Source organism: Centruroides vittatus, unplaced genomic scaffold (genome assembly GCF_030686945.1).
Source record: "Centruroides vittatus isolate TY-2023 unplaced genomic scaffold, ASM3068694v2 contig_1057, whole genome shotgun sequence".
Taxonomy (NCBI): domain Eukaryota; kingdom Metazoa; phylum Arthropoda; class Arachnida; order Scorpiones; family Buthidae; genus Centruroides; species Centruroides vittatus.
The window spans coordinates 1,146,480-1,206,307 of NW_027120684.1; the positions used below are offsets into that span (position 1 = coordinate 1,146,480).

Genomic DNA, 59,828 nt, shown 5'->3' on the forward strand with positions numbered 1-59,828 from the left:
CCGGACTGCAATTTTTAATCATATTTAAACTTTATTTAATTTAAAATACTACTAAAATCAAGAGTATATATCTCGTCCCCTGTACATCATACTTTTCCTGTTAACAATCCAGTCATGCCGGTCGATTATCTAACTCCGTTCAGAGATAAATATTTAAATTGATATAACGTGACTTCTGGTCGAAGCTGTAAGTTTGTATACAGCTAATCGGAAATTAAGAAGTACAAATTAAATTCTGTACACTTTGTTTTAAAAGATATTTATTTCTTTTTATTATCAATTATAAATACACAAATATCTATAACAGAAATCAATTATCAATGTGTGTTTTTTCAATTTAAGCAAATTGATTTATTTGTCTTCAGAATAAATCCAATTAAAGTTTGAAAACATCCAAAGAATGAAGAAAGAAGCTTTGTTAATTTAGTAAATAAAATTTCAGAATAATTATCATCTTGATTTTCATAATTTATCATTTAAAATTTCGAGTTAATTAACTGTTGATTCATAAACTCCATAAAGTTAACTGATCATAAATATATAAATCATCAATTAGATTGGTAAAATTATGAGCACGATCACGATTGACATTTACATCAATTTAATGTTAACGAATTAAATTAATTAATATAACTTAATGAAAATTAATTTTTTATTTTCATTAAATAACTATCTAAACTTTGAATCTTAAAGTTTAAATTACGTAATGGAAGAATCATCGCAGAGGGCTAGAAGCGAACAGCGCGTGGGCCAGTTCGAAATCGACAATTTCAATCCGAAATGGGAAGCTTGCTTTCTTCTTCGTTTGTTATGGAACATCGTAGAGTTTTCCACCTACCTTTTAATATAGGTGCATGTGAGGCAGGGATTTATATTAAACTGAAAGACCTGGAAAAAAAACATCGCCGAAACAGAAACCACACAAAAAAAAAAGAACAGCCTACGGGGTTATACCCGAAAGCAGTTACTGGCTTTACATAACCGTTTTGCTGCCGGCAAAGGCCCCAGCACGGTAAGATCGCAACTCCAGAAGTCCTACCAGGATTCTTATCAACCTCGGACTTCGCCTTCTGCGGTGTGTTTGGAGTTTGTGTGTCTTCTCTTTACTCCAGGGCGTCAGTCTGCTTTCTTCTTTTGCCAGCTACCTCCCAGTGGACTCCCCCTTATGTGTTCTTGAAGACTTACTTCTGGAACCACACCCTTTGGATTTATCGACAACACACCACTTTCTGAATCCCTTGTTCATCGCACCCTAAAACTTTTGTGCTACTCATCTATAGACCTGGGTGTACCTTTGGATTACTTAACAGAAATTCCATCTGTTTAGTCTGCACTGGTGAGTATCCAATTTTACTTGTAAACCAACCAGTTTGTTTTCCCCTCTGTCCCAGCAAGATTTATTCTTTTGGAATAGAGTCTGTCTGCCAAGTGGCTCTTTCTTCTTAACAATCACACTTCACTCTCCTGGTTGGTTGTACAGACTTTACAATTCCATCAATATGCCTTCTCTCAAACACTCGAAAAATGTCACCGAGACACCAAGTGGCAATGAAACTGTATGCTCCCTAGAAGAAAAAATTTTAAAAGAAGCAAATCAACATTTTATGAAGATTCTAGACCTCTTGCCGGAGAAATATGGTTCTATCAAAACAGAGGAACGGAAGGAAGTTTGAGAAAGAGTCACAAGTTTTTTTTCATGCCTGGGACAATTCCACGGCATATTAAGGAAAGTTCGCTCAACTCCTCATCAGTGCCCTGCACCTGCGGCCTCATCTGCCCAAGCCATCTCCTATGCGGACGTCACAAAAATAAATACCAGACCCACCTCTACTACTAGATCCATAAACAAGTCACTAAGAACCAAGCTTGATAACGAAGGTAGTGGGGGAAGCTTCGCACTAATCCTTTATCCAAAAACAGATGAAGAATGTGGCATAACAAATATGCAACAGATAGAAAATGAAATAATAAAGAAAGTAAAACCACAGAATCTCAAAATAAAGGTCAAAGCAATAAGAAAAGTAAAAGGGAATGGCATCTGCTTTAGGACAAACACTCACAAAGACGCAGAAATTCTTTCGAATGCCATAGAAAAACTTCCAGAAGTAGCAAGTAAAGTTAAAAGTAGAATCTCTGAAGGAAGGCGCCCCAGAATCATACTAAACAATGTGCCTATCTCTCTTGATGAGTCCGAACTTATCCATATAATATATGATCAAGTTACTTCCAGAGAAGAATTTTTAGATGCAACACGCATAAGCACTGTCTTATTCAGGAATAATGCCAAAGAAAACTGCAGGCATATTGTTTTGTCCACTGCACCTAAGATCAGGGATGCGCTCGTAAGATCCAAACATATTGCTGTTCAATGGGCAAATATATTCGTGAATGACTACATCCCACTGGTGAGATGTTACCAGTGTTGTGGTTTCAACCACATTTCGACCACTTGCCCAAATAGGCAGAAGTGCAGCCACTGTGCCAAAGGGCACAGATTTGGGGACTGCTAAAGACTAGACCAAAACCCTTGCTGCACAAACTGCAAGGCTGCGAACAAAGATGTTCCAGCCCATGAAAGATATACTACTGATCATAAATTATGAATACGTTTGACTAATATTATTTTGTTTTTATTTTGTGCATGTTATAAGTTATAAATAAATATAAACAAACAACACTAATCCGATAACATTAAATCTAAATACCAAAATGATTAATTTACTATGTTTTTCTTATTTCTTACTCCTGATTTTAGGTATTCGGTATTTGGCCGAATAGCGAAAAATAGGCCGAATACCGAATAGTAACCGAATATTCGTTGCATCACTTATATATATATATATATATATATATATATATATATATATATATATATATATATATATGTATGTATATATATATAGATAGATTAATAAATTTATGCATGCTCGTAATTATCACACTACGGTCTTATTTTTATAATTTTATTTTATTTTTCTTAGGTTCTCTCTTGCTAAATTTTCTGCATCCAACAAAGTTAACATTCCTAATTACAAGTTTCCAGAAACTACACTTAAACGAATTTCCTCACTCCAAAGCAAAAATTAGAGATTTTATAATTTAATTAATGACAATTTAGAGTACTGTAGAACATCGTTGATTTATCCCAAGGTTGTAACCAATTGGCCAAATATGAGAAGTTGTCTAGATTGGCATCGATAAAGGAGTCCGTTTGTTCGTTAGTAAAGGGTGGCCAATTGTCTGTTTCTGTTTCTACTTTGTTTTGTAATTGAGAAATCTAGTTTCAAAGAAAAAAAAACAATATATATACATATATATATATGAGAAAACTTCTTTTCATGAATAACTTATTTACTTATATTAATTTTTTGCTACCAACTTCCGTAAAGTTACTCACCGTTGGAATAAACGGAGGTTGCAATTTTTTTTGTATGAGGCCTTCCCAATCAATTATCTGTTAAACAAAATATCATTGTTACTTATATTACGTGTAAAAAATATGATAATTTGAAATCCGAGAGTAAAATATGTTCTAGCAAATTAGAAATTTATTTCTGAGAAACTTCTAATTAAGGAGATTGAAAATTTTCGAATAATACTTGATAGAAAGGATGTTGCTTAATTTCCTCCACTCCACTTATTCGATTTCCGAGTCGTTCGTCCGGATTTCTCTTTAAGAACTAAGCACGAACGAGATATACTGTAAATTAATAATAATAATAGCATTAGAGAAGACTGTTTATTATTTACTTTTCCAATAATATCGACGGATCCGGCGTTCAAATATGGCGGAAAATCGATGTCGTTCTTGTAAATGAGATTCAAAACCGATTTCTTCTCGCGACCCATAAAGGGACACTATAAATAACTCGTTAATAAAGCAAAATTTAATTTTAAAAATCGAGAATAAAAGCAAAAAAAATACTTTTTTCGTTAACATCTCGTACAGTACTACTCCCGTCGACCACCAATCGATGGCTTTGGTATACAATTCCTTATTTAGTACTTCGGGCGCCATATGAGTCAACGTGCCACATACCGAATGAGCGTAATAACCGGGATACAGTTTTCTACTCAAACCGTAATCCGTTACCTTTACGTATCCATCTTTGCACATTAAAATGTTTTGAAGTTTCAGATCCCTGAAGAAAGAATATTTAATGATTAGTTTCCGTAAAAACGTACGTATGATCTTAATCGGATTATATCGATTTAGAAATAATTGCCTGTGAATAATGTCGTGAGAATGTAGAAATTCTACGGCCATTACAATGCAGGCACTGTAAAAGATCGCTTGATGCTGAAGAGCGGATAATGAAGTATTTCGAACGTGTAGGTAAAGATCTCCGCCGGGAAAATATTCCATAACGAAAAACACGTGTGTCTGAAAGGTTACGTCTCGATTCAATATACATTTTAAAAATCCATTTAGGGACTGTCCATAAATTACGTTCGCATTTTTCTTGTAAGTTTTATTTCTCCTTCTCCATTGTCCGAGTCTTCGTAACCTCTCCTCCTCTTTGCACATCAACAAAATTCAACCTATGGTATAATGGCACGATGAAGTGACTTTCATTCAACACTTGGCTAGTTTTCCATTCTAACTGAATAAAAGATGGAAAACTAGCCAAGTGTTGAATGAAAGTCACTTCATCGTGCCATTATAGCATAACACAAATTACAACACGGTTTCAATAGAATCAAAATTCAACCTCCTTTAATCCGCTCCCTCCCTTCCAGTGAGGAGATAATTTATGGACATCCCCTTATCGAAACTTTTTGTTTCTAAAATATAAATTTACTTAATGTAGTACTGACTTTTATCTGAAAAGATGCCCATTTATTTATTAAAAACGGATGCGAGGAAGAGTTGACTAAGGCAAATACCATATTTTCTCTTTTGATGCATCCCAACAAACGTTTTAATTTTTTGATCGATTTGATGGCGACGTATTCTTTCGTCAGCGAATCTTTAGCCAGAGCCACCTGTAAACATTTTTCGGTTAATTGAAATTATATTGATCTTAACGATATTCAAACTTGGATTTCAGGAATTCGGTTATTGTGTACCGTCTAAAAGAAAGTGCTGCCGTTTCTAGGTTAATTTCAACCTCTAAGGGTAATGTTTCAGGTAGTCTTATATTTAGGGTAAATCTAGGGTAAAACTGTCCTGTGATCCGATGCTGTTACCCATCGCGCCACAAGTTTCTCCAGAAAAAGTTTTAGCCTAAAACCGTTCTGTTTTCCTCTATAACTGGAGGCTTTTAGAATAGGACAACAGAAGCCAAAGAAATAAAGCATATTGTTGGTTTCATTTGAACCTTCAAAACGAATGTTAAAACGCAAATAAATGAAATTTTAAAACTGATCATTTACCTATTAAAGTATGTTTGAAATCAAGTGAATGGCTTATTTAATTTTCTATCTTCAGCTAAGATAAACTACACATGTTAAAAGTGAATTAATTAAAATTAAGTTTAAATAATTGCATTCGTTTTAAAACGTCTCCTGTAATATTTTATGTAATCGTGAATTAACTCGAATTTGTGAAAATTAAATTGAATGAAGAGTTGCATAGACGTTGAATCTTTGAAAACTTACGCAAGACAATGTTAAATTTACCTCTCCGAAGGAACCCTTGGCGATGGTTCGCACGAATTGAAATTTCTTCAACATCGGATGGAGATGACTGGAATAATAACGACATTAAAAAATCTAGTTTTTTAAAATCTATTTGTTAATAGATATTTACTTTTTATTAATATCTTCTCGCTTCTCCTTTTCGTATTGCTCCTCGTTGGATAACTGTAAATATTGCACGGTGGTCCAAGAACTATCCGTCTGGGATCGATCTAAAACTACCGACTGATTTTGGTCTTTCTCCGTATCATCTCTTTTCACTTGTATTCGAAAGCTTTTAGCCGGAGTTTTCCACGTAAACGTGGAATTTGGAGTAACGTTTTCGGTTGGATAATAACAAGAATTTTGGTAATTAAGGGCAATTAAGGGTCGCGCCATGCCAAATATGCTCTTTTTACCGATGGTCAAAGGAGTTACGTCGTAAACGGATGGTTCGTGTGTTTTCAAAACTTCTGTTTTCGCACGTGGAGAGTTATTCTTAATAAAACCATTAAACGTCTTATGCAATTTTATACCTCTGAAGTAATTTTTGAAAAAATTTCGACAAATACTCAAATTAGTTTCTTGAAATGTTTCGTTTACGGAGAAATTCTAATGAGAATAATTGAGAAAATTAGAAGACATTACTTGAAGATTTAAATCTAAATTTATATTAGAAAACTCTTTTCGATCGAAATTTCTTTATAATGAGTGATGATAAGATTGGAAGAATGACTCACCATTAAAGTTCTTAACCACGGCATTGCACATTTTTTCGCTATTAATTAATTTAAAAAGTTGTTAGCAGAAGCCAATATAATTGAATGGTTAAATTCGCTAAATTCTTACCGGATCGATTTCTTTTTCGTAACAAAAACATTGTCACTATGCTAATTCCGGTGATTACCGAAATGGATATGAAATATCTTATCATATTAGGAAATTTAAATTAAAAATAAGTTTATCTTGCCTAAAAAACAGATGACTTTTGACATATAACTGAGCTAATTAAATATCCGATAGTAAAGAAATAAAATATTCGTAATAATATGAAAGTAGGCTATTATTTCATATTACTTTTATATTTATTTAACAATAAATATTATTTTAACTTATGTTTTAATATTATATTAATTAATAACTTTTATATTTTATTTTTTAAAAAAATATATGCGTGTTTGCATGTGTAATAAATGTGCTCGAATATATTAGATTATCATAAAAAATTTCTTTCCCCCTCCTCGCAGTTTTCCATACCCCAAGAAAAGTCTTCAGAAAAGTAAATGCCACGTTAAATGTTTATTTATTCTTTACATTAGTCTTTTATATTCATTTTATATTATTTTCTTATTGTTTTTTAGTATTAAACACGGATATGTCGGGCCCCGTCCCTCGCAACCCGGCCTCCCCATTGTGGGCCTGGACGAATGGGCTTGCTAAAAGAGGCCTTCTTTTAGTGCCCACAGGGCGGAGACAGTTTAAAAAACACTATCCGTACGTTTCTATATTCAACGGTTGACTCAACGGTGAGAAGAAAGCGTTTCTAAATGGACCATTGAGTTTTCCGTTGAGACTAATGACGTCAGCGCTGTTTCACCGTTGAGCTCAACGGTCTCAACGACCTGAAAGACCGTTGAGTATTCAACGAACTAACATGGCAGCTTCCATGAAAAAGTAAATTTCGCTTTAGAAACTATTCATTCGCTCTTGCTGTGGATGCTGTAATAACGGACAAATTAATGAACGATTTGTATATAATAAAACATGTGATTGCACGATTATGTTGGATAATTTGGTCAATATTGAAATATTAAGATTTTTTCATTTGTCCAAAATTGATTACGACCGATATTTGGCTCTCTTTAAGTCTTCCTAATGATATAAATATTCAAGAAATTAATTAAAATTATTAAAGAAAGACCCAGTAGGGGAGAGCGGGGCTACAAGTTCCGTTTTTTAATCAACCTTATATTTTGTTAAGGAAACATAATTCTAGCATAAGTATTAAGAGATTAAAATTTAGTAATATATCTAACTTTGCTATAAATACAGTTTTTGGGGTTGATTTTTTGTAAGTTTTTTATAATTAATAATACAATACCTAAAGTCGGAAAGTAACAACTTACCCCGGTTCGGGGCTAGTTGTTAACAGGGTGGGGCAAGTTGTTACAAGATCTATGGAAGGTGTAATATGTAAAAAAAAACAATAATTTATTTAACTAAGTATGTATTTAAAGACTAATCAATAATATCTTATCAATAATTAGTTGTTTTTCTTAAATTTATTATAAAGAAAACATTTTTACGTTTCAACATTTATAACTTTTACTTAAAGAAAAGGGGAGAAAGGAACATCCTTTCCAAGTTCTTGTATAACACCAGAAGTTGCAGGCAAATTTACAACTCCTGATGACCCTGGCTGATCCAAGATTTGTCTTTCGTCAGTAAAGCTTACATTTAACAAATACTCTGCTAACTTGTTTTCCTGTTCTTCAATAAAGACCAATCTTACTTTTTTGTAGCCAATCGCAGCGTTTTCTACTCCAGATTTCAACTTCTTTACAAATCTATATAACGTCATATGACAAATATCTAATTCTCTGGCAACAGTTTTTATTTTTTAACCATCTTTAATAACTGCATCTGCAGCTCTTTGCATCAACTCCTGAGATACAGAACCCCGTGTTGTTTTTCGAATATAAGTCCGCATACTGCAAAAGGAAAAAAAAAACATTATTTTTACTGCATTACCGGTACAGATGAACTGGGGCAAGTTGTTCCAAGGTCACAACATGCCCCCAAAGAAGGGAACATCTAGCCCCGATAACACATGGGTTCAAAACAGCAACTACTAGATTAGGTTACGAGACATATACAGTTTTAGCGTAGTATATCAAGATACTCGATATATTTTTGAATAAAAATACCAAACAACTAATCGCTAATTATTTAAATTCGCCAGATATACCAAAAATATCAAACACGAAAATATTTACTTATGTGGATCAGCGACGTACAGGCTCTCTTTCCAATGTACCGGACGTCACTGGCCTGATTAAGATAGCTGCCGTCGGTGCGCAGAAACGTTCGATTTCATGACATATTTACTAATTATATATATATTTTTTCCTTGTGGAGCTATTTCAATCGGAACAACTTACCCCGGGAACTTTTAGCCCCGCTCTCCCCTATACTAGAAAATGATACAGATAAGGGTTCATTTGAATAAAAGGATTTATTCGAATAATGGATAAGCGAGTTGCTTTATTTATTTAGCAAAACAGTCACAATCGTTGCCTTAATTAAGTCGCCATCATGAAAAGTGCCCTTTCAACGGAAACGTTTCTTTTTTCTACAAAACGTGACGTCAGATCGTTTAACGGAGGGACTCAACGGAAAATTCACGCAATGGAATACTCGGAACAACCACTAGAGGCCCAGACCAATTGTAAATATGTTAAGGACTTTATGTTTTTCTTCATGTGTTTTTAGCTGTTACTTCTGTGGTTGGTGAAAATGTGTATGTTTTCTTCATTGTCTTACAGTTAACTTCGAAACGGAAAATTCACTGTTGAATCAACCGTTGAATATAGAAACATAAAGTATATATGTTACAGTCAAAACCCGTTTTTAGTTAGAACGCGTTTTAACTAGTTGAAACTAGTTTATACTGAATGCCTTTGTTAAAACCCGTTTTGTTTAGTTAAAACTAGTTTTAACTCAAATTCATTTTTGACTAGCAGTAAATTCTAGTTTTAACTAGACAAAACGGGTTTAGCAGGAAATTCTAGTTGTACATGTACTGTACAGCATGTACATGTACAGCAGTTAATTTACTGTGTACATGTTTTAATTTTAGATAAAACTAGTTTTAACTTTTAACATTAGTTAAAACTAATTTTAGCTACATAAATATGTTTGGGGGGAAATAAAGTTATGTATAGTGATTCGGGGAAGATGCCTAACATTATGCTTATGAAGGAAATTATAGCGATAATTTGGGTTTTGGAGGCCTCTAACGAAAATATCATATTCTTGAGCATGTTTTTCAAATAAAACTTTGGAGTATATGAAAAATAATTGTATATTGTGTTTGCAATGACGACTTTTTTACTGTCTGGTATTTTAGGCATCTTACCCCAAGTATCCGGGTGAGATGCCAAATGCCATTACGGTAAGATAACAAATATAATTGCGTAAAATTAATTTTCGAATATCTTAACAAAATTTAATTTATTGCATATGTAGTACAAAGTACTTCATAGTAAGTATAACAGCGCAGTATAAGTATTGTTAAGTTTCCGCCCGTTCTAACGTGCTCTGTAGCTAGCTGAAAGTTTTTTTCAGTCCAAAAACCTTTTTGAGAAGTCCTTATATAATTTCTATGCATATCCTGCAATAAAACGAGAAAACAAAAATTTATTAAAAATAGGCATATTGGAATTCAATTAACAAAAAATAGGCATGTTACCCTATGAAAAATGTGGCACCTTTTCCATTTGTCAGTGGTAAGATGCCTACGTTGTACTGTACGTGTTCTAGCATGTCTGATCGGGATCGGCGGCAGCCCCACAAAGGGGGTCACAATAGAAACTTTAGAACCTTAACTACATTACACATTAATTCCGCAATTTTTAATAAATTCTATTTTAACTTTTAATTTTAAAATGATTCTAGAAACATTTCACAACAAAAACTTCGTTCTTATCTTGCTTTTATTCTTCTCAGATGTAGAAAATGAGGTAACGGTAGCCAACTACAGCTTTCCGCACTCAATATTGGCCCAACGATTCATCATACAAACACATGACAATATCTGACGTCACCGTTTGAAAATATCAAAAAGTAGGCATCTTCCCCGCTTACCATCTTACCCCGAATCACTCTATATGTTGCAGTCAAAACCAGTTTTTAGTTAGGATGCGTTTTAACTAGTTTATACTGGATGTCTTTGTTAAAACCTGTTTTGTCTAGTTAAAACTAGAATTTACTGCTAGTCAAAAATGAATTTGAGTTAAAACCAGTTTTAACTAGACAAAACAGGTTTTAACAAAGACAACCAGTATAAACTAGTTTCAACTAGTTAAAACGCGTTCTAACTAAAAACGGGTTTTGACTGTAACATATATATTACAAAGAATTGCCTTAAGCCCTTGGTATAATTAAATTAATTAAATATCTACTGTGGGGTAGATAATAATAAGGACTTATTACACCAGTGATAAGCACAAACACTCAGGTATCAATGTAGTACATTTAAAAAAAAACAAAAGAGGCGTACATTAAAAATCGATTACGTAAGTATGAATAACCAAAATGCATTTCGGAAATAGTCCCTCCTCAGCTGGTATTAATATAAATAGGTTATAATACTTAAAATTATACAAGACAAACAAACCGCTATAAAGGTATGATCAGTGAACATTAAATGGGTGCAGATGTTCATTTTCTTCTGTACTGGATGAATTTAATAATTCATATTGCAATTCTGTGTTAATGTGTTGCTTATTTTCTTTATTTTCTGTTGGAAATGGTTATAGTGCTTTAGCCTGAAGATATCTACATACTGTATGAATATGTTTGCATTTGTTCCAATGAATGGTCGAGTCAAGACATGTATAGGTAAAATATTGAATACATGTTTTACGGGGAACACACACTATCTGGCACTCGTAGTCCTTAGTTATTCCTTCCATACAGTAAAGTTCTCTCTGTGATGATGATTCTACAATCCATCCATATGTTCAAGGACTTGCAAACTTGAATATTCACTCAGTTTATGGCACTTTCTTGTCGTTTAATTTACTGGTAACTTTGCTTTTGTGGAGTACTATCAATCGGCGTACATATCAGATTTTACTCGTTATTAGCATTTACAAGTTTCATTAAACCTATTCCCACGCTGAAAATTAAGCTTTTTTCTTATCTTATAAATAACTGAAAGCATTCCAGTCGGCAAATTTAAATTTCCGCTAGGGTTGCGGCGCTGCAATATTTGGCTATGACTTGGGCTACTCCAATATTATTTTTGTTGGTGTGCGTGTTTTAGCTGGCAGCATTGGCGCGACCATGAGAGGGTACTTAAGGACAAGCAAATATTTGAATCAGGTTTGTCTCCATATTAACAAGAAGAAAGAAAAGAAAGAACCAGGCTTTAAGGCTAGTATCTCCATTTCAATTTGAAGAGAAGAAAAAAGAGAGAGTGAGAGTGAACCAGGCTTTTTATCCCATCCTGAGTGGTAAGTTTGGTTTGTTTTGTGCGGTGTTTTTCTGAGGATTGTGTCGTGCTGAATCGGAACCTTTGGGTAATTATACAGTTTAAGGGAATATGAGTTTTTTTAATTATGTTATATTAAAAGAAAGTTATAATAGGTTACATGCCAATTATTTATTGTTCTATCTAACTCCTCTGTAACAAGGTTTCCTTAATACAATAAAGTTGTTGTTACTATTATTATTATTAAATTTTTTTGCAAGTGATGCGAAGTGCCTATAGAATTTACATCTAATTGTGTTCATAATAGCTTATCATAATTCTGTAAGAGTAGGTTTGTTCTTCCACGGCATCATCTACCATCAACAGCGTAATACGTTCGTAAATTTTCTAAAAATAATTTCCCGAGCTGTTTCGGATTCACATAAGCCACTACTTCCCTCAACAAAGTATAAGGTGGTCCTATCGTAAGGTAGGAGACACGACGCAAATAAAAAATATTTAGTGTTATTAAACATCCTATAAATACTTTAAAATAGTTTAATTTGTTTATTTACTTTCGCCGGTAACATTCATCGTTGTTAAAGATTTCCGCCATTTTTCGACAATATCCCATGAGTCACGTCACGCACTGTCTCATGGGATATTGTTGTGAACGTGTGGCGCAACGTATTTTATTTGGAGCTCAAACGTGTACTGTACTTCTGCTTGCTGTACAAGTTTAACGTTTGAACTTCGGCCGCAACCTCTCTATTAAATAGACATTCAGAAAACGCATAACATTTTTCTGAGCGACCCGTATGTAAAGTGCTAAAAACAAAAATCGTAGGACACTTACCGATTGTGCTCCGTTCGAGACTCCATTGTTTTAGCTTACCGTCGTCGTGGAGGTGCGTTCTGGACGGCGGATGCATACGAACCGTTTCACGTGACCCGATTTCGACGTTACTCGATGACGTCATTGATACGTGTGTTCAAGAGCTACCGCGAATCAATAGCTAATGACGTTAAACAATCGGCGGCCTGCCGTCGACACGAACAGTCGCTATCGCCGCCATGACGGTACACATAGGTAAAGTTTCATATTAAATGAGTTAATAATAATACCAGTAATAAGTCGTTTCTAATTACAAATACATACTATAGTATATTATGATAGATCACGTGACCGGACGGTACCGAGAAATGTCACGTGACACTTCGTACGCGTCCGTCGCTCCACGACAAAAACAAGCTTAAGTAATGGCGGCTGGAACGGGGCACAATCGGTAAGTAGTCCTATGGTTTTCTTGTTTGTAGCACTTTACATACGGGTCGCCCGGAAAATTGCTATGCGTTTTCTGAATGTCTATTAAATAAAACTTCTTTTAAATATTACATAATTAAAAAACCTGACATTCCCTTAAACTGTATAATTACTTATTTTTGATACTAGATTAACTTCCGAAATATAACTATTTGTTTTTATTTTTTCAATATGTGCAAAATAAAGCAATTTCAACGGTACAGTACAATAGCCACGATTATTTTAAATTTTCGTTAGGCAACGGGGAAAATTTTCAACATGAGATAGGTTAATATTTTTTCGTAAGTGATCAGTTATCCGAACAATTCGGCCACGAATTGTTTCGGATAATCGATGCTCCATTGTAACGATAAATCTTGTCTTATATACATCATTCGGCTGCTTTGTTTCAGGGTATTATTTTTAAAAATAACATAGGTTATATGCAAATATTTAAAATATTATCTTCAGACAAATGAAAAGGATATACAGTAAATTATTGTAAACTCATTTTTCAATCAATAAATTAAGGATCGTATGAAAATTTAATTATTTGATTAGATATAATGTAAAATAATGGAAAAATGACAATTTCACTGATAAAGCCATGCTTGAGTACAGTTTCTCTATACACTCACTACATTGAAATAAAAAGTGACTACTAAAATTTAACTTTTTAATATCCTTTTTAAATTCTCAAGTTAGAATGTATGAATTTGCTTTTCATCTATATAAAAATGTATTAGTAAAATTTGTTAGCTATGTAATCCTAAAATTACAATCTCATATGAATTTAAGTATAATTCAAAAATTTCATATTCAGTTGCTTACTTTAAAAGTTTAGTTTTTAGATTAAAGTCATAATTTTAAAATTGTTATTAATTTAAGCATTACGTAAAAATAATTCATTTCTTGTGAAGATTTACAGTAGAGTTTAATATTATGGAATGTTCATATTTATTTCAGATCAATAAATTTTGTCATTAAAATTTTTTAATGATTGATTACATATGCACTTTCACATTTGACTGTTAGTTAGATATTTTTTCAGCATTAATTTTATAATGAATGAAATATAAAACTAAGTGGAATTACTTTTTTAATACATATAGAAGTGTAAAACTTTGTCATAACCAACTATTGTAAATTGATTTTATGTGACACAACAGATTAACATTCACTTGAAATATCTCACTGAGGATACTTGAAAATGGCAAGATGTCAAAAACAGCAAGTTTTGCACTTCTAAATTTTAAAGGTAGTTTTAATGAAAGTATCCAACTAACAAGTTGTGGTTGGCTGTTTTTGTTAAGGCATTGATTTCAAAAGTGCATTTATCAAACATGCATATAACAAATTCTCTGGTATTAAATTACAATAGAGTCGAAACCTATTACCATCACTGAAGAGAGAATTAATGATTTTATTTGATGTAGGGAAAAGGTTATAACATTGTTTTTTCATGGTATGGAATGATTTCGATGAATTAAAATAAATTAAATTTAATAACAATCAGGTTTCATTTATAACAATAGAACATGATCCATAATTTGTCACAATATTTTGTATAATTGAGATTTCTAGAAACACAGGAAAAAGTGTTCCAAAAAAGCATCATGATGATTTAATAATTCATGGTGTGTCCAAAATATTAGTCTGAATAATGTCAATGACCAATTTTGCATGCCATAAGCAAACTGCATTAAATTTTCATCAAAATTTAATTCATGCAAAGTAAATGCCATAAAAATTTACTAGCCAAAATTATTGCAATATACAGATAGTGTTTATCTTCAAGCTCTTAAGCAATTTATTAGAACTAATTAGATAACAGAACGAAAAACTGTTTTTGTGCTTATTGCTTATTTTCAGATCACAAAAACCAATGACTGATTGATTACTTTCTAATGACTTTGAAAATATTTTGCCACAAAAATCTCAATAAAAAATAGGAATAAATAATCATTTGTAATAATCTACAGATTTTTATCAAGAAATTTGTTAAGAAAATCCAGTGGAATTTTTGATCAATTTTTTTTACTATTGCAATACATTAACACATAATAAGTTAAATAAATTTCATTTTGCTTCAGAAATATTTTATGAATAACTTGTTTTGACAATTTATAATCAAATTAAAACATAGTTAAAGGAATGCTATAAAAATTTTGAACTTTTTGAATGTTTTCCATGAGTAGTGGCAAAACAATTGATCAAACAAATGGAAATTGATGTTTAGATTGAAATGATAAAAATAACTGATACATTCTTAAAAATAACTATGAAATTCATAAAGACTATGCCTGAGAAAATGTTTTTATTTTTAGGTAATTATAGATATTCCTTTAATAATTATAGGTTATGAGACAATTTATGGTACAGATTAACACTATTTTGAAAAAATGAAAGGAAATATCTAAAGTAGGAAGTTATAAACCTTTATAAATTTTCATATTTAATTATCACATCCAATTTAAAAATAAGTTCAGTTAACTTAACTGATTTTTAATGTTTAGATTTTGATTTCATAGAAGTAAATGTGATAAATGCAAAATAAATTTTAGAAAGTTCTTAGCTCCTTTGACGTGAAAAGTTTGTGTAAAATAAGAATTATTTTTAATTTTGTTCAAATTTTTAATCATAATAATGTTATGTAAACTCAGTCAGCCATTGATTTCATATTCTCTTCTTTAATAAATTTAAAGCAGTATGCATTATCAATGGTATTTACTAAAAATATTTGTATTTTCAATTTGAAGAGAGAGAATTAGAGAAATAACGATTGCCTTAGAATTAGAGATTTGAAATGGAGGATTATATAAAAATAGAAAAGATTGGAGAAGGTAAAGTTGTATTAATTTATATATAAATTCATAAATTAAATTATTAATAATTTAATATAAACCTAAAAGGAACATATGGCGTGGTATACAAAGGAAAAAACAGAAGAACTGGACAACTAGTCGCATTAAAGAAAATAAGATTGGAAAGTGAAGACGAAGGTGTTCCATCTACAGCCATAAGAGAAATTTCCCTGTTGAAAGAACTAAATCATAGCAATATTGTTCGGTAAATCAGCTTAAATTTGATATTTTTTTCAATATTGTTTGTAAATTAATTCAATAGAATCTAGTTTAAAATAAAAAATAAATTTAAATATGAATACAAGTATTATTCTTTAAATGTAGATGAAAACAATATTAGTTTTTGGAAGCAGAATACTATAGCTAGTCTTTGTTATAAAAACTGTATTTAAAAAAATACTCACTCCCAAAATGCAATCTTAATTTGCAGTTATGTGAACAACAAAATCCGAGTGTTTAGAGTACCAAGATGATTGATTGCTAATTTTTTTTAATATGATATAAAAAATTATGTTAAATGTAAAAGAATTTAACTTTCTGAGAAATTTTATTTCTAACATAAGCTTATTTATTTTTTGATTTTATTACTGTACATTCAATTATAATTTGTGAATATGCTTAGTAAAATTAAATAATAATTAAAAGTATTAATATATTAAATATTTTTCTACAGGTTTAAATTGTAAGGGGGAAAATGATAATTGCATTTCTATATACATAGATGATTATTTTTATATGTATAGGCTATCTAACCAAATATATATTTTTCAGTTTACAGGATGTACTTATGCAAGAAAATCGGCTGTATTTGGTTTTTGAATATTTATCAATGGATCTAAAAAAATATTTGGACAGTATTCCTACCGGGCAGTATATGGATAAGATGCTTGTCAAGGTAAATATTAAATATACATTAAAATAAAAAACTGGCCTTTGCTAGGATTTGTATACAATTTCAATTTTAAATAATAACTTAACTGATAAGAATTACACCTCAATTCAATATTTCCAGCAAAAGAAATTCAATGAGGTGAAATTCTTATCTTCAAATACAATTCCAGTTTTCTGGTGCAGTTGGTGTTTATTATTTAACTGAATACTTCAATTCTAAAATTTACAAAATTTTTATTTTTCTTTCAATTTTTTTTTTTTAAATTGGTCTTTTCAAATTAATAAGGATTTGGAATAAATGACATTTCAAATTTGTAAGCCAATTAATTGGGATGTTATCAGCTTTGTTATCTAGGTTTAAGGTTTAAATTTTTATATATACATACAGTAGATTCCACTTATTGTGATCAAAGACATTATTAGTTGGTTAATAATAATGAAATTAGCAGGTTCCAAAATGTTATAACACACTACAAAAATTTTGCTTATTGTAATCATCAGAATAAGTGTTCAGATTCATACATTATTATTAAGGATATGTTATTATTATTATTATTGTATATATTATTAATTATTAAGGATATGTTAAACAATTAGCAGAAATTCGGGTTTCATTGAGTAACTTTATCTTATCTAAACTGGTAACATTATGCAAAGTAAATGAGTCCCAAAGTGATTACAATTTCCATGTAATAATTTCAAAAAGACATTCAGAATGCCTTTTGCCTAATTGAGATTTTTCTTCTGAAACATTTCAAATTTCAGTAAGCTTAACAGTTTATTTTCCAGAAAAACCTTTTGGTTTTATTTACTAAATATTTATTCATATTATAATATAAAATGGACTCTCTATCCCTTTCCATGCGGTTATACGCCTTTAGGCGTATGTCACGTGACTTGCCGTTAATTCGTGATGCGGCATACGCCTTTAGGCGTAATTAATCAAAAAATTCGATTATTTTGCGTTATATTCGATTTTCCAGCGATCTTAGCTTTGATTCGCTCTTCTGTAGGTCGATTGACTTTGTTTAAGCCAAAAAGTGTTTTCTGATCACCCCTGGGCCATAAATATTTCGGTAAAATGGACCCCCTATTATTCTACAGCAAATCTTCCCAGTTAACTACACAGTTGACTGAAAACAATCAAAGGGAAACTCCTTCTACAGTTTTATTGGGTATCTTCTGTCTTTGTTGACATTACTTTAACTAATCACAGACTTGTGAAAGAAAAATTTGCCGCGAAAAGTCCCGTCTTCAACCTTCCAAGTAAAATGTAAACAATCGCAATAAATCCGCTTTTTAAATCGTTTTTTAGCATCAATTAACTAATTTAATGTACTTAGACATTAAATTAGCTAATTCTACAGTATTTCGGCTAGTAAATATGTTTTCAAAACTATCTAGCAATAAATATTCCCAGGAAACTCCACCTCCCAATAGTAAATCTATGGAAGATCTTCTTGCTGTTAATTGGCTTTAAAAATTTTGTTTCTACGCCTATTACGCTCTAATTGGTAATTTTGTATTATGACTGAATCAACTTCAACGAATGAGAGTTTTTTTTTAAACCATTTGGTCGGGATTTTCCCGCGAAGAACCAATCCACGTGATTAAAGTCAGAATGTAAACAAACGTTAAAAGATAGCTATGTTCATCGTTTTAGAGCCGTAATTCTACTAGTTTTCATGTTATTTGACTTTACTTAGACAAGAAGATTTCTTATCAAAAGCTTCTATCTGAAAAATTTACCGAAAAACTCATTACTTCCGGATATTGCGTAATTGCAGGAAAACTTAACTAATCGCTTATTTTAGTGTATTATTGTATAAAGCCTTGAAAAAATATAAAAAAGTGTCGAATATTCACTATTTTAAGCAGAAATATATGATTATAAACTTTAACGTGTTGCTTTACGATAACAATCGACCCCTCTCCCTGCCAAGTAATTAGAGACATAGTGTAAATAACGGCAATAACTTCTCCCCCGCTCTAGCTAGAGAGCTGCGGTTTCTTTTATTTAAAAGAAGACAGATGTATCTAACTAACAAATGTACAAAATTTAGCGATTTTCTGTAAATTAATTATTTTTTTCTTTTGTTCGTAAGCTTCAAATTTTAATATTATTTTAAATTTCTATTGAACTAAAAATTAAACAATCGTAAACTGTGATATGTTCTTAATCAAACACAAAAAACAGATTGAACATAGCGCGATTTTGAAGCGAAATATCGCGATTTAAAAATTATCCAAAAACTGCAAAAAATGCGCCGCATGACAAATTCCACTCAATTATTTACTGTAGATCGCCAGCATGGAAAGGGTTAAAAAATGGAAAAGAAATATTTGGAACAAAATTATTTGTGACAAAAAATATTAAGTTGGAAACAGAACTTTAGGTACCAATGATTTAACATAATCTGAATAAAGTGGAATTTTTCAGTATAAAATAGTATTATGATTTAACTGCTAACTTGCAGATTTGAATCAGGGTTGACTTTGCAAGAACTATTCTATTATCTTCTTTTTAAGATGCTACTTTCCAGACAATTTAAATATAGCAATACAAAACCAATGTTTCTTTCCAACTGCCTGAGGAAAAAATAAGTATTTGATTTTTCTAGAGCAAGTTTAATAATAAATAGTATTGTACATGTTTTTAGGGAAGCTTTCATTCTAAAAATATAGTTTGAATACATTAATTTTACCAGATTTATTTAATAATGAATCTTTGAGAAAAATATTTTTGGGCAGAATGCTTCCATTTCTTCCATAATAGCCAGACAAAAGAAGCAACTATATCATTTAATAAATTCTTGCAACCAGCCAGATATCAGTATATCATTACACACAGTTATAGAATGTTTGTTTTTTTAATTTGTATGGGTGCCGAGTTTTATAGATTTCCCTCTCTATGCCATCTCAGTATTTTTAATGTTAGAAATACTTGTTTCTCCTTCAAAAAAAAAAATTCTAAATAACATTACCATCTATAAAATGGAAATTTAACAGAACAGAAAATTCTAGTATGTTACACTAGACATTAAAACAAAAAGATACATTGTGGTTATAATAACTACATATGGGTGATATGTAATAATTTTTCTAAATATGTGGATAAATCATACATTATAGAACTATTCATAAATATACCAGTATAATAAGTAAATGATCACACTTCAGTAAAGTACTCAATTATTGAAACTTAAAAATATGCTAAATAAATTTCATCTAAAAGTATACTGTATTTTATGGCATAAGACAGCTTTTTAAAAAGACCTAAAACTTCCTGAAGATGGCCTCAGTGGAGGAACTCAATCTGAAGAAGGCCTCAATGGAGGCCGAAAACGTTAGTTGGTTTTCTATCGTATACAACACTGTGAAAGGTTTTAGTCTGCGTCAGACCTGAAACTTCATACATGGGTGAGGTAATATTTTTTTTTATCTCCCATAGGCTAATGAATTTCCCAAATAGTCCAACTCTTGAATAAAAATGTTGTGTTTTCATTAAACATTTCATCATTTTTTTAATGGTTAAACAGCTTTTGAGTGTATGAATCATGAAAAGAAAATTTATTAAAATATACAGCAATATTTTAAACTCACCTGTTTCTCTGATAAATAAAAACATGCATTCTACTTTTTAATTTTTAACCAGAATACAGTAAAAATTTTGTTGAGCTGAGTGTCAAAGAGCATTATGGCTTAAATACACTAAATACTTTTTTCCTAAATATCAATTTCAGCACAGAATATTAGTCTTACCCACACACAATCTATACAAATATTATATTTATGGTATATATCTTTTCCAAATATAAAGAATATATGTTTGTGTTAGTTGCTCTATTAACATTAATTTCTAAGAAATAATGCCAAAATTTTACCAACTTATTTGAGAAATATTATTAGATGCAGTTTTATGATTTATAGAATAAACTGAATGCATATATTAATTAGTTATTTAATTTAATATTAGTCTGCATATAAATTTTACTTAATAATAAAGCTAATTGAAAAACATCTTTCTGTTTTTATCCTGTTAAGAGTTACCTGCATCAGATTTTACGAGCTATGCTATATTGCCATCGACGTCGAATTCTACATCGTGATTTGAAACCGCAGAATTTACTAATTGACCAGAAAGGAATGATCAAGATTGCAGACTTCGGTTTGGCTCGAGCATTTGGCATTCCTGTACGAGTGTATACACACGAAGTTGTGACACTTTGGTATAGAGACACCCGAAGTTCTTTTGGGATCGCCTCGTTACTCTACTCCTGTAGATGTATGGAGCATTGGATGTATTTTTTCTGAAATGGCTAATAAGAGGCCGCTTTTTCATGGTGATTCAGAAATTGATCAGCTTTTCCGGATATTTAGGTAAAATTTTGAATTTCTGATTTTTTTTAAACAATTGTTTTTTGAATTACTTTAAATTTTTTTTTCAGAACTTTAAGTACTCCAACTGAAGATACATGGCCTGGAGTTTCTCGGATGCCTGATTATAAGCCTACTTTTCCCATGTGGAAACAAAATATACTTCTGACAAGTGTACCTCAACTAGATACTAGTGGCATTGATTTACTTCAGGTCAGTAGATACTTATTATGGGTAAGAGAAGAAATTTCCCTTTTGTAATAATAATCTTTCCCACAGAAAATGCTTGTTTACAACCCAACAGAACGTATCTCAGCTGAAGCAGCTTTAACGCACAGTTATTTTGATGATTTCGAAATCCTTCAAGTGTGAAGCATTGTAACATATGAAACAAAAGTTAATATGAAATTTGTGTATAGTATTTTGCTTATGTATATAATAATTGAAAAATTAAATAATTTTTTTTATTTTTATTTTATTTGAAATAAAGTAATTTCTATTCTTAATTCTACAAAGCACAATTTTGTACATAAATATTTATTGTATGGTTTTTCCAAAAGAAATTAAGTAGTATCTACCTTTTTCTCAGCAACTGCAACTAATTATATCAACACACCTGAATTTTTTGGACATTGATATGAAATTTAACCAAGGAAATGTACAAACAGCAATGTATTTATTTAAAACCCACACATGCTCTCCTATACATATTATCTTGGTTGGTCCAACGATGCATATTAGGGTTTCTCAAACGGGATCCCGGTTGTTTTTTAACCCGGGAACTCCTGCAAATTTCTTAAATTCACTTTTTTTCTTATTTTACATTAAGGTTTAGGAAATTTTGCAAATAGAAAGTATAATTAACTCATAAACTGTCAGAATACATTTGTATTTATTAATTTTAAACCTACTTATTAGTTTTTTTAATTTTTGCTCGTTATGGCACGTCACAAATGGTCAATAATCAATACGTAGCTTATTTGTGGCAGGACTCTCAAAATTCTTTACCAGTAATATCTGTAATAATTGTGCTAATGCTGTCTTAATTTTTAACCATGCCCAGTAGCTTCAATGACTGCGTAACGCCAAGTTGTGCAAATTGGGCAAGGATACAAACGAGTACGAAGTCAGCGAGTATGAAGTTTTTCTTCATAATCTGATTAGTAAAGACAAACGAACTGCCGAATTATTGAGCTATGATGTTTCTATTAAAGTAGTCGAGGTAGACAAATCAAGAATACTAGGGAACAAAAGAAGTACTACAATCTGAAAGATTTCTAGTTCGTTTTTGAGGATACAGGTGAAAAAAAAACATTTGTCTTCTCTTAAATGCATTAAACACAATTCCAATCACATCAATTAAATCGGAAAAGGCATTCTCGGTAGCAAGACTTCATTACTAAAATAATTAGATTGAGTGATCGGAGTATTGACCATCTTTGCTTTTTAAAATCTTATAACACAAAATATTGTAAATTTTTATATTTTATTTAGAATATCAAAAATTACCTTCTAAGAAGTTTGATCTAAATTCATTTTTCTTTAAATTTTCAACTCAATTCAAAGTCATTTTTTGTTGTATGCAGTTTCCAGCAAACTTTACGTAGAAATTTTCACAAATAGAAAAAATTTATTAATTTCAAAGATAATTTTTAATATATATCTTACACAGCATTATTATGATTTTGGAGGTTGCAGAACGTATTAAATTACTTTAAAAAACGAAAAATAATGATATACAAAATATCATGAAATCAAATAATATCTTAAAAATAATAATATTTTGTCCCGGGATCCCGGGAAACAGTTCACTTTTATCCCGGGACAAGCAAAAGACCGGGAAATGAGAAACCCTAATGCATATAAATAAGTTATCAGCATTTAAGGCACTTACTAGAAGAGCGTTTTTATACTACTACATTCAGGACAGTCTTAAGGAGATCAGTAGAATTAAAAGAATTGTAACAAAGTTTGGCTACAAAATCGCTACAATTGAAGGTTTGGTCAAAAGTTAGACAACATAAAAGCACAAAAGATACTAAAATAGATGCAATGAATAAATTCACATACAATACAGGAAGGGTGATGAATGAATTGAGGTACTTATAAAAATGCAAGAATAAGCAGTGGCGTGCCGTGACATTTGATGATAGGGAAGCTGTGTTTGTGTAAGAAGCCGACTTACAGGGGCAATCAATTAATTGCGCGTCAGGGCCCGTTCGTATTCGTTTGTTCGATAAGCCAGTAAAAACCGTATACACCTATCCCTCGATTTACACGGAAGATAGGTTCCTGAGAAAAACGTGTAAATCGAATTTGTATCTTTTTGAATGTAAAACCGTGTAAATCGAAAAGTATGCAAGAAACGCATAATTTCGTTGTTTATTAATTATGAAATTTTTTCAATTTTTTAAAGATACATAAATCAAACAAAAATATTAAAAGGGAAAAAATATATTTTTTTCTTAATTAAAAACAAAGTACAAAGGAACAAAAAATAAAATCTGAAAGATTCATAAAAATGTAATGTAATTGTGTAATGTAATGTAATGTAAAAAATGTAATTAAAAATAATGTAATCGTTTGTTACTTATGAATATGAAAAATTAGAATTTTCTGGTTTAAAACTGTGTGCAATGAATGCAACTTCGTGCGTATGGGGGAGTACCCTATATCGGTTTATCGGTTACTATTTGACAGATTGAAATAAAACTGTCACCTAGTATCCTAAATATCAACTACAACATATAAATAAGGTGGATTGAAATATAGATGTAGATTAGAGTTAAAAATTGTTCCTTTTGATCATAGCCAGTTTATTTTCTACATTTATTTTTTAAACCGTGTAAAAGCGAAAACGTGTAAAAGAAGTACCGTGTAAAACGAGGGATAGGTGTACTTCTTTAAATGTATTTTTAATAGATTATCTGACGTACTTAATAAATAACAGAGGTAATTATATTGAACTTTCATATTAGATTCAATAAATTCCCTATGCCCTCTAAATGCCAATTCTTGCTTTGAGAAAAAACATATAACATCTATTAATTTAGATATATCTATTAATCGTAATTATCTTGTTATAATTTTCAATATTTATTTTATATTGTCTATCAATGTTAAATTCTATTCCTCTTTGATTTCCAAATTGCTTCAATTTTACGAAAGAATCGTCATTCGTCATAAATTTTATCGTCAAAATGTCGAAATTTTTTTGTTGACGTATTTATATTTAATTTAGGCATTGGTCTTTCTCTTTTAATAATGTTTTCTTTTTCATTATATGGTCTTGAGCCAAAACTTTTTTAAAATAAATTTTTTAATCACTAGCCACGATATAAGGGCTAAAATTAAAATTATAAAAAAAACTTACTTGGTAAAACAAAATGTGTGATGAATATACATACCTAGTACAAAAAATTCTTCAATTGTACGAATATACTTTTAAAGAAACTTATAATTAAATATAACTTTGTGAAGAAACGTACATAAAAATAACAAAATATTCTTTACTTTTTAAATCTTAAAACAATCCACTTAGTGAAATAGCTCCCTACGAGTGGCTAATGAATGGAATCAGAGACGTCCTGGTCAGTGGCGTAGCGAACATAACTGGCGCCCGGGGCATGACACTTTATTGGCGCCCCCTCCCCCTTCCAGAAACATATAGTTTGTCTTGGAGACCGTTTGGGCACCCCTCTGCGAGTGGCGCCCGGAGCATGATACACCCCCTTGCACCCCCCTCGCTACGCTACTGGTCCTGGTAGGTGTGCGGCGTGTGCATGCACCAGGTTGCCAAATCCCGAGGGTGCCGACCGATACCGGTCAATGTCAAATGCCTCTTTTGTCGCGTCATTAGTATATCTCAAAGGACGCCACAGGGCTGTTGTAAATTTTAAACGTTTCTCACCATAGCTGTAAAAATCTAAATATGTTAAAGTTAATAGTCATTTGTTTTCTAACTAATTCGTTTTAATACCAGGTGTACACGGAAATCAGTTCCTCACTGTACTGAGCTAGTTATTGGTTCGGTTGAGCTTTTGTTTAAGTAAAATTCTGGCTCTTTCAGCAGGGTTTTATTTATGTCCCCATTCCCTAATCTCTTAATTATTTAACTACTTCTTAGTAGAAATAAGTCGAAACCAGTTACTTTGTACTTGAATATCTGTAGTCTTGGGAAAACATTGGAAAGACAAATTTTTATGACAACGGATATATAAATCGTAAATTTAAAGAAAATAAATTCTAGAGCTTTTTTCGTACCATTGTGCGTCTCATTCATTAAATTTGGTTGTAAATGATGCTGCCAAAGTAACAGTTAATTTTTTAACATTATGCAAGAATTGTACACGTTTTTTCTGCATTCCCTTACAGATGGGACATACTATAATCGTAATATCACCGGTTTAACATTGAAATCCGTAAGTAATATAAGATGGGAGAGCAGAATAAACGCAGAATAAATATATCAAATATTTTAATGGATTTTTTTTTTTATTTTTTTAAACTTCTGTCAACTAACTATCATAAAAACGTGCCAGTAAACTCCTATCGGTTGGGTTAAGTTATAAATCTAGTCTAGGGTGGGCAACCGTTTTTATAACATGGGCCAGAATAAATTTTACGTTTTTTCCGCGGGCCGTAGTAGTTAATTGACGCTTTCTTGTGACTCGTAATTTTTTTAGTCTGCAAATATGAAATAAATAAATAAAAAGTTAATTACTACATTTATTTCTCTTATCGTTTTCGAAAATTACAAAGAATTGGAAAAATAACTATTAATTAGTTATTTTTCCAATTTAATAATCTATTAAAGATCTCTGCGGGCCGGATAGAAACTTTTCGCCAGCCGTAGCTGGCCCGCGGGCCGGAGTTTGCCCGCCGTTGATCTAGTCTGCTCGTGATTCGCATAATCGGGCGAAGGTGGCCGAATATCTAGCAGGCGGCTAACAGCCCACAACCGCTCCGGGATATAAAATTGGACGCTTTACACGTGTGTCGCTTCTACCAGCTAAACCGGGTGAGGTTGGTGCACTGTAAACGGCATGTGCTAATGCCTATATAATCTGGCTGATTAGAAACTGACCCAGTTTCGACATTCCTTCCGCCACTGAATTATTCGAATATACAATAGCAATCTTATCGTTTTTTTCACATATAGTATAGAAATTTGTAAAAGATACATAATGCAGTTATAATAAAATATTAATTTTAATTAATTCAAAGTACGTTAAAATATGAAAATTTATATTTTATAAAATACAAGGGAAGGTCATTGGAAGGTGGAATCGGCGCTTCCATCGCTTCCAATGACGGCACGCCACTGGTCAAAAGTATTTTATAAACAGTAGCAGCAAAGGATTGTGGCTGTAGCTAGAAAAAACTTAGCAATACGTCTGCGAGAACACAAATACAACGCTAACAAAGGGCACAACACCACCATATTAGCAATCACTGCGCAGACAGAAGGAGCGAATGTAAAATGGGGATGAGGCAAAAATCATTAAAACGGTCCACTCGCCATCCATTGCATTAGAGATGGAAATACAGTATATAAAAGTTAAATGAAAAACCGTTAGCATCCTTGGCATTTAGGTAATGCGCTTCCAACAGCATGTAAGTACATGATAGAAAAAAAGCATTAAAAACCCTTAAAAGCTTGTAGTAGTTAGCCTTGTTTACTGTGTTTGTTTGCTTTTTTATTTTTACTGTTATTTATTCATTTATTTTTCATTTAATATACACAATTATTGTAAATCTTTTAAATTTAAAATGAAACGTATTTAAAAAAGTTGCGTTCCATTTTGGAATGGTAATCGTAATCTTGAAGAATGCCTATAATAAGTAGGTTGAAAACGTTTCAGAAATGGAATAATTTATGCTCGGCAAAAATTCAGGTGTGTTTGGTAAATTACTACTAAATTATATCAGATTTGGAAAAATAATTTTTTCACATGCAAAATATCTATTTGTATCATGCCACTTTACAAAAAGAAAAGAAAAAACTTCCAAACACCATCTTATATTATATTATACATCCAAAACAAATTTTTATATTTTTATTTAAAATGTCTTTTAAACATGCACATGGAAAATCAGTGCCGTAACTAGTCATTCCTGTGCCGTGTGCAAGAATTTGCATTTAGGCCCCTTAATTAGGTTTGGGAAAATAAAACAAATGCATGCATTTTGGGGCCCCTTCCAAGTGGACCCTGTGCGGGTGCACTTGTTGCACCACCTAGTTATGGCACTGGAAAATGAACTAACTTTAAAATACCAAAGATTTTCAAATATGCCAGAACAAAATTTATTGTAGAAATTTAAAACATGCTAATACGTATTTAGAAATCCATGTATATAGTAATATAATGATAATATATGAATAAATATGAAACAAAAGAATTAACATATTCCTCACAGATACATTTATGGATTCATGGTTTCATTTTGAAAAGAAAATATCAAACAATAACTATTTATATATACTTATTACAAAAATATATTAAACAAAACATAGTATAGACGTTATTATTGATTAAAAGAAAGCAACTAATTAGGGAAAATTAATGTTTTGTTCTTAATACTGCATCAGTTTAAAACTGCTACTGGAAGTTAGAAAGATGGGCTTCAGCTCTTCTCATTGTCCAAGAAATCTAAATATTCTTTTCCAATTGTTAGCATGCAAAAGGAGCTTGATGATGCAAATATTGTCCGGAGTATGTTACTTTCTGGCAATAATGTCTTTGTAACAGCCCAAAACAGCACGGATCCAAAATTAAACTTCTTAGCTCCGCGACACCCCAAATAATAAATATAAATAAAATTAATATTTCGCGATCCTCACCCAAAGGAATAATAACAGTAAGCCTTACTATTACTAATTGAATTTTGACTGTAATTATAAATGTAAATTTTTTAAAATATTATATAATCACATTGCACTAATTTTATACATTAAGAAAATACCGACAGTATAAAAAATGTAATACAACTATTCTATTATTTTATGTCGTTGCGTTTATAGCGACGGGTATGAACACGCATGTATGACGTGTACATGTGCAATTTACAAGTTCCAACTTGACTGTGTACGTGCTCTTTGTAATTTGATCCACGTATGGAGAAAATTTTAAATGAAAAACAAATGCAACCATCACATTAATTTCTTTTCTTTACATGTGTACTTATTGTAAGTAAAACGTTTATAAGTTTATAATAAATGATTTTTTCTCATAAAATCATTTCATTATTGTCTCGCGACCTCCCTTTAATATCACCGCGACCCACAGGTTGTCATAAAACATAAAAGTGAAGTACCCGATAAAATAAAGGAATATGTTTGTGAGGTTAGCCGATTTGGTGGAAAGATATCACGACAATCGAGCGGCCAAAACAGTCGTATGGGCGCAGAAAAACTCACAGAGACAGGTTTACCATTTAAAACCGTTTAATAAACATAAAAATGGAGCTTACAACAACTCTATTAATTCGGCGTAAGGCCAATCCAAAGGGTGGATCAGTCTGTGCAACAGTTCAATAGTCCAGTCGATCGTTTAAACTTCCGATGAAGGTGATGTGGAGAGCGTCGGCTCCGGGGCGCACAGCACAACTTGAAGTGATGCTTTTCGACGGCGGGGTGTACCTGGACGCAACTCGTCGGGAGCAGAGGTCGAAGACAAATTCGAAGCGTCGACCAGATTTCGTTGTTAAACCTTAGCAAGAATCCAGTAGCGGAGCACTCTGAACCAAAGACCAAGAACTCCGAATGTCCTTGAAACGCGCAGTTTTATAAGATTTTCATCCAAAGTCGCCTCTCCATTGGTCTCTCATCGTCACCTGGTGACAATTCGAAACCCATCGGAGGGCGCGGGAAAGGTCAGTTTTGAGACTAAATGCGATTCCTCTCCAGCTACGTTTTCCTCGACTTTAGACTTTTCTATTGTTTTAATAAAAACTTTCATTGTTCAATCGGGAACATTTAATTCCTCCTGTTCGTGTCTGAAAAGGAGATCTTTAATTTCTCGATTGATACCCCATATTCGGATCTCCCAGTCGACCCCCGCTCGGGTACTCATAGTTCAATGTTAATCATGTCTTGGGAGATAACATAAAAGTATGATTTTGGTGAGATGGAAAATCTGTAAATAGGTACAAAAATACATGAAGTATTGCATATACATAAAGTTTCGCTGATGTATTCTCAAAAGGAACCAATCCGATTGGACATATCCGTTAAAAGCGAGGTTGCGGCTGAAGTTTTCAATGCTAAAACGTGAACGTCGGACGTTCAGGTCGCCTTCCTGTAAGCCTAGAAGTTTGACAATGTCATATGAAACGTCAGTGGAATCATGCTGCTCGACGTTCCAAACGCCATTGTTAAACATCTAGGCTTACAGAAGGCGACCTGAACGTCCGACGTTCACGTTTTAGCGTTGAAGACTTCGGCCGCAACCTCGCTAAAGTATTTAAAATAAAGTAATCGCTCGAAATATTTAATGCATTCTATAAGTCTCGGAAGACCCAACACCGGTTGATGAGTACAAGGTAGATTGCAGAGAAAGTTTAAAGTTAAATATGATATTTTGTGAAAATTTATAGAATATTTCAATCCAGCACCGAGATCCAAAATGCCCATTTTCTGGGCTCTGCCGAAAGTCGAGAGAGATCGTGAATCCTCTGATATCCACCAGAAGATCCACGGCCGCATCAATCGGATCGGCAACCACCAAGCAATGCATTTCCTACGGGAGCAGCCGTAGGATTCTGTATCCGTAGTCGAAGTCCAGAGACCGTCGGCACTGGAAAAAATCCAGAAAATCGGAGGCCAACTTCAATCTCTGGTCCTCCAAAATGGCAAGCGAAGGTAGCTCGCCGCAGCTATCAGGCCGACAAACAAATCATTTAAACTAATGAATATTGTGTAAGTAAATAGTTACATCATTCACTAATTTTAAAATTTGAATTTTTAAGGAAATATATACACGTAGTTAATTAAATCAATTTAATTTGTATTTAATATATAAGGTGCAATAATTGTAGAGGTCGCGTTTTTTTTTTCATTCTCCTCTATCATCAATTTTGGCGGCATTTTTCGAGCGGTAACGTGATCAGAAACTGGAAATTTTACTGTGTAATACAGAAAAATGTCTTCCTATGTTACTAAACGAAGTGAGTTAAATTGAATGTCCTTTCTGTAGTTTTATGTTTGTGTATTAGTTTTATTATTACTAATTAGTTTTAAGATTTTAAAGAATTAATTTGTATGTTTATAGAATTGATTTTTCCTTTTGTGCATGTGTTTTTACCATTTGTTCTCAATACAATTAAAGTTTAAGATGAAAAGAATCTTCAGAAAAATATGCATCATAAGGAAATAAGGAAACTTTGAATTATAAATTTAATTGATGGAAGAGATTATAATTAAATGATTATTTCCCAGAATGATGAAAATGAATCTGGTCAAAGTAGGCTTGCCATCAAACTTTATATGACTATGCATGTAAGTTACATTGGAGGAGTTGAATCAATGACAGTGAATGAGAAAAATTTCTCATTATTGATAGATTTTGAGTGGATATAAAAAATATGGGTACCTATTGTGTCCAGTGTACTTGTTTCTATTTCTAATTTTTGTAATAATAAAATAAATATGTGCATATCTGGGAAGTGGGACAATTTGTTGATATAAAATATGAGGGAGAGATATGTCCTTTCTCTCCTTTAAGGATTGACTCCTATGATTGTATGAATTTAAAAGAAATTGTGTATTAATATAAAAAGTCATAGGGTGGAGTCCTATTGCCAATCACTTCTAGTAGTTGACTGTGTAAGCTGAAATCTGAGCATAATTAGTCCATTTGAGCAGATTTAGGCAAGCCATCTTCACAGGAAGCATTGTAAGATGACCCCATTCTCAATGACATGTAAGAACAGGTTGCCTCAGTCCTGATGATGGGAAAAGTTATTGCACAACATCCCTTCTGGTAGTTGATCATGTAGGGAGGCATTGTTGTGTTTTGAAAAGATAATGAAGGCTCTGTTTCAGATCCATATTTTCTACAAAATGCCTATTATTGAGCTCGCTGATCCTTCTGCATTTGTCATAAACTACTTTTTCTCATTTTTATAAATTTAAGCATTTTCATTTGAATCTAATAAATAACATTTCAGGCTCTCGATGGGGGAAAACTTAATTATCCTACTGGTTGATTACTGGGTCAACAGCCACCGTGTTAAATTACTTCTTTTATAATGTAAACAAAGATCCAACAAAAAAATTTAGAACAAACTTGATTTGAAAAATGCTACAATTTGAAAAAATTCTAGATCTATAAATTTTCACTGTTGTTTGTCTTTCTTTAATCTTGAGAACAGAGTTAGATAAAAGACAAGACCAGATGTGGAAACCTTAGGGATTAGGAGACCCCAATTAACTATATATAAATGTCTGTTACTAACCAGAAGTCTTGTTATTTCAATTCAAAAAATTTTTCCTGAAAAGTGTTAGATAGATGACCAGCACAACTCTGTTTGTAAAGGAGAAGTACGATGTACAGGGGCAAGCCACTACTAATTTGAGGTGGATAGCATATATTTTAAATTAAATAAATTAAAAATATGATTAAAAATTGCAGCCTGGCATTGCGACAATGTCACAATAAATAACTGCTCGTTTATATTATAGTCTTGCCAAAAAAAATAATAATTTTAAAAATTAATTTTGAATTTATAAAGATGTAGCTATTATAAATCATTCATAGTATATAAGTAAAAAAGATATAGCATATTAAACTTATGAGTTCATTTATTGATTTTTTGTTAATGAAATTTTTCATTATCATTTTCATTTTGACCCTGTAGACTTCCATTACATAGGCCATTTGTTTAATGATGATGATAAAAAACATTATGTATTTTTAATTTTTTAATTTGCTTCTTGTCATTTTAAATAAAAGCACTTTCATTTTGTCTTACTGTCTTCTTATTATTTATTAGATTTTTAAGTTATTATAGTTATTTAATTAATATATAGTTACTATTATTTAAAAAAATATAAATTGTAACAAATATGAGAGCATTGTGAAATGATGCAGTGTTAGGATTGGAGCACCAAAAGTGTTTGGTTGGATATCGCATGTGTATAATCTTAATATTTAAATTATTAATTTACTTTTTAATGCAGTAAAATCTTGCTAAGTCAAAGTTTAATGTGTAAAAAGAATGCCTGACTTTGAATTAACCTGATTTTCTCAAATTTTTATGTCATAAATTTCCTGTTATCAAGCTGTTTTTCAAGAATCTGTTCACAGAATGATTACAAAATTGCATACATTTTGTGGTGCTTTTGATTGAGTTATTAAGATGCCTCCTTATGTCCCAGTCAGAACATCAGTAACATACTGTATCAGTAAAACGATGTTAACAAAATATTGTAATGGTGTGGTGTTGTGTTTGGTATATGGAGCCAAATGTGAGATTTACATCATCACAAACTTCTTACTCAATTATTATTGTCTGGATGGCCATTGTCAGTCTCAGCTTGCAGATTATATAAATGAGGAGGAACAAAATCTGAAGTGATTCAACCTAATTGCTTTTATCTTAATTGTCTGAATTCATGTGGAATAAAGAGAAAATTAAAATTGTGAAACCTATAAAAGGGCAGAGGGTACATGGAAAAACAGGTTTGAATTAAAAGTACTGACAATTTTGATTTAAAACCATATTATATGGGAAAACCCTGTTCTGGGCACAGTGTCAATAAGCCAACTTTGAGTTAATGCAGTTCAACTTAGCAAGGTTTTACTGTATCACAAATTACATTTAAACGTATTCAAAATATTAAAAATTTTGAGTTAAATATATTTGTTTACATATTTATTATGACTATTTCAATTTTTTGTGATTTTTTTGTTTTTATATATATATAAAAAAAAGTTACCAAAAAATTTTTCTTTTTTGTAATATAGATGGAAACAAAGATGATCTTAAACCTGAAAAAATTAATTCTAGAATGGAAAAACTATGTTTTGGACTAAATACAAAATATGTAGATGTTGTAAGTTATTTTTAATATTCATCCTAAACTATATGCTTTTTTAAGTAACTTATCAAAACTTAAATATAAGGAAGAAAAAAGAGAAAAATGCTAATTATAAATGTTTTTGATCATTAGGCTATGGTCGTGCAGACGTGATTGAGTGGATTTCTGGTGTGAGATGTTAGTGAGCTACTGAATGCAATGATATCATATTATAGCATTTCTTGTTCTTTCTAACATTGTTATGCAGTAGTGTAAATTTTTTCATTTCATTTGAGTGTGTAGAAAGAAAATGGATTGATGTCAACATTTGCTACATTTGTTTCAGTGATTCTCCCACTTATTTCATATTCAGGATTAATTAATTCAGCTGTAACTAACTGAATTAATTAATTTACTTCTAAGAAAGCCATTTTCCTTGTTCATATATGTTTCCTTGTAGAAGCCATGTTTGAATTGGACACACATACTGAAGATAAGGTAAGGAGCTAATTTGCAAGCACAGAGTAAAGTGAGAACTTTGAACCACAATAAAAATCAAACAGTCGCAGAAATCTGAGTGAGATTTTCTGTTTTGAGTCAGTTTCTATTTCTCACTAGCACATGATTTCAATTTGTGAGATTTACGTTACTACAAACTTCTTACTCGATTATTATTGTCTGCATGGCCATTGCCATTCTCAGCTTGCAGATTATATAAGTGAGGAGGAACAAAATCTGAAGTGCTTCAAACTAAATTATCTGATTACAAATACATTGAACAGTATGGAACGAAAAATTAAAATAAAGAACAATAATTGCAGAACTTGTTGATATTAGAATAAGTAGAAGTGCATCAGCATTTTAAGTATAATCTCATTTATTTAAAATTTACAAGAAAATTTAAAAAAAACTTTTACAAGAAGTCTAACAGAAGAAAACACAGGGCTTCATCTTTCTTCGTCCTACATCCTATTCACACCTCAGAATCAAACGGTCTTTTAAGACTTTGATTCTGAGGTTGGATGCTGTTGGTCAACTCCACTGTAAGACTGTTTTTGAAGTATGGAAAGGATATAGGATGAAGAATGATGAAACCTTGTGTTTTTTTCTCGTGTAAAAATTTTAAATATAATAATTAACCTTGCTATATGTTTGTCAAGCAGATAGATTAAAAAAGTCATAAACTATATTTTTTAAATTGTCGTAACTTTTCAACTTCTATTTGTAATATATATACTAGTGATGTAACGAATAGTATATTCGGCCTCAGCCGAATACCGAATATTCGGCCAGGAGCGTGACCGAATACCGAATATTTGGCCAGAAGCATGGCCGAATGGCCGAATATTCGGCCAAACTATTCGGCTTGATTAACGCACATATAAAAATTAGCGCGCAAACCTCATTATGCAAGGATCGCGCACCCTGCTCTCTATTGGCCCGATGTCACTCGATTTTTTCTTCCGTAGGTCTAAATTATTTAAATGTATTAATTAAATTATAATTATTAAAGTTAATATGAGATTGAGCCTAACGTCTACCTCTAGTGCCAAATTGGTTTATAATTTATGTAATAGCCGTAAATAGCCCGATATGATTCGGCAGTTGTTGGTATTTAGATGTAAGTTATAACTTATAAGTTATTTTATTTGCAATCGATCTTTTTAACTCTTTAATTAAGCAGTAAAATTTTATTTTTACTACGTATTTGTAGACTGAATAGTACCCTAAGGATATATACTTTAGTGGGGACATATGGTCTAGTTTCTCCCCAGATGTGAAACAGTTCAAGTATATTATTGGGGGGTTTCTATTTGTGAAGTTTTGTGATATTTTGTTGCTATTGTTTTTGTCAATATTTTTAAAATTAACATGATTTCAAATGTTATCTTTTGCATATAATGAGAAATGCCCATTCTTTGCTTTATATATAAAATAAATTATATAGTAGTTACTCATCTTCTAGAAATAAATAATTATTTCATTAAATACGATAAGTTTCAATAAAACGTTTCGTAAATCATTTTAAAATATCGTAAAAAATATTAAAATATACAAGAATACGAATATAACATAATTAACTAAACAATAACACTATTGCCCGATACATTCTAACCTACACGCCATCAATGCCATAAGATATCGGGCTAGATAAAGGCTATATTATTATTTAATTACGAAATAATTTACTAGAGTTAGACGCTATTTCTTATTAACATTAATAATTATAATTTAATGTTTAGCATTAATAAAAGTTTCCAAAATGATTAATTTACTGTTTTTTTGTTATTTCTTACTCCTGTTTTTAGGTATTCAGTATTCGGCCGAATAGTGATTAAATATTCGGTATTCGGCCGAATAGTGATTTAAATATTCGGTATTCGGCCGAATAGCGAAAAATAGGCCGAATAGGCCGAATACTGGGTATTAACCGAATATTCGTTACATCACTAATATATACCATAATTTAATGTAACATAATAACTCATCCCTCCACATAATCTGCACCTCCTTTTAAATTATCTTTCAAACACAGATAAGCTGTGGGTTATCTGTGTTTAAAAGATAATTTAAAAGGAGGTGCAGATTATGTGGAGGGATGAGTTATATGCCAATTTTAAATTCCAATACGAATTAAAGTTGATTCCATATTTAGTTAAAGGTTTTGGTTGATGACAATCAACTGACCTACCAGACCAACAATTATGTGTTCATATGTTTGTGAGAAATGACAAACATTGCAAAAACCAGAGTTTTAACTTGTTACCTAGTATTAATAAATATTAAATTAAATATTACTATTATAATATATAATATTATATTAATAAATCTTTCTTATTTAATTTGAGTTAAGCATAATATGAATGACATCCACAGATTTGTGGATGCCATTTATATTATGCAAATGTCAATTAATGTGGTTTTTATTAGTTAATTTGATTTAAATTCAACTGAAGCAAATATGATGATCAAAAGTTTGTTCATAAATTGAATTGTTCGAAAAGTGAGACATTCAAAATCCGAGGTTTGACTGTATTTGCAATTAAGATACAGATTAATCTTCAGCTTCTTATCAAACACAGTGCAAAAAACTAATCAATTTTTATACAATAACTAGCTGACCCGGCCACGCGTTGTTGTGGCTCAAAATGTATCTATTATAAATGTATAACATTTCCCCCTGGGGAGAATTTCAAAAAATCCCTTCTTAGTGTACATTTTCTTGACGTACCCTATTAAAACGCAATCAAAAACGCATCTAAAATAGTATAATAAAAGCCGAGTTCTTCACAGTAAGCCTTAATCCTGTCCCTCTCCCCCAGAAGGAAATATCGAAAAATCTCTTTTTAGTGTATATTCTGTTGACGTAACCTATTAAAACGCAATTAAAAACGCAAAAAACCGCGTCTAAAATAGTATAATAGAAGCCAAGTTCTTCACGGTAAGCCTTAATCTCAATCATCTCCCCCCAGTAGGGGGAATTTCGACATGTATATTATATAAAAACACGTGCGTATTCGAATGCAACGTTGTGTCAAAATTTCAAAGGAATTGGTAGGAACAAACGAACGTTATATTTTATTTATATAGATAGAAAATGATCTGCTTTAGTCCGTTCTCACAGAAAAGCAAACTTAGGTCGTTGGAAGTTAGCGCCATCTGTTGGACATAAAAGCCTTAATCCATATATAAATATATTTTTGAAAGGGGGGAAATGGTGGTCTTCACATATGCCGGAAACCTTCGCGGGAGTGTATTAAACAACTTCCCGAAGTTTCGTGGCAATCGGATAAATGGTGTGGTAATGCATGAAGGACAAACACACACACACACACACCACAGACATACATTCGTTTTTATATATATAGATTATTTAAGATTAAAAATGCTTCAGCTAACATTAATATAATAATGATATTATCATATAATTAATCATACAAGTTTAATATTTTTTAATTTGAAAACTTTTCAATTCTAATTTGGGAAAATAATGAAGAATGAAAGAACTCTACAAAAAGTAATATTTATAATTAATTCTGCTTTTAAAAAAAAAAACATATCTTTATAAACTGATATTCCTCATGACAGATTTTACGTAATAAAAGCCTACAGTTTTAAAATTTAAATGTACAATTTAAAAATTGCTATTAATATTAAAGTTTTTCCAACCTTCTTTCTTATCTTTTCTTTCTTGTAATTATTACTATAATTCTTGTGGCTCATCTCACAAGTTTAATTTTTTGTCATTCATTTTCATTTAAAAAACAAAAATTGAAAGCTACAGTACTTAATCACTAATGATCAACTTTTGACGCTAACTTCATATGACCAGGAATGGACAGATAAAACTGGTCACATTATTCACACTTGCTAATGGTGCCAGATAACAATTAAATGCTAAGTGTAATACTGCAATTGGTAATAAGTGAGTTCTGTATAACAATAGAGAGGTTGAGGCTGACGTTTTCAACCCAAAACGTGAACATCGGACGTCGAGCTCGGCCATCTGGCAATTCTAGAAGGTTGATAATGACATTCGCTACATCTAGCATGGTGAATAGAAGTTCAGCTTAAATGTCTTCATTTTTCTTGTGTTTTGGGTTAAAATTATGACATATTTTATTAAAATAATGATTATTTAAGCATTTATGAATAATATTGTAAAGAAACAGACAATTTTAATCCAGAAATTATTTAATTATTCAATTTTTTTGCAAGTGATGTGAAGTGCCTGTAGAATTTACATATATTTGTGTTCATAATAGCTTATCATAATTCTGTAGTAGTACGTTTGTTCTTCCACAGCATCTTCTACCATCAACAGTGTAATACGTTCGTAAATTTTCTAAAAATAATTTTCCAAGCTGCTTTCGGATTTACATAAGCCACTACTTCCCTCAACAAAGTATGACGTAGTCCTGTCATACGGTAGGAGACATGATGCTAATTAAAAATAATTATTTAGTGTTATTAAACATCCTATAAATAATTTAAAATAGTTAATATGTTTATTTACCTTCGCTAGTAACATTCATTGTTGTTAAACATATTCCACCATTTTTCAACAATATACCATGAGTCAGTGCGCGACCTGAACGTGTGGTGCAACGTGTTTTACTTAAAGTTCAAATGTGTACTTCTGCTTGCCATACAAGTTTAACTTTTGAACTTTGGCTGCAACCTCTCTAATAACTGGTAAGTTCATTCCTTCTTTCTGAAAGTAAAACTAAATGGACTTTCTGCAGAGCTGCTGTTTGATCTGGGATTTCCATTGTTTAATTTTTATAATCAGTTTAAAGTGAACTAATAATAAATGCCTCTTCCTATATGGTAATTTTCAAAGAACTGTTTATAAGCCAACTATTATCATGTTTGCTTCACAGTGAATGGAAGGCGAGTGATCCAATGTGAAACTCATATTCAATATTATCAGCATTAAAAGTTTTTAATTTTTTAAGGATTTTTTCAATATTTTAGAGGGATTTCTCAGTAGCCACTTCTATGTTAAGGCTAAGTACACACACCATTGTTCATTATTTGTATTTAATTGTTGTGTTGACACTGTGGCAATACTCCATATTAATGTACATATTAGATATAAATTTAGTTTTAAGTTTTATATCTTCTTTGTTATTCCTTTTGTTTTCTCGAATTTTCTATTAACATTCTTTCCTGTGGGTGGGGTAACCCTTTCCATAAACCACATTAACAATGGGAAGTGATGTCCCTGAGGCTACTAGAATGGTAAGAAGGTTCATTTTTGGGTTGGACTCTTGGCGAAGGTAGACGTGAGAAAGTTACACTCCTGTTCGTCGCCTGGAAAGACAAAGGGAGATGAAGATGGCCTACAGAAAGAGAAAGGACCCCGCTAATGTAAAGAGAGAGAGAGAGAATGTCCCTTGTACAAAGGAGAATCTTCGAAGAGATCCGAAAAAGATCAGCGAGAAACGATTTAGAGTGGTTCTCCCCACCAGAAGAGTATCAATACCAAACAGAGAACCAGGGTATTCCTTATAACCTCCTCTATCATACTAAAACTTCTTGCTATTCTTCCTTTCCTTTTTTAGTTTGTAATTTAGTGTAAGTTAGTCGTAAGATTACAAGTCCGTCTTTTCTTAATTGTCGTGAGTGCATTCTTTTGTTTTGTATTCACTCGATTCCTTGCCCCAGTTTGGGATATTGTATTAAGAGTTGGAATCCGAAAGAATCACGCGAGACAAAAACAAATAATTGTTATTTTTTTGTGTACTGCCTCTTGTGGATTATTGTGCACTCACATGACTATTGCAACACTTTTGGAGGTGGCATAAAATTTTAATTGTAATCTATTTGCATCAATTTTTATTAAATTATTTTGAAAAATATTACATATTGTATTAAATATTTTAAAAACTTAAAATTTAAATATTAAAATTAGTATGACCTTCAAGAAGACTATAAATTTATTTATTTATTTTTTCATAATTTTAATAATAATTATCGTTTTTTTTTAGTCATCCATAACAAATAAAGTAGTTGAAGGCCTTTATCCTGGAATAAAAACATATGAGATTGATAATTTAGTTGCAGAAACTGCTGCAACAATGACAACAAAACATCCTGATTATGCTGCATTAGCAGCTCGAATTGCTATTTCCAATCTTCATAAGGAAACAAAAGCAGTCTTTAGTGGTGAGTAGTTTCTACAATATATGATAAAAATATGTATTGTTTTCAAATCAGTGATTATTTATACTGGAAAAATTGTTTTAAAACAAAGAAATTGATTCAGTTTTACTTATCAGAATCAAAAATAAAATAATTGTCCAAGATTTTCTGCTATTCCAAAGGTTTAGACATCTGTGATTTCTTATCCAGACAAAATACATGTGCATTATTTGTGTTACCACTCATTATTGATTTAGTTGTTTAACTTGCATTTGCTAGATTTGAAGATTTATTTTAATGTTTGATTTGATGTCAAGGATCAGTAGTAGATGGATAAAATGATTATAATCACAACTGTTCTCTGCTACTAGTAGTATAAAAACAATACATTAAAACAAGAAAATTTAGTCAACTTAAATATGTATTAGTTTCTAACACATAAGAAAATTGATTATATAATGTCTAACTTTAAGAATCTCATTCTAATGCACAAATTTTTAAATTTCAATATTGTGCTTTCTCATATGCTTAGTCATTGCACATATACTTCACATTACATTTATTTGTGTAAAGCAGGCATTGCCAACCATTTTTGGTCTTTTGTCTTCCATCTTTGGACTTTAAAGGACTTTTTGTTCTGTGTGACAAATCATATAATTTTATTGGTAGTTTCTCGTTAGATGAGGAAAAGGATGAGTGTCATTATCATGTTGATAGTATTTACAACATTGGAAGGTTAATTCTTCACAAGCTTAATATTGATACTCTTCTAGTTGCATTTCATTAAATACATATTCCAAATATCTTATAATTTTTTTAAAATCAGTTACTGTAATTTTCAATATGCTTCATGTTTTAGATTTGTAATTGAATATATAGTTATATAGTTTTCTTTTTTTAAAGTAAAAAACCTAGATAGTAACTAATAGTGTGTATACATGTTACTTTGCTGTAATATAATAATGTTGATATGATAAATTTTTCAAAATAATAATTTTTTAACACAAATTTCTGAATAACTGATGTAAATATTTTAATTATTATTTCAGAAGTCATTGAGGATTTATATAAAATGGTGAATGAACGAACGGGAAAATTATCTCCAATGATTGCTGAAGATGTTTATAACATTGTCATGAATAATGCTGAGGTATTATTATTATTTTTTTTATCAGAAAACAAACTGTATTAATGATTTGATAACATTTTATATTTAGTTTATTTTAAGAATGTTATTTTTTAGAATAATTCTGGAGTTTGTCTTTATGAATGCTTTTATACACTAGGATCTTGTTTTACATAGGATTGATATATATATAAGTTCATGTTTTGATGGATGGTGAATGGTTAAGTTTACCTTTGGATCCGTAAGGATAATTCTGTCTATTAATGCAAATATTGATTATTTTTATTATAAAATACACTGTGGAGCAAAAGTGATAGTATAAAAATTAAAAGCCATTTACTACAGCCTTTGAGAAAAAATTATTAAGATGAAACAAAAAATAGAAGCTTCTAATTTGGACACGAAGAAAGAAAGAAAAAGTTATGTATATGCATTGCCATCCTAAAACTTTTGAGACTGTGGGTCTCTTCAGAAATACTTGCATATTAGTTTGTCGATAGCAGTGAATGACATCATTGGTATTTGGTTGGTCACACTCTAACCCACTCTCAAAGATTAATGAGTCTAGTAGCAAGCAACTGGTAAGACACCAGAACTTTATAGATAACATTTTTGAATGATGCCTTGCAGTATGCATTTCTGAATATACCCTACGTAACAAAATCAAAACAATAATGGGAGGTCAGCATTAAGCACATTTTAATACTTGTGAGTTCATTTTAAATAATTGTATAAATATTTAGGCAGTTATCTAGGACTACACGGAGTTAAATGTAAATTTAGACAGCATTTTATTTTACAATATTTGATGACGGCAATCTTTACGTAAAACAGGATGATTACTATATTTTCTAATATATGTATCTATGAATGAGAATTTGAAAGCAAGATAGTTAATTATTTGTGTGGGTTAAAAATATTTTGAATTGAATTTTAAAAACAGTCTTAAAATACTTTAGAATGCAATTATGCTTATATATTTAAAAATAATAAAGTGAAACCTTGCTGAGTCAAACTGTGTTAACACAATACTGTCTACAGGTTCTGGACACAGTATATAGTTTTCCATATAATATGGTCTTGTTAAGTCAAAATTGTCAAAACTTTTAACTCAAACTTATTTTCTCATGTACTATCCACCCTTTGATAAGTCTGTGATCTTAATTTCCTTTTATATTCTTTGTGAATATAGATGATTAAGATAAACAAACACTATTGCTACCTGAAAACAACACCTTTCCATTACAACCTAATCCTAGGGCCCTACTGACAGTGACACACATTAAAATGTCAATGGTCATACATCCAGTACTGTATATGTTGCTTAAATAACAGACTCCCCGATCAAATTTCACTAGTGTCCACTTTTTCCTCTTCATCACTAAAATATTAGCCTATTGTATTTGAATTTTGCAGTTTACCACTCTTCAGACAAAACTTCCTGTCGGGAAAGACCCGATAAGAACCAGGAGTGAACTATTTATTTATTCTTGCAAGCAATATCAATTCTATCAAAGCTTAGAAATTCAAATGAAAATGAAAATTTATTTTATAATTAATTCACTTTCATAATTTTTAATTTTATAAATTAAAATTTAGAGAGAATTTTTAATAATTTAGAATGTGTCACTAGAGCTATAATTTTTTTAGATGAATTATGAAATGGGTTTCATTGAAATAAAAAGTAAGATGTTTTTATTTTCAGAAATTGAATTCTGTAATTAATTATGATATGGATTATAGCTACAATTATTTTGGCTTTAAGGTAAGTTACTGCTAATTTTAAATGTATATTTTTTCACATTTATGTTTTTTATAATCTATTTCAGATATTTTAATAAAATATTTACTTCAACAGATTTTTAAACATATTTGTCATAATTTATAATAATCAAATATGTTTATTGCTGTGAAAAAAATTTTATATGCTAAAGTTTGAGTAATTATTGATATATGTAATGTATAAAATAGCATTTGCTAGTTACTTTAAATTAACTTTTGACTGATAAATAAATTATATTTCATGTTAAAAAGGTTTACCATACAACTGAAATAAAGCATTGATAGAACTTTTGGCAAGTAAACCTTAAATTTTGCTAATGAAGTTCTAAAATGATCTGATACATTTGTTTAATTAAAATTACAAGTATTTATATAAATGAATGCAGTGCTTCCATTTTTATTACACAATTATATTAATAATTATATCACTAAATTTATTTTGCATTCATTTAACTCGTGTTTATGCCCAGCAATCTGCCTGCAAGATTTTTTAAAATTTAATAGAAATTACTGTTGAAATGTTTAATGGTAATATGTGCAGCAAATTAGCTAATCAAATTTTTAATTTTATGTAAAAATTAAATATTTTGTGGATAAACAATTATATTTAATTTAAAATAAAAGCAAATAAAGTGGAAATAAAGTGCAAGTTCTATATTCTATACACAAAACATATATGATCTTATTTACCAATATTAACATCCTATTGTGAAATGGCAAGTGTATATTTTATGTCAGCAGCACCAAATACAGTCAAAAAAAGCATTAATTTTAATGGAACATATTATTTTTGTTCTTTTTGAAGAGTGTAAGAATTTTAGTAATGCATCAATCTTCTTTGCTCCAAAATTTAATGCTGTAGCCATCTTGTCAACTATAAAGAAAATATTTTTTATTAGTACAGTAAAAACTGCTTAGGAGACCACCCGCATCAATGGGCACCTGCTAAAACAGGCAAAAATTTCTGGCATGGAATAGTTTATACATGGTGTCTTCATATAAGTTACCCGTATGAAATGACCACCTGTGTAACTCGACTGCTGGCATCGATTTTTGGTCTGAAACAACATACAACTGTAATAAGCTGCAAATATATCTGTCTGGTCAAAACTATTTTTCGAACTCATCTCAAAAACCTTTCCCCCTCCTAATATAATGAATTAGTCTAAACTCTTGTTCAAACCCACCTTGGGCACTTTTCCCACCCTCAAAATTAGGTGCAGGTGTTAATGAATTACTCTAGCTACAAAGGAAATTCACTTCAGTTTGTTTAAAAATGTCTGAAAATTGAAAGAAATGCAAATTGCTGTGGTTAAAAGATTGTGTCACGTAAAATACATATTCAAAAAACAATAAACGCATTAATGCAAAAATCAGTTTTACAGTTACAGTAGAGAGTCGAAAATCGGAATCAATTGGGGACTGGGGTTGTTCCGATTAGTCATTTGTTCCGATTACCCATTATGTACGAATAAATATATTAACCTGTCCGATGTTCAAATTTTTTCTCCATTGCGTGTCACTTCGTGTTGAATTTTCGTCGATTTTAAGCCTAACAAAAATTTTTATAATAATAATCGAGGCTATCGTATTGTTAAAAATTATTTCTTCATTTTGTACAAACAAAATAAATATATTGAAGAATAGAAAAACATGAAAATTATACTTTAGAAGTAAATTTAGTATCAAAAACGTTTGATTCAGCACGACACAGTCCGACTGAAAATCGTTCCGATTAACGACTCTCTACTGTAAATCTGTCTTATAAAATCACGACGACTCCTGTTAATTGAGTTATCCGATAGGAATAAAATACCAATAGAGCTCTATCCTTAAAAAAATTCACTTAATTTTGCTCACCTCGAGTTTTGCTTAGTAGAAATGGCTAAAAAGTGCAGAAATATGTTATTACAGCACCCACTGTTTTGGACGACCACCTGTCTAAAAGACCACTTTTTGAAAGGAACCATTTGTGGTCGTCATAGACAGGTTTTACTGTATTATATTTTTTTAAAATAGTTGCTGAAAAGTATTTACAGGAAGCACAGAAAAAGGTTCAAATAATACAGTAGAGCAGTGTTTCTCAAAGTGGGCGATAATGCCCCCTTGTGGGCGGTGAGTAAATCTAGGGGGGCGCTGGAGGCAGGCTACTGAACGGTGACCAAAGGCAAAAGTTGGGGTCACTGACAGCCGTTCCCTTTTCTCTGTTAAACGGATAAGAGGAAACATTGCGTTTAGTGGTTTCCAGATGTTGAGAACAATGTACGGTAAGGGCACAAAGTGTGAGATTCATAGAAAAGTTTTCCTAAGAATATTTCCAATCCTTTCTCACACAAGAGAAAATTAGTTAGGGGGCGTTTGCTATAATTTTACGGACAAAGGGGGCGGTGGATCGAAAAAGTTTGAGAATCACTGCAGTAGAGCATCGATTATCCGACTCAATTGGGGACTGGGGTTATCAGATAACTGAAAAGTATGAAAAAATACATTAGTATAGTATATTAGTATATCGCTATTAATCTGCTTCGCGTTGAATTTTCATCGATGTTAAGTTTAACAAAATTTTTTTAAAAATAATAATCGTCATTATTGTAGTGTTCAAAATTATTTCTTTATTTTGCACAAAATAAATACAGTACTGTACTGTATATTGAAAAATATAAAACAAAAATATATATATATATATTTGGGTTACATATTTTACATAAAGTAGGCCTATACATTAGAAAAAGAAGTCCAAAATTTTCTTTTGCTTCACAGCTGACACTCGTTTTTTTGCCGCTAAATCTCGCACAATTAAAAACAGCAATTGGATATTGTCGTTAAATAAAATTAAGCCTCATTTAAATACTAGCCTCCCTTTCATGGTCGAGTCAGTGTTGCCAGCTAAAACACGCAAAAATTTAACAAAAATAATATTAAAGTAGCCAAAACATAGCCAAATATTGTAGCGCCACATCACTAGCGGACATTTGAATTTGCCGAGTAGAATGCGATCGGTTAACCAATGTGACGGTTGATCGGGGGTCGGATAATCAATGCTCTACTATATAGTAAATTACACAATTTAAAGTGAGAAATTTTATGCTGCAATATAGTATGATTGATTCGAAGTTTAATAGAAATTGTAAAATTTACAACTGAAATGAATATATGATTTCTGGAAGAAATATTTATTATTGGAAATATAATAATCATAAATAGTTGTAGTATTTTAAATTTTCGGTATACTTAGAAATAAATTTTGCAAATTTTTTTTCATTGTAGACAATGGAAAGATCCTATTTGTTGAAAATAAATGGAAAAGGTAATTACATTTCTGAATGTTAAAGGTAGCCAGCCCACTTTAATACAAAAATAATTTTAGAATTTGATATTTATAATTTAGATTTCTTTGTTAATATTGAAGTTATATTTTAAATTTCAGATTTAATTAGTTCTTGCTTTGTTGCACGTCTGGTCACTCAGATTTAAAAAGAAATAATTTTAATTATCATAAAAGTAGTTTATATTACTCAAATGCTTTTAAATGAAATCATATTACAAACAATTCTGTTAAAACAAAATTGTTCATAGTATCATTTTCATTTAAAAAAAAGACATGAATAGCAGAATAAAAAACTGAGCTACTAGTTTACTTTTTTATTCTATTGTTATGAATATTTTAAAATGTAAATTGTTTTGTACTATTAGCGAGGTTGAGGCCAAAGTTTTAAATGCGAAAACGTGTATGTCGGATGTTCTGCGCCACTTTCCTGTAAGCCTAGAAGTTTGGCAATGGCATTTGGAAAGTCAGTGGAATCATGCTCGACATTCCAAATGCCATTGTCAAACTTCTAGGCTTACAGGAAAGCAGCACCGAACATCCGACATAGATATTTTCACGTTTAAAACTTCGGCCTCAACCTCGCTATTATTAAATAACACTTCTAGCCCTCAGTGTAAATTAAGATTAAATTAATTAGCCTAATAAATATTGCTATAATAAATTGGATGTGATAAGCCCTTCAATTTATTATAGCTGTATTTATTTGGCTAATTAATTTAATCTTGTAAATTGTTTTGATTTGCACTGACTGACTAACAGTATATCCTTGAAAGTGTACACTAATTGGAGAAGTAACAAAATTTTACTGAAGTTATATACATATTATTTATTAATTATGTAATATTAGTTATAACTATGATAGCATAATAGTACATTTATTAATTATAACATAAATTAGTCTTTATTTAGAATGCTAAATATAAGTTGAATGAAAGATTAGTATACAAAACTTTAAAATTCACTCTAAATCTTAGGTAATTCATATTATTTTTAGATTTTTTTCATAAAAGTGTAAATAAAAATTTTTATATGCAAATAATAAAATTTTAATAGTTGTGGAAAGACCGCAGCATATGTTGATGCGAGTATCCGTCGGAATACACAAAGAAGACATTGATTCTGCAATTGAAACATATAAATTATTATCTGAGAAATGGTTTACTCATGCTTCACCTACACTTTTTAATGCTGGAACACCAAAACCTCAATTGTCAAGGTATATACATTGTCATCATTGAATTTATATATTATTTTTAAAATTAATAAATTTTATTAAATAACAACTAATATCCTCAAAGTTTTATAAAATTATCTGAAATTTATCCTCTATGACTAATTTTATAAAATAATTTTTTAATATTTTTAGTTAAATTTGATTACATAAAATATGTCCAAATCATTCTAAAAAGAGTGTTTTTATTTTGTCAAGAAATATATTATAACAAGAGTACAGAAATAAAAATGTTCTGTTTACTTTTGAATCTATTTAATTCTAAATCTACCATTAAATTTATACATGAATAATGCATTGAAACCTAATGTATTGTACAATATCTTTAAAAAACGAAATATTAATTATCAGTTGAGTGTGGGAACTGGGGGAGGTAGGACGAAGTCGTATCCCCCTTTTCTTAGCAACAGGTCATTAAACCTGCCCACTTGTCAAGGATGGCCAGTCTATGTTTTTCAATCCCGAGGGGTCAGGATTATTTTTGTCGGACGAGCGGAGGTCGACAGTGAGGCATAGGCAATACCCGAGTGAAGGAGGACACCATTTAACAATAGAACAATGATTTATTGTAAATAACCCAATTAACGATTACAAACTCTAACATTTAAGTTCCCTAATACACGTAGAGGGGGCCGAGAGAGAGTTTACATCACCAAATTTCATAACTCTTAAACGTTTCCATGGAAAACGGTTCATTTTAGTTCCTATTCATGGCACTAAGATATATATAATTCGCGACTATGACGGTTAGGATTTTCAGAGTTCGGCGATGTGGACGGTAGATCTCCGTAGGATGACGAGAGACTCCCCCAAGAGGGGAGAGAAGTGGCTTTTATAGCTTCACAGTGGGAAAAGACATCACGGGGTCGATTGTTTGGAAATTAAAGTTGTCTTGGGACTAAAACAAAATGACGAAAGCAAACATTAAGCATAAACTTTAGGTCATTGCAGTATAAGAATGAGTGTCTGGATAAAGGAATATTTACATTTAGGAAGGAGGGTTATAAAAATTCCCACGATCTCGTTTGTTTCGACGTCGTTAATCTTGAGAGGGAACAATTTAGAAAAATCAATAAAAAGTTCAGATCTCACAATAGAATATTACTGATGCATTTCTATTTTGTATATAATTTTATTAGTTGCAGCTCCCACAGTTTCAATTTATAGATGTAAAGCATCCATATTTTCAATAATGAATATAACAAAAATTAAGAATTTTGTTTATTTTAATAATTTTAATGTTTACTTTTAAAAGCATATTAAATGTTCCTTTAAACATTTAATATTGCCACTTTAAAAATTAGACTTTAAATAAAATTTACCTACAAATAATTAAATTGAACATAATTTTATTGAGGAAGAGATATTGTTTCGAATAATAATTTTTTTTTTTTTTCAAATAAATAAATAATGATTAATCCTGTAGAATTTAAAATTTTATAAATGTATTTAATGAAATGCAAATCCATTAAATTGTATTAACACGTGTAAAAAATATACAGAAGACTACATTTTATATTCATTATATTTAATGAAAAAAACTACAATAAAATATAATATAATATAGAATTACCTAAAATTATCCGTACAAAAATTGTAATATCATGTAATACAATTTTTTTTCAGCTGTTTTCTTTTAACAATGACAGATGACAGTATAGAAGGAATTTGTGAAACGTTAACAAGATGCGCAATGATTTCTAAAGCTGCAGGAGGAATTGGATTAAATGTTCATTGTATCAGAGCAGCTGGAACTTATATTGCAGGAGTATGATTATTATAATTTATTTTAGATTTAAGGCTAGAATTGACTTTTTCTGTCAATATTCATTTCGTGTTTTGATGAATTTATAATTTAGAATATAAGCTGATGCTTCTTTTATGACTACTAAATAATATGTTATCATAATCATTAGTTTTCGTTATTGAGCTTTATTACTCATTAGTCAGTTTATTACCCTTTAGTCTTGATGTTTGAGTATTGTAAAATTTCTGTTCGACAAATTGCTAATGAAGAAACGTATTGATGTTTTTTTAGTTAAAATGCAGTCAACATAATAATTTTATAAGTATAACAGTAAACAGTTCTTGCTTTGAAAGACAGAGTATCATTGTTTTGTTTTGGAAACAAATAACTTTATCACATTTCATTTATATTTTAATATCTAACAATGTAAAAAATTACAACAAACCTTTTGCAACAGTTTTATTTTAACACTTTTATACAAGATTTAATGATCGTAGGTTCCTTTGATGTAACGTGTTAATTAAAAAAAATATTTTTTACAGACAAATGGAATATCAAATGGTCTGGTACCCATGCTAAGAGTTTATAATAATATGGCACGTTATGTTGATCAAGGTGGAAATAAGGTAAGTTTCTATGAGTTATTATATACAAATACTAAATTGTAATTTTTTAAATTGTAGTATTTCAAAAATTCATTATGTAAATTGAATGATTTCATTGCAAGACAAATTATTGTGTATCTCAGTAAATGTAATTTTTAATTTATTATTTATTATTACTGTCATTGTTGTTAATTATTAAAAATATGTATATCATCAAAAGAGGGAAATAACAATATTGTAAGGCTTAGTCATTATGTAAAATAATTTACGATTTTAATTTGTATTTAATTTTATGATTTAAAACAAAAAATGCTAGTGTAAAATAAATGGTTTATTGTAATTTAAAAAAGGGAAAAAAAAGAGGGATGATAATTGTTGGGAGAGAATACAAAAACTAGCAACTTAACTACAATAAATGGCTGTACGTGTGCTGTATTTTTACTTGGAAAATTGTCCTTCATTTTAACTGTAGTCAAGAAAGGAACCTGGAATAGAAACATTCAAAAGATTTATGTTGTAAGGGGTGTGTTTTCCATCTTATGGGCACTAAAAGGGCTTTTTGTCTGGCCCATTGTGGGTTCAGCCAGGCCCACAATGGGTCAACTAGGTGATGAGGGCAGAGTCTAACATATCAAGTTCAGACCACCCTTGAAAGATTCCTGGGGGTTTTTTTACCTACCTGATTTGTTTCTGGATTCCTGGTCCAGTAGGCCTACATCTTATCCACCTTGGCCATCTGACCTACCAGCCATGTTCTAACATTAAAATGGAGATTCAGACTTTCTTGTTAGTCTTCTTTGTTGATTTATGGAATAATTAACTTTTTACTTCTTAATGTTGACTTTTTTAATGGCAATTAACTGTTGTTCATTATAGAACTTTTTGGGCTACAATTTGAAAAAACTGTAGATCTATAAGTTCCCACTGTCGTCTGTCTGTCCATATGTCTTTCCTTAATCTCAAGAATGAAGTTAGATAGATGAAAGACAAGACCAGCTGTGGAAACCTTAGGGGCAGGAGGCCCAGATTAACTATATAAAAACTTGTAATGCAAACTGGAAGTCATGTTGTTTCAATTCAAAAATTTTTCCCTGAAAGGTGTTAGATTGACTATTGTTAAAGGAAAAATATGATGTTTAGGGGCAAGCCACAACTAATTGAAGTGGAGAGAATATATTTTAAATTATTTAATTTAAAATACGATTAAAAACTTCAGCCCGACATTGTGACGATGTAACAATAAATAACTGCTCTTTCTATATAATTACTTTCAATAAGATATGTTCAAATTAATAAATATAAAAAAAATTAATTTCTCTAAACAGAGACCCGGTGCCTTTGCTATATATCTGGAACCATGGCATGCAGACATTTTTGAATTTCTCGATTTAAAAAAAAATACCGGAAAGGAAGAATATCGTGCTCGTGATTTATTTTATGCACTCTGGATTCCCGATTTATTTATGCAAAGAGTCGAAGCTGACGATATGTGGTCGTTGATGTGTCCTCACGAATGTCCTGGATTATTTGACAGTTGGGGTAAAGAATTTGAAGATTTATATAAAAGGTAAATTACAATTCAATTGTTGACTTTTTTTCATCCAAGTTAAATATGTAAAAAGTGTTCGATTTTGAAATTTTTTCTATTTCTTTCATATTTGATCAAATTTTATGGTATATAAAAAGGAAAATTTGTTTTGTTAATAAACATATACAATAGAAAAGATGCACGTGGATAAAATTATTTGTTCTAAATTCTTATTCTAATGGTTGAACCATTAGAATAAGAATTAGCAGAGATTGTTAATAATTAGTATATATATATATATATATATTAATTAATAAATAAAATTAAAATTTTTATATTTATTGTAAAATATTTGAATTTAATATTTTAGATACGAGACCGAAAAGAAATTTAAAAAACAAGTGAAAGCTCGTACTTTATGGTTCGCCATTTTACAGTCTCAGATCGAAACCGGAACTCCTTACATGGTGTATAAAGATGCATGTAATCGGAAATCTAATCAACAAAATCTCGGCACAATTAAGTGCAGCAATTTATGTACCGAAATAGTCGAATATAGCTCGCCGGACGAAGTAAGCAGAATTTGTTGCTGTATTTTTCTTTATATAAATATTAAATTATATAATTTATTTTAAATAGGTAGCAGTATGCAATTTAGCTTCAATAGCATTGTGTCAGTTTGTTAGCAATGGAAAATTTGATTTTGAGAAACTTAAAGAAGTAACAAAAGTGATTACGAGGAATTTAGATAAAATAATAGATACAAATTATTACCCTATTCCTCAGGTAATTTCCATTTTGAAAACAATTAAAATAGAAAAAAAATATAAAGTTTTCATAAAATTTTATATTTGTGGATATACTATATTAATATAATTTATAGTTTTCAGAATACAGTTATATCTGATGAATATTTATTTGTTTTGGTGGTTAAAATCTTCATGTGAAATTTTATATTGTTTTTAGGCAGAATTATCTAATCAGAGGCATCGTCCCATAGGAATTGGTGTTCAGGGCTTAGCCGATACTTTTATTAAAATGAGATATCCATTTGACAGTGAGGAAGCACAGAAATTGAATATACAGATATTTGAAACAATTTATTACAGTTCATTACAAGCAAGTTGCGAACTAGCAAAAGAAAAAGGTCCTTATTCGACATACGAAGGATCACCTGTGTCGAAAGGAGTAAGAAACTTTTTAACTTAAAAATGTATAAATATTTCAAGATTTAATTTTTTTTCTTTTCTATAAGTTTGAGATTATTGTTTTTACATATTCACTTGTTGCTAATATTAAACTTTAATTATTTAGATTTTACAGTATGATATGTGGAATGTTACTCCAACTGATCTTTGGGATTGGACTGCTTTAAAGAAAGATATTGCAAAGTAAGTTGAAATTTAGCAGAAAGTTATATCTTCTTTATATAAATGCTAGCTGAAAATACCTAGCTTTGCTGAGGAAAGTAATATATTAAGTAAACTATCTATCATAATAAGCATGGATTTGGCTTGCTTGAACAAATTTGCAACTTGCAGTCGAATCTCCTGTGTTGACCACATCTGCAGAGTTTCCATCTCTCTAAAATGACCATTATTACACAGTCCAAAATTTGTCCCAACTCTCTAGATGTTGACCTTCTATAACTTGTATTCTGACCAATCTTGGCCTATTTGTGCCATAAAAAAGAGTCTCTATACGTTGACCAAATGCATACTTTTGTTTCTGGAATTGGAACTGTTGAAAATGAAAAAGTTTTAAATTTATAATAAAAATTTGCTCTTAGCATTAGTACTGCAAAGAATTTGTTTACAATTTTTTAATAAAACTAATTATAAACAAATTTAAAATTACAAGAAAAGTTATCCTTGTAATTATAATTATTAACAGTAAGAATTCTTCAGAGCCTGATCCTGGACAAATGGTAATATGAAATATAATTACTCATATTATTAATAATAATATGAATAATAATTATATTTCATAATACTTAATGAATAAAAATTTAATTTGGTTTCCAGAATCAAGCATTTTTACTTTCCTGGTTGTTACATATAACAGAGGGAAAGTATGACAATTGGTCGAAAAAATGACTCCCCAAGATTTTTGGATTTAGAATATTTAAACATTTCAAGGTGTCCTAATTTTATAAGTTTTGAACAAATGTAAACTATAACATTATACATATATTCATATTCTAAAATATTGTATATAAAGTGTTTAGTATCCCAGTGTAATGTTTTCAATACGTGTGTAATGACATGTAGTGTTTTCTTATTTCAAATATTGTTGGTTGTGTAATATTGCATACTGAGCTTCATTTCTATATGTTGATCAGTAGACATCAGTTCCTTCAATGATAAACATGGTGGTTCTACTATATCAGCTACCTTTGTTTGATACAACATGACTGAATTCTCTCATTTCTCTGCTACAATCTTTTCACTGAGTTGCACTGACAAACTAATAATATGATTTATTGGCATCACATGTTCGGTATTAAAAAAATAATGGTGGCTAATAGAAGTTGGAACTGGAGTTGCAGCTAACAATCTTTCTTCATAGTTCTAAATCAGATTTTGAAATTAACTTTGAAAAATTATAGCAAGTATCAATGAAATTGTACAACAAATGTGGCAGTTCATCATTTTCTCCTAGGAATGTATTGCTTGATGTAATTGACTCATTTTGAGATAAAATGTGATTATTCGGAACTTTCCCATCCCATCCATACATTATAATTATAAAGTTCACATACTTGTAAAATTAATTTGAAATTAGTTACATTTATATATATAAAAACTTTTTTGTAAAACTAAAAAGTAAACCTTAAAATTTAGTAAAGAAAACACCAAAATATAACAAACTAAAAATCCAATGCAGGATAATCCAACTAAAAACAATTTTACGTTGAATGACATTCTATGGACCATCCGATGGCAATTGTCATACATTTAGTAATGCACACAGTTTGCTCAAATAACAGGCTACCAGTCAAATTTCATTTGACCAGCTTTAACTGATGTCCATTTTTGCCTGTTAATGACCAAAATATTAGCTATTGTACTTGAGTTTCGTCATTCACTTAATACTCACTTTATTTAACTGAATGATTTTCAAATGGAAAATCACAGTATATGCTTCTTAGAGCTATTTTGAATAGTACATTTTCATAGAAATCAGTTCAGCTGTTCTTAAAATGATATTCCAATAGACAGCAAAACAGATGTGAATTCAATGTTATATATTAAAAGTTACTATATGAATTTGTATTTCAGGTATGGTGTAAGAAATAGTTTGCTTGTTTCACCAATGCCCACTGCTTCTACTGCACAAATTCTGGGTAATAATGAATCAATAGAACCTTACACAAGTAATATTTATGTAAGAAGAGTTTTATCGGGGGAATTTCAGGTATAAATTTTGATTTATTGGCCTTTGTTAATGAAAGTGAAAAGTTTTATATTCAGTTTTTATTTTAGGTTGTGAATCATCATTTAATGAATGATCTAACTAATTTGGGTATATGGAATGAAAATTTAAAGAATAAAATAATTGCTTGTAACGGTTCTATTCAGGTATTTTTGTTGTTTCAAATTCTATATGTGCATATATAACATTTTATTATTTATATACAGTCGAACTTGATTATAACGAGCATTAGGAGACTGACAAGATTTATTCATTATAACTGTTGGGGTATCCCTGCAGGCTGCAAAATTTGTAAATAAGTATCAGTAATTTAGCTACAAGTGAAAATTAAAAAATAATTTCACTACGTCGATTCAAAAAAAATATTGTAATTACATTATACTATATTTTTATTAATAGTTATATAAACTACAATTTATTTTTTTGTAATTAAAGATAAAAAGACTAAAACCACTCTCAATTTTCAGTTAGTATTATCTGCAAATAATTCCTACTTTTTCTTAAATCGAGAGACATTTTCTTTTCTTCATAGACATCTTTCTCATATAAGGGTTTGTTTCTACAAGCTGCAAGTATATTAAGGATAGTAAGGGTTTGTTTCTTTCTACCTAATTACAGTATATGGTAATTTTACAATTGTAGTGACAATTAGGTAAATTGGCAGATTAGGTCAAGAAAGAAAGGGACAGTCTCCATAAAGAAAGTTAAGTGATAGATAAGCCTGTAATCGATGCAGGTTGTAAAACTAATTATCCAATGATCATAAAACTTGGAATAGATAAAACAAAGCATTACTAAGAATGTTCATATATTTGCATAGCTACTGAAAATTTGTCCTGTATATCTGAAGTACGCTCGTTATAACTGAGAAAATGTACGGAAACACATGTAAATTAAAGTTATTGTGACGTTTTGCTCGTTATAACTGCAAACTCATTACATCTGTGTGAATTATAACTGAGTTCAACTGTATTTTGTTGTCTTTGATTTGTTTTATTAATGATTATTTAATATTTTCAGAAAATAGATGGTATTTCTGATGAATTAAAAAAACTGTATAGAACCGTTTGGGAAATACCTCAAAAATCCATTATTAAGATGGCTGCAGACAGGGGGGCTTTCATTGATCAAAGTCAGTCTTTAAACATTCATATTGCAGAACCAAATTATGGAAAGTTAACAAGTATGCATTTTTATGGATGGCAGATGGTAAGAGAATATAATTTAAGTTTTCTAGTAAATATAATAACAGTACTCTCTCTCTCTCTCTTCAATATTATAAGAAAAAATTTAGCTCTATTCAGATTAATTTTTGTGTATATTTGTTACAACCTCACTCCACTGACAGCCAGATGACTGAGCAGTCAACTTGGCAGCCTACTGCTCTGGGAAGTCAGGATCAAATCCAGATGGGTTGAAAAATCCCCAGAAATTTTTTGAAGGGTGGGCCTGGCCAAACCTATAATAGGCTTGCATAAAGTGGCCCTCTAAATACCCACAGGGTGGAAAGAGTTCATAATAAGTGAGGTGAATTTTTAAAAAAAACCTCATCTGTTACAAGTTAATAAGTAAAGCTCTTTATAAACCATATTTACATGCATAATTTGAAAAAATATAATGGAATAAACTGCTTTGAAATAAAATATGTATAAATAAACAACAACTAACCCGTTATATAAGAGCAGTGGTTGGTCTTATGTATCAACTGGAAGGGGAGATCGGACCGAAGGTCCGGGTAGCATAACTGGTAACGTGTCTGCACGGATAGCAGAAGTTGCGGGTTCGAGTCCCGCTTCGGGCCGATTCTTTTCTTCCAGTTAAATAATTTAAATAAATTTATGCCTAATTAAAATTCTAATTATTAAATTTAGCAAGAGATGGCACCTAACACCTAACTCTAGTACCAAATTAACTTAAATTATTAATATTACTATAGCCATTTGCTAGCCCGATAATTCGGCAGTGGTTGGTCTTTATAAAAATATGTAACACTATAATGTCATTTTGGTTCAGTTGTTAAACATATTGTATACAATATTACATAAATGACATTTTGATCATTGAGAGATATCAGTGACAAAAAATAGTAGATTCTAATTTTAAATAGGATAAGTAAATAAAACTACAATTCAAGAGTACTTATAAAAGTTTCTCAGTGAACATAAAGTACAATTTAGATCAACTAATCACCATTTAATTCACTAAAATTATCATCTTTACACACATTTATTTCTGCTTACGTTACCCTTTATTTTTCTTTGGAAGAGTGAATAATACACACACATCAAGAAGAAACTATAATTATCATATAAAACAGAGCTTTCCAAATAGTAGTTTCTGCGTACAGTTTTAGAACTAGAGGGGCCTTATCATCCTGAGAAGACTTACCATATTTTACAGACTATAAGACGCACTTTTTTCTTTGAAAAATTGCCTCCAAAATTCGAGTGCGTCTTATAGTCCGCAAAATACGGTAATTTATTTTAATTATAATTATTTTAGTGTAATTACTTTAGAAAAATACCATTACTTACAAAATTATGATTCGAAAAAAAGCAAATCTCGGGCAAGTATCCACCTCTGAGTGATCTTGTTAGAAATTTTAACTAATATCAGAATCAAAAACTAATTATTTTAACATGTCTTCTTATAAAATTTTAATCTTCAAGTTATGTATATAATTGCTGTTATTGTTAATTCATAAAACTTTATTAAGAGATTGAAATGACAGAATACCAAAGCAGCATTACAATATTTTTCAAATAGGGAAACATACATAGTCAAGAGTGATTACCTGTTTAACTGGTACTTTAAAAATTAATGATTGTATGTTATTAGCCCACATTAAGACTTAGAATTAGTAGTAATAAGAATTATAGTTGTCATTATTACTTATAAAACTTAATTTAAATACTAATTTAATCATAATTTTAGTTATTTGTAAACACTTATCAATGCTTTATTTAGTGTAATTACAGATTACTAGAGTTTATTATGTTGCTATTTCCTTAAAGTCAAATGTATTCGAAATGTGAATAATTTCAGGCTCATTCTTACATAGAGTGTGATTTTTGGAAATTTTACCAACTATTGATTTCTTCGAATGATCTAAGTATATCCACATTGAAATTTCTCTGGCAATATTCTGCCAATAAAAAGTGTTCTTTTACAATGACATCAATATAATTGTGATAGTTTTGTTTAATTAAATAATGGCAACAAGTACTGCAGTTATTGATTAATGTTTCACACATACACTCAGAAATAAAAAGTCAAACATTTGATAAATTCATTTTTTTAATATAAATGCATAAAGATAGTTCTCTCTCTGTGTGTGTTTACATATTTTACAATGTATTCTTTTTGCCTAAAGTATAAACAGAACTAGAGGTGTATTTTTTGTTTCTGCCACTTGATTTTGTATGCATATATTTTATGTCACAAACATTATATTTTTTTTAAAGACATGCTTGTGAATATGGTTTGAAATGAAAGAATTTGGATGTGTCTACATTAATGATGTTAATGTATAATTGCATTGCCTAAATTAGTTATTTGTTTTTAACATTTTTTTTTTCCTGTGGGTGCTAAGGCCACTGTTTCTATACCCAACCACATGAAAAATTTCTGGATATTTGCTTTGATTTCATCCTCTATTTTAAAAGATAGAAAAATGCTCAAAAACAGGAATACACACTGATGAAAAATTTACAGTTAGAATTTAAACAATTTTTGATATAATCTGCTTTATTTGAAATAATACAAAATACTTTTGTCGATTTTCTAATTTAATTCTAATTTATATTTAATATATTAATTTTGCTGTTTATACTAAAAGCTCTAGCTCTGTTAATACACCTTTTGTATTTTATAATTACATAAATTAATCATATTCTAGGGATTAAAGACAGGAATGTATTATCTAAGAACTAAGCCGGCGGCCAATGCCATTCAGTTCACCGTAGATAAAACAACATTGACAAAAACAGCAGAAACGTCTAACGAAGTTCAGCAAGAAAAACAAAAACAAGCAATGGTATGCTCTCTTCAAAACAAGGAAGAATGTCTCATGTGCAGTGCTTAAACATTTTCAGTTTATTCAAAATGTTTAAGAGTTGATCACTTCAAAGAAATTTATAATATAAAATATGCCTCTGAAGAAATTTTGACAATCCTTTGATATTTTTCAAGAATTTTTCCAGTTTGATGAATATTCAAATAATATTTTTTTAAATTTGAATGCATGCTAGAAAATATTTTGTGTTCTGTAGGTTTTGATAATACTTACATAAATTATTTCTTTTTAAATGTTGAAACTTAGTACCATGCATTCAAAACTTTTGATGTTTTGTGTACTGTATAACTCCATAGAGTTTCAAATATTGATCAAAGAAAATAAATTTTGTATTATATCAAATGATTCTCTGTATTAAAAGTCCATTTTATAAAGTTTTATGAGTTGTGTTTTATAATGAATTAACATCTAACACAGTTTTTTCCAATATTTTGTGAACAGGTTCAGACTTTTCAGAATCTCCTAGTTTAGACGAAATTACCACAGATTGAAACAAGAAGTATATGCATTCTGATGGATTGGTCTTTGTCCTGACGGTTGGTGGAAAGTATACAAAATGGGAGAGTGCATACCATTTTCCTCATACAATCTTGAAAAAAATACATAAGGGAATTTTGCATTTTGATTTTAATCCAATTTTACTTACCATTTATAAGTTTAATTGTTGACAATGAAAAATATTTTAAACATCTTTCTTTGCTGTCAACCACGGTCACCATCTTTAATCCTTTTTATACAAACAATCCTCCCCTCTGCTCGGATTAGTTTGCTTGTGTGGCATTTGTATGTATAGATAGAAATTAATTGGATCTCTAAAATTGTGTATACAAAGAACTAAAATGATCAGGGTAATCTTGGATCAGCTTGTGATTCCAAAAGTATATGCACCCATGGTATTTTTGTATAGTGTCAATTCACTTGGATTGTATACACTTTAATTGTTGGCAATTCCTCTATTATGTCTGATTTTTAACTAGTTTTGCTGACATTTAATGCGAGCTGTGTTTTATAAAAAAAATGGTATCAAGTGTCGGCATATGTTAAATGTAAA

At 30.5% G+C, this 59,828-nt stretch overlaps 3 protein-coding genes and 1 long non-coding RNA gene across 4 annotated transcripts; 2 read left to right on the forward strand and 2 right to left on the reverse strand.

Moving 5' to 3' along the window:
- Positions 1-2,919: 2,919 nt before the first annotated feature.
- LOC136971823 (ribosomal protein S6 kinase alpha-2-like) lies at positions 2,920-4,139 on the reverse strand. The gene is made up of 5 exons (XM_067266329.1): positions 3,926-4,139; positions 3,751-3,858; positions 3,600-3,680; positions 3,398-3,454; positions 2,920-3,277 (listed from the first exon to the last, which is right to left on the reverse strand). Exons 1-5 carry the CDS (start codon positions 4,115-4,117, stop codon positions 3,104-3,106), a joined length of 612 nt encoding a protein of 203 aa, XP_067122430.1. The 5' UTR covers positions 4,118-4,139; the 3' UTR covers positions 2,920-3,103.
- A 4,076-nt stretch (positions 4,140-8,215) lies between these two features.
- On the reverse strand, positions 8,216-12,703 carry LOC136972549 (uncharacterized). Its single transcript, XR_010880352.1, has 2 exons — positions 12,672-12,703; positions 8,216-8,330 (listed from the first exon to the last, which is right to left on the reverse strand). It is a non-coding gene; the product is annotated as an uncharacterized lncRNA (long non-coding RNA).
- Positions 12,704-15,907: 3,204 nt separating this feature from the next.
- On the forward strand, positions 15,908-21,646 carry LOC136971833 (cyclin-dependent kinase 1-like). The gene is given in 7 exon segments (XM_067266340.1): positions 15,908-15,961; positions 16,031-16,187; positions 16,754-16,877; positions 20,918-21,109; positions 21,111-21,253; positions 21,322-21,463; positions 21,530-21,646. Coding segments are annotated over 7 exon segments (888 nt in total). The 5' UTR covers positions 15,908-15,924; the 3' UTR covers positions 21,623-21,646.
- An 8,685-nt stretch (positions 21,647-30,331) lies between these two features.
- RnrL (Ribonucleoside diphosphate reductase large subunit) lies at positions 30,332-58,957 on the forward strand. The gene is made up of 18 exons (XM_067266864.1): positions 30,332-30,418; positions 33,220-33,308; positions 39,767-39,944; positions 40,970-41,070; positions 42,752-42,811; positions 46,096-46,135; positions 47,210-47,372; positions 49,014-49,155; positions 49,677-49,760; positions 51,065-51,306; positions 51,638-51,839; positions 51,907-52,053; positions 52,234-52,455; positions 52,582-52,658; positions 54,549-54,684; positions 54,753-54,848; positions 55,723-55,911; positions 58,601-58,957. The coding sequence occupies exons 1-18, from the start codon at positions 30,394-30,396 to the stop codon at positions 58,784-58,786; spliced, it is 2,379 nt and encodes a 792-aa protein (XP_067122965.1). The 5' UTR covers positions 30,332-30,393; the 3' UTR covers positions 58,787-58,957.
- Positions 58,958-59,828: the final 871 nt, after the last annotated feature.

Excerpts from the sequence above, each read along its gene's own strand:
- LOC136971823 (XM_067266329.1), bottom strand. The coding sequence starts at position 4,117 with ATGTGCAAAGATGGATACGTAAAGGTAACGGATTACGGTTTGAGTAGA. Across the intron at positions 3,859-3,925 it reads ACGAGATGTTAACGAAAAAA|TGTCCCTTTATGGGTCGCGA; the intron begins GTATTTTTTTTG and ends AGTTATTTATAG. Across the intron at positions 3,455-3,599 it reads AGCAACATCCTTTCTATCAA|ATAATTGATTGGGAAGGCCT; the intron begins GTATTATTCGAA and ends TTTGTTTAACAG.
- RnrL (XM_067266864.1), top strand. The coding sequence starts at position 30,394 with ATGTCTTCCTATGTTACTAAACGAA. Across the intron at positions 47,373-49,013 it reads CCAAAACCTCAATTGTCAAG|CTGTTTTCTTTTAACAATGA; the intron begins GTATATACATTG and ends ATTTTTTTTCAG. Across the intron at positions 51,307-51,637 it reads TTTGAAGATTTATATAAAAG|ATACGAGACCGAAAAGAAAT; the intron begins GTAAATTACAAT and ends TTAATATTTTAG.